Source organism: Polyodon spathula, chromosome 1, assembly GCF_017654505.1.
Source record: "Polyodon spathula isolate WHYD16114869_AA chromosome 1, ASM1765450v1, whole genome shotgun sequence".
In the NCBI taxonomy this organism is placed as follows: domain Eukaryota; kingdom Metazoa; phylum Chordata; class Actinopteri; order Acipenseriformes; family Polyodontidae; genus Polyodon; species Polyodon spathula.
Genome location: NC_054534.1, coordinates 66,866,597 through 66,938,685, shown reverse-complemented (window position 1 = coordinate 66,938,685; position 72,089 = coordinate 66,866,597). Strand labels below are relative to the sequence as shown.

At 37.9% G+C, this 72,089-nt stretch overlaps 3 protein-coding genes across 3 annotated transcripts in view; 1 reads left to right on the top strand and 2 right to left on the bottom strand.

Moving 5' to 3' along the window:
• The window catches only part of prmt9 (protein arginine methyltransferase 9), a 25,921-nt gene extending 14,290 nt beyond the window's left edge, over positions 1-11,631 (top strand). The window contains 7 exon segments of the mRNA XM_041263818.1: positions 2,192-2,213; positions 2,215-2,461; positions 2,464-2,583; positions 2,586-2,616; positions 10,212-10,243; positions 10,246-10,364; positions 11,575-11,631. Of these exon segments, the coding sequence (XP_041119752.1) occupies positions 2,192-2,213; positions 2,215-2,461; positions 2,464-2,583; positions 2,586-2,616; positions 10,212-10,243; positions 10,246-10,364; positions 11,575-11,631 (628 nt within the window).
• Positions 11,632-16,595: 4,964 nt separating this feature from the next.
• On the bottom strand, positions 16,596-27,847 carry tmem184c (transmembrane protein 184C). Its single transcript, XM_041260200.1, has 10 exons — positions 27,357-27,847; positions 26,291-26,421; positions 25,885-25,921; positions 24,250-24,455; positions 23,805-23,879; positions 21,183-21,276; positions 19,022-19,134; positions 18,688-18,787; positions 17,887-18,058; positions 16,596-17,478 (listed from the first exon to the last, which is right to left on the bottom strand). The coding sequence occupies exons 1-10, from the start codon at positions 27,471-27,473 to the stop codon at positions 17,180-17,182; spliced, it is 1,344 nt and encodes a 447-aa protein (XP_041116134.1). The 5' UTR covers positions 27,474-27,847; the 3' UTR covers positions 16,596-17,179.
• Positions 27,848-47,377: 19,530 nt separating this feature from the next.
• Positions 47,378-62,876, bottom strand: ednraa (endothelin receptor type Aa). The gene is made up of 8 exons (XM_041260191.1): positions 62,595-62,876; positions 60,750-61,262; positions 56,952-57,079; positions 56,265-56,463; positions 52,367-52,519; positions 51,963-52,096; positions 50,445-50,553; positions 47,378-48,230 (listed from the first exon to the last, which is right to left on the bottom strand). The coding sequence occupies exons 2-8, from the start codon at positions 61,224-61,226 to the stop codon at positions 48,099-48,101; spliced, it is 1,332 nt and encodes a 443-aa protein (XP_041116125.1). The 5' UTR covers positions 61,227-61,262; positions 62,595-62,876; the 3' UTR covers positions 47,378-48,098.
• Between the last annotated feature and the right edge of the window lie 9,213 nt (positions 62,877-72,089).

The window sequence follows — 72,089 nt, the reverse complement described above, 5'->3', positions numbered from 1 at the left end:
AAGTCCTCAATTTCGATTTTTTTATTTTTATTTTTTAACTAGTTGCCAATTTTTAAATTTTTTTTTTTATCATTTTCTCCCAATTTAGAATATCCAATTATTTTTAGGCTCAGCTAACCGCTACCATGCACATGCTGACTCTGTAGCGGTGAACACGAACACAGGCTGTCCTCCGAAGCATCTGCCCGGAAGCCAAACGCATCTTTTCACAGTGCAGACCCGCCATGCAGCCACTTCAGAGCTACAGTGTCGGAGGACAACACAGCTCTGGGCAGCTTACAGGCAAACCCGCAGGCGCCCGGCCGAACTACAGGGGTTGCTGGTGCGCCGTGAGCTGAGGACACCCAGGCCGAACCTAAGATCCCTCAGGACGAATAGATCTCAAGGGCCCTAGCTGAGTGCCACTGCTCTAAGATGTTCCAGGTGTACTTAAAGAGTTCTGAGAGCTCTAGTGAGTAACAGCAATCGATACAAAGTGAATATAAACAAGAAGAATGCATTAGTTAAGATAATTGTTTATGTATGAAATGTTTACATTTCATTTCATTCCAATTCAATTTTATTTTCAAACTTTATCATCAAAATCTGACTTGTACGGCAGTTTGCATTAAAGGACAAGGTTACTGTTGGAAATAGAAGCTAATAAAGTCTCAACAGAAAACACAACTGTACAGAACAGCAGCAAGGGAACAGAGAGGCAGCTTTGATATTGAATATAGCTGTGTGTTTACAGTGATTGCCTGTGAAAGTGTGTGTGTTTATGAAATTCTTTCAGGTGATGGATATTGATCTCATAAATATTCCGGGATTTGGGGGCACAGGGCCACATGGTACAATTGTATTTTTCGTAAAGACATAACCCAGAACAGTCCCCTTTTGTGGTAAAGCACCCTGATCACATAAGCTTTCAGGTCTTGAGTAGCCCACACAAGCTGCACAGGCGTGGGCTACAGAAACCTACTGTGACATTTAGAGAAGGTACATCATTTTTAGTACTGTATAACATCCTTGACAGGTGGCTACATGGATGACTGCCACCATAAATAATGAAAAGTCTGTATACAACAGATATGTAGAGAGATTAATTAAAGTGCATGGTGCTTGCATAATAATTACAGTAAATATTACCTAATATGTATTGGCAACATTTCCCAGACCTTACATTTCCCTCTATGGTGAATTGTGAAGAAAATGTATGGAGCAGTCCTTACAGGTACTTCAATGTTGCAATTCCAGTGAACTTCGAGAGCTTGCATGAAAAAAACATTGACCTTGAAAAGCAGCAGGGATTGGTACTCAAACACGAGCCAATCTGTAAAGATTTGGGGAGTTATTTTAAAGAAAAGAAATGCCAAGCATTTAATATATATATATTGTGAGATTATATATATATTTTCTGGAACATTTATATTTAAAAATAAACTGCTTGGAAACAGTCCTTGCCTAAAAAGAACTCAAAGTCCCAAATGCAATTCAGTTTGTCGACTGCCTTCTTTCAAAGGTGGTGCAGCATGGAAAAGCTATGGGGAAAAAAATACTGTTACAAATAAAATGCACATAATGGGTACATCATTGATATAGGAATATGTGAGATCTGCCAAGTGATGATATATATATATATATATATATATATATATATATATATATATATATATATATATATATATATATATATATATATATATTTGTTGGAATTATAATGTTAGCAATAGCATCACATACTTTAACAATCAGGTATGTATAATCTCAATGTAATCATTGTAAAACTACTTGTTAAACAACTTTACTTCCATATAACTTATTACATGAGCGGAATTGTGTTTGTAATGTTTGACCTGCACCGCCGGATTCTAGAATAGTTATATTATTTTTGCTGGTGACGTTTAACAGTAGCGACTTATTTTATTTATTTAGTTGTTAATTTCAGATTGTGCAGTAAAGCCTGGTGATAGTCTGATAATGGAGGTTTCATGCCAGGATGCCTATTTAAAGATCTGTATTGTTTCTCTTGTGAGGGCAGGAGATGGAGTGGAAACTGAACTAGATGGAGATCCCAGTTTGAGTTTGAGTAGTGGAGTTGAACTGTGCTGCGCTTTAGACTGCCTTCAGACCACCCAAGGCAGGGACCAGTGACGTGTGTACTGGAATCTTCCGAAATAGCCCGCTTGACAATGTGAAGTACCTTAAACAGTTTTAAGAGTGCATTAAGCAAATCGCATGTCCTCCATAAAAGAGGGTGGTAAATCAAAGAACACGGTGATGGATGGGACTGGCTGCAGCATAGACTGTGGGAACAGTCAGAGACAGGACTGTCCAAATACAGCCTCTGACCCCTTGTATGTACTGGATGTCTCAGAAGGCTTCTCCATCCTGTCACTGATAGCTGCCAAGTTGGGGTCAGTAAAGGCCTACAGCTACATAGAAAAAGAGCAGCACCAAAACAGTACTTAAAATCTTGGCAGACTAACAGAATTTGTGAAGAAATGCTGGAGTTTTGGCTCATTCACATGGAAGACGACTCTACTCTTTTGCAGAGGTCTACAACGGACAAGATGTGGAGCGCATTCATCCTGGATTGTGTTGATGGAAGCTGATGGAGAAGGCAGCCCTAGCCAGGTGGTATACCCAGTGTTCTTCTGTAGTTCCTAAACATGCTTTTGGTTGCCATCTGTCCATCACACTGAGTGGAACGTTACCAGTGCCACAGGTTCTCATTATATATATTGTAACAAATGCCTTCAGTCAAGGCTCTTTTTGCGCCCTTTTAAAGCGGACCGAGAACAGTGCTTTTGTGAACGACAGCCACAAAACTGGAACATCTCTGCAAAAGCACAAGTGTAGCTTCCTTTCAGCTGGTGGCATGAAAGGCATAGACAGGTATTGCATAGTAAAACATATGTAATATGTTACAATGTTAAATGCTATATAGCCTATTGTATACACTGTGGAGAATGACTCATTTTGTGCCCTTTTAAAGCAGACCCAGAACAATACTTTTTTATAACACTTTTTATTATATACAGAAATAAAATAAACAAAACAAAAACAAAAGCCTGTCTCCACTTGGAGACCTAGAATAAACATAGCTTTTCTTAAAGTCTATATCTCACATAGAAAATAATTTTTGGCTTTGGGGTCATAGAGCACTGAGAGACGTAAAACGATCAATAATTCCGGAAAATACAGAAAACGAATAAAGTTGGTGTGACGTCATTAGGGGAACACATACCAGAAACAGAAGAGAGATATACTATATGACTTCAGACTGTGAAATGTTAGGTGATTACCATAACCCTGGTTTCCTGAAAATAGAATGACAACCATTACCGAATGGGAAGAGCCTCTCTGACCATCAATCTCTGAGCAAATATACAAAAGATGCCCTATCAGGGCCCTGCTGTGAGGGGGGAAGTCCCGCCCATCTCCTGTTGAAGAGGGACATCCTCACAGTTGCACTTCACCATTTTCTTTCGAAAACAGAGGTCAGCTGGGGACACAACCTCAAAGGGTAATGGTTGTCATTCTCTTTTCAGGGAACCAGGGTTATGGTAATGACCTAACGTTCCCTTTCAATTCGAATGACAACCATTACCGAATGGGAAAGCTGTACCAAAGCTGTCGTGGCACCAGATTACTGACAGTACAGCCCCACGGCAATAGCAACAGAGCCTACATGACGCCTAGGGCATGCTGCCTACAAAACTTTAGAGCCCAGAGAGGGTCTCGTTCGGTTTGTCACATCAAGGTGATAAAAACGCACAAATGTCTGAATACCTGTCCATGTAGCAGCATTGCATAACTCATCTAAGGAGGCGCCATGAAGGAAAGCCCACGAAGTTGCCTGGCCCCTGGCAGAATGGGCTGTAATGTTTCCCGGTAATGGGGAGTCTGTCTGTTCATATGCCAAGCGTATCGCATCTGTTACCCAGTGCGCTAGACGTTGCTTCGGTAGGGCCTGACCTCTAGAGCGGGACCCGTAGCAGACAAACAGCTGGTTGGACTGTCTCCAGGATACCGTTCTATCCAAATAACAGTGCAGAGCCCGAACTGGGCATACCATGTGTTGTCTATGGTCCTGCTCTGACTTGTGCGGGGGAGGTCTGGAAGTTGCCAAAACCACTGATCAGTTAATATGGAATGAGGATACCACCTTTGGCAAAAAGGATGGATTTGTTTTAATGTTACCCGTGAGTCACTTCCAGTAAAAGCCATACATGTGTCATCGATGAACAGCGCATGAAGCTCACTTACTCGTCTGGCAGACGTAATGGCTATTAAAAATGCCACTTTTCATGAAACAGGACGCAGTTCTGCTGATGCCGTGGGCTCAAATGGGGGACTCATAAGGGCCCGCAGTACCGGTTCTAGATCCGACTTGGGGACTATACTTTTCATGTGAGGATGAAGCCTCCAAGCCCCTTTAAGAAATTACACTGCCAGGAAATGTGCCTCAGGGGACACAGAGTCAGTTTTGTCATGGCACACTGATATTGCTGCCAGGTATACCTTCAAAGTGGACGCTGATTTTCCTGCATCAAACGGGTGTTGTAAGAAGGTTAATATCTCAATCGGGCAAGTCACCGGATCGTGACCTTCGGCAAGGCACCAGTCTTGGAAAACTTTCCATTTATATGAGTACTGGGATCTAGTGCTCGGCGCCCTAGCAGACTGTAGTGTTTCTACTACTGCATCTGGCAAACCTAGATGGCTCCCCTCAATGGCCAGACCCAGAGTTTGAGCTGGGCTGGGTTCGGGTGCAATAATAGCCCCTCCGCTTGGCTCAGGAGGTCCTTGCGCAGCAGGAGCTGCCACGGCTGATCCGACAACATGTCGGAAAGGAGAGCAAACCAGGGGCATCTCGGCCATCTGGGTGCAACCAGCAGAACTTCTGCTCTCTCTACCCTGATCCTCTCTAGTGTCAGGGGTATTAATGGTAGCAGAGGGAATGCATACAAGAGCCCCTGTGGCCAGGGATGAGCTAGTGCATCTACTCCCAGGGGGCCCCCGTCTCTTTCCGTGGAGAACCATAGGGGGCAATGAATGGACTCGGCTGTGGCAAAGAGGTTGACTCGTGCCGGTCGAAACTTCTCCCAAATCTGTTTCACCACTTGAGGATGCAGCCTCCACTCTGAGCTCTCTGGAGCTCCTCTGGACAGGAGGGAGGTGGGGAGGTGAATTGCCCTGATGGAATGCAAGTTTCTGTGCGTCCAGGACAGGGGTCTGTGTGCTGCATGCCGAAGGCCCGGTGAGTGCAAGCCACCTTGGTGATTTATGTAGGTTACCACTGTGGTGTTGTCCGTCCAGACCAGCACATGTTTGTGTGCAAATTGCTGGCAAAAATGTGATAACGCCAGGCTCATTTCTTGCAGCTCTTGCGCATTTATGTGCGCTTGTTGCCAATGTCCCTTCCATTGACCTCTTATTCCTCTGCCATTCCAGACCACTCCCCAGCCCAGACTGGAATGCTCTGTAGTGATCACTTCCCTTCTGTAAGGGGATCCGAGGGGAGATCCGAGGCGGAGATTGCCAGGACGAGCCACCACTCGTGTCTTCCGGAACTGTCTGGACACTCGCAGCAGTCGGTACCGATCTTGGACTGGGTGCATGTAACAAAGTGCCCGCCCCTGTGTGTATTTTCTGTATATGTTGCGTATGGTGTGTTAAATGTTGGTGTATAGGCATTGGTACATGGGATATAAACAGGTCTGTGTTTCACGTGTGTTTAAAAATTGTATTTAGGCACAAGATTGTACATTACTTCACGTGCATTTAAAGTAGTAAATATGTGAGCACGAGGTTGCACATAATTAATTCACGTGCTGGGATTCAAGTGAATAATTAATTGGTAATTGAATCCCAGCACAACAGTATATATAGATGCACGTTTTACTCACTCGGGGTTGGGTGTTCGGTGAGTAGGAAACGGGAAAGAGAGGAGGAGGAATAGAGTTTTGATATCAATTGCTATTGCGTGCTGGTGGGACCAGCACGATACTTGTTTATTTAAAACTCACTGTGTTTGTTTGTGTGTCGATCTGCTCACCGTTTGTAAAGTGTTAGTCCGTTTTTGTTTGTCTTTTTATTTTGACGAATGTGCCATGTCCTGCCTTTTTTCTGTGTAAACCTTTTATTTACAATAAACCGGCGCAAGCAAGCTTCTTCACCATTTCACTTCATCTGTCCTGTCTATGTGTATTCATTTCCTGGTTCTGACGTCTCCACTCAGCCGTTTTTGTGACACGTGGTGTCAGTAGTGGGATATGGATCCAGCCACTTTGGCGGCAGTCCTGGAGGCTTTGGACAGCCGGAGGGAGGCTGAGGAACGGATGTGGGAGGAGAAGTCAGAACCAGGAAATGAACACACAAAGACAGGACAGATGAAACGAAATGGTGAGGACGCTTGCTTGCGCCGGTTTATTGTAAATAAAAGGTTTACACAGACAAAAGGCAGGACATGGCACATTTGCCAAAATAAAAAGACAAACAAAAACAGACTAACACTTTACAAATGATGAGCAGATTGACACACAAACAAACACAGTGAGTTTTAAATAAACAAGTATCGTGCTGGTCCCACCAGCACGCAATAGCAATTGATATCAAAACTCTATTCCTCCTCCTCTCTCTCCCATTCCCTACTCACCAAACACCCAACCCCGAGTGAGTAAAACATGCATCAATATATACTGTTGTGCTGGGATTCAATTACCAATTAATTATTCACTTGAATCCCAGCATGTGAATTAATTATGTGCAACCTCGTGCTCACATATTTACTACTTTAAATGCACATGAAGTGATGTACAATCCCGCACCTAAATACAATTTTTAAACACACGTGAAACACAGACTTGTTTATATTCCGTGTACCAATGCCTATACACCAACATTTAACACACCATACGGAACATATACAGAAAATACACACAGGGGCAGGCACTTTGTTACAGTGCACCTTGAATGTATTCACCCAGGCTTGAAGTGGGCACATTCTCAGCAGCCCTAGTGGAAGGATTCTCAAGGTGGCTGCCATCAGCCCCAACAACCTTTGATATAGTTTGACCTGTAGGAGAGCGTCATCTCTGAATCGGAAGAGTGTGGTCTCCAATGACCGAATCCTGTCTTCTGACAGTGAGGCAAGCATGTTCACAGAGTTCAGTTTGATTTTCCCCAGGAACACTGTGGACTGAGACGGTATGAAGTTGCTCTTCTGTCGATGTATTGAGAGCCCTAACTTCGCCACATGATCTATGGCCTGTTTTGTGTGTGCCTCTGCGCGTGCTTTTGACTGTGCGCAAACCAACCAATCGTCCAGGTAGTTTAGGATCTGAATACCCCGCAGCCTGAATGGAGCCAGTGCTGCATCCATGCACTTTGAAAATGTGCAGGGCGGCAGCAAGAGGCCAAATTGCAGCACACAGAATTCGTACGCTATGCGCCGGGCGGATCGGGACGTGAAAACAGGCATCTTGCAGGTCAATCGATGTGAACAAATCGCCCGGTTGGATGGACTGGAGGATCCGCTGTGCTGTCAATATGTTGAACTTCCTCTGTTTGAGGAACAAGTTAAGGACCCTGAGGTCCATAATTGGTCTGAAACCGCCGTCCCTTTTGGGTACCAGGAAGTACCTGGAGTAAAAGCCGCTGAGTGCATCACTTGGACTTACCAAGCATACAGCATTCTTCCTTAGAAGATTGGCGATCTCCTGTTGAAGGAGTATCGCCCTCGCTGGTTCGACGGTGGTGAGGAACACACCCTTGATGGGTGGCGGACCTATGTGGAATTGTAGAGCATATCCGTGTCTCATAGTCGATAGCACCCAGGAGTTCTGGGTGCAGCCTTGCCATGGGTCATTGCCGTTGGTCAGTCCAGTTGTGAGGGGGTTTGGTGGCAGTCAGGGCCGCTCAGGGGCAGTCTCCCTTGGGCTTGGGAGGGGGCGGATCTCTTAGGCCCTGGCCTCGGTCTCCAGGCAGAGAACCGGTTACCCCTGGTCTGCGGTGATCCCATGCCACTGGCTCTGCTCTGCCTCTGCCTCTGCCTGCTTGTCTACTCTTGGGTGGAGGGTGGTGTTCAGACCCTTTTACCCCAGCAGGCTGTGCATGCCACCTTGGGTGCTGACTGTAAGCTGGAAGGCATGAGAACTTTGAGGCGACCTCCGTGGCCTTGTGGGATCTCTCTTATGGTCGCCCGGAAAGTCTGCCTCGGTGTAATTGGGGCATCCAGCAGCGCCACCTTCTCGGTCTGTACGACCTTGGCTTGCGTCAGCCACAAATGCCGAGGCTGCGGAGGCTCTTGGACCACCGATCTCATTCTCCCATGGCTTGAGGAGAGAGACTCTGCTGGGGATAGGGCTGCTCCCCGTCGCTTTGTTCTCCTCGAGAACTTCTGACAGGGAGCGCAGTCCAGCTCACCTGGACTGCGCTCACGCTTTGGCTGCGTATTCTGGTCCTAGGCACCTGGCGCAGTTCGTTACTTAGCAACCACAGAAAATAGAAATAAAATCCGTGGAAACAGAAAACGGAAAACACTTTTTTTCTGACTTTTACATTACTTTTTCCAGGCCTGGAAATCGCTGTTTTAAAATTCCATTTCTTTTCCATGATTTCCATGACCGTACGACCCGACATTATTATTACCCCTCACCCCCTACAGTTCTGTCCTTTCGCCTGCACGTACAGTAACATTAATGAAACATAAACAACCAATCACAGAACATGCAATCTGGTAACCTCGCCCACTGCTCGCGCCGCAGTTTTGACCAAGAGAGCTCTCAGCTGTCAGTCTGGTGCACAGCAAAACAACACAGACGCTATAACCTGCTGAAGGAAACGTTATAGCAAGGCCTTTTTGGTTCATTGGGTCAGCCTATAGTCTACTCAGCCCCCCCCCTCCTCGGTGCGCCACTGATGGGGTTTGTGTTTCTATATGTAGGAGTGAGACTCGGACCGCAGTGTTTGGAGCTTGGAACGACGAGTTAAGTTAAACCGACCAGTACATGGAGCATCCCGACTAAGTATTGGGCTGATATGCCAGTGTTGAATAATGAACCTGAATGTTTTTAGCCTGGCGGAAGCCGACAGGAATTTAGAAGTGAAACAAAGTAGGCTATACTGTGATGCTGGTTTCTCTCTGTCTCTAGATCTTTGTTCCCTCCCCTGATTGTCTGTGTGTATAGACTGTGGTATTTTGTTTTTTATTAGTACTATTTTGTTTCACTATTTCATGAAAATGTGTACTCCCTGTTCCAAACGTTGTTGCACTGGCGCCTTGTTTAATACATGACCTCCACTGATGTGAACCTTGTTTTCCCGTTTGAAGTCTGATTACTTGTTTGTGAATAGAATGATTGTCTCATTATATAAGTACTTTTTAAACAATGTGTGGATACTTTAGGATTTTTAAAATAAACAAATGTCTTCTAAAGTGAATTAGTGTGATTTTTCTTGGCGACCTTGGCCCTGCTGTTTTCTGAATTAAAGAACTTAAGGGTATCCTGTAATTTGTTCTGTGCCTTATCACACTGAACTGGAATAGTCGCTCTACATTCTGTGATATTTTGGAATTAAAGGCAGGTGTTTGTTTTTCCTGTATGCTCCTGTGATTGGGGAGGTGTTATAACATCATGTAGTGGATAATAATTCAAGAGGTAAATCAGAAGTGTGTAATTATTTTGGTAACCAGCCACAAAACTGGTACATCTCTGCAAAAGCACAGCTGTGGCTCCCTTTCAGCTGGTGGCAGGAAAGGAATAGACAGGTATTTTATAGTAAAGTAAGTAGAGATAGTTAATATGTTACAATGTTAAAATATATCCAGACCATTAGAGAAAGCTATCACGCTGTATAGCCTATTGTAAAAACTGTGGTGAATGGTAGAGATATCTACGTGAGAGCCCGTCGACGCAGGCAGTAGGTAAAGGACAAACATTTGAGGGTTTGGGTCAGGTTGCAGATTTTATTAAAGCAGGTCGGGTCAGGTCACGGGTAAGAAGACGGTACTGTTGTGGTTTCGGGTTGGATCCTGTAGTTTTAGGTCTGGATTGGAAGCAGGTAGTAAAAATTGGACCGGTGCAGGACTGTCCCAAAGCACTGCACAGTTATCTTCTAAAGACGAGATCAAACAAATGTTTTAAGATGTGCTTTAATCTGTGTATTGATCTGATATTCTTGGCTTTAATATATTTGCTTGTGGACATGTCCAATTGCTGTAGGTGCCTGCTTGAACCCGGAGGCAGGATTTTCCCTGGGCAATAGTGAAGTACAGGATGCTGATGGAGTCAGAGGCCTTGCTCCAGCAGAGTGCTGTCCAGGGCACAGAACCTACTCTAGGATTAAATAATGCCCCTTTCATTAACCAGTTCACAGTAAGTAATGGCACCTTCCTACACTATTGTGACCAGGTAGCTCTAGCAATGTTCATCCTCGGCAGAAAGCAGACTCAGGCACATAACTGTAGTTTAATCTCTATATTGCACTTTTATTTTACAAATTGACAAAGAAAGACAAAAGGGCCAAATAAAAAGGTTTACACAAAATAAATGACTTTCATTCAAGCTGGGCAATGGCCTTCACTGAATTGGTTTTCCTACAAACGCAGTACATCTACTCCTCAAAACCACCACCAAACAAAGGATTTCTCTCCTCTTTTATAGCATGTGGCTGGGCTTAACTGATTTTCAATTAAGTTACAGCCATATTCTGCACAAGGATTTGGCAGAGATGAGATTTTAGCCCCCATCCTTGACAAACTTAAATAAAACTCCCACCCCCACACTGTTTACACCGGTCACAACAATTTATTATTGTATTTATCTATTTATTTATGTTCTGTATCATTTTGTGTTACAAGTATAACACAAATCATGATAGGGTCTATGAATAATGCTAGTCTGGATTTACAGCCTTGTAAGATATTGACAAGCCAACTTCTTTTGTGCATACTGAACATAACACTATGTAACACAGTTTTTGTTCCTGGGTAGTAAGTGTTATTTCCTAATTGCTTATGCCTCAAAAGTATAGAAAATGGCTATTATTCCCCACAAACTTTGCTTTTGTGACCAGGACAGTGATATTTCAAAATATCACTATTTCCAATGTGTGTCTTTTCGTTCATATAAAGTCAGAAAAAAACAACATATGAATCCAAATTAACATGTGTTTATACTAAAGTAATACAAAAATGACTACAAAAGATTTAGAAGTGAGTAGTTTTTCGAGATTTACGATTATACTGTAAATTTACAGTATAATCGTAAATCTGGAAAAACTACTCCTAAATCTTTTGTACTGTAAATTTGGTTGCTGCAGATTGAGGGCATGGATGTTTTTTGAGCTCGACAAAAACATTGAACGTAAGTAACAAAGCCTTTAAAAAGAGGTTCCTCTAGTGGCCAGCTATTTACTATATTCATAGGATCTCCCCGAATCTAGTAGCCTGACTTGCAAAACAAGCCCTGCATTATATATGCTACATAATGTGACAAGAGATTATACTAAATAACATGACTAGCATTTGTACATAAATGTGTAAATATTATCAATAGATTTTTTCAAAATTAACTTTAATTGCAGGTCCCAGTCCATGTCTTACTGGTCATGGACTGGGACCCATCTAAGCCAGATGGTTGACCTGTTCACACTAGACCTCATGTACCCAAATGCAAACTGTAACAGCAGAGGTTAAGGTGAATTGCTGCATTCAAACTGAGTTTTGGGAAGAAAAAAAAAAAAACTACAAATCTTCAAATTTCTAATCAAAATGATGTGCTGTGCAAGAACAATTTAATTTGCTAAAATGCAAGGTTAAGTTTGTTATTGAAAATCTGGAAAGAACTAAATAAATTGATATGATATTTTTTACAGTTATTATTAAGAACTATTTTTTTCCCAAACCAACTAGTTGGTATGTGTGGAAGGGGTGTGGGTAATTCACTGAACAGGAGACAGACAGGTGTAATTGAAAACACCACACAGGTGCCCAGTTTTATTTCAGGGGCGCATTGGGTTTCTTTAGCCCGCAGAGGGCGCTGTTGGTCCGTGGTCTGCTTACCAACTATGGTAAACAGAACCACGGGAATACCAAGCAAGGGTAAACAGTTCAGGCGCACTCACAGGTGCTTCAAAACAATACTACAAAAATCGAAGGCACAAAGAAACAGGAAAAATAAAACAGTAACAAAACTACAAAGAAAAGGTGCTGCACTCTGCAGCAATATCCCGGTCGCCGCTGCCCGTGCGACCCGGATCACCGTCCTACGCTGCCGGCTACCTAGACTGCTCAGCTATCCTTATTCAGGGTCTGCCCAAGGGTTCCCCTCCCTCACTGTCTCACTCTGAACCTCCGTTCCGTTCCGTTCGGTCGTGGACCAGCGTTTCCGCGCACTCTACGTGTTTAAAAGGGCAGATCTGAGGAAACAACAGAGCGTTAATTTATAGGGCTAACAATCTCCCAAGACGCGCCTCTCAGCCATTCAGAGAGGGGGAAAGTCCACACACCCACTTTCCCACCTCCCTGTGTCACTGCCATGACTCACAGGTGGTTGTTGGACGACTGCGTCCCTCTTCCTGTAGCCCGTGAACACGCCAGCAGAGTCAGCACAGATCTCTCCCTGTTACAGTATGTTTAAAAAATGAAGATGAATGCAAGCAAATTAACTAATCTTTAAAATAATTTATATGGAACAAGGTTAAAGGTTAAAGAAAAGGGCTTGTAACCAGGAGGTCCCTGGTTCACATCCTGGCTCGCTCACTGTGTGACCTTGAACAAGTCACTTAACCTCCTTGTGCTCTGTCTTTTGGGTGAAACGCTGTTGTAAGTGCTTCTGCAGCTGATACACAGTTCTCACACCCTAATCTCTGTAAGTTGTCTTGGATAAAGACTTCTGCTAAATAAACAAATAATAGCAAAATGTGACATTTTCAAAGGATTTCCTTCATTCTTTAACTTTTGAAAGGAGAATAGATCTGGTTAGTGTCACAAAATGAAAAACAAAACACATTGATGGAGCTTAAGAAGACTAGAAATATACGACTTAGTAGTTTGGTTCTAGTTTTGCAAAAGTAGCAGGTGCTTTACCTCTTTAAAAAAAAAAATAGGAGACAGGAGTAAACTCTTTGAAAATATGGCCCTATATGTCCTAGACCTACTAGGTATTTTTCAAACAGTTCAGTTATTTAGACAGATTCATTTGTTTCTGTTGATTATTCGTTTACACTGAAAATAGTGTTCTTTATACTGTGTTTCAAGTCTCCTAAAGGGAAGTTAAAGGAAATGGACGAAACTTTCCTCTTATACGCTTTGTATCTGAGCCTTTCATCACATGTGTTTTTACTTTTGTTGTTTGATTCTTCGGGGGTAACGCACGTCTAATTCTGGCTGAGATCTATACATAGGTGGCTCGGGTATAGAATCATACACAACCAAAGTATCATAACAGGGTTTCATCACACTCACGTTTCGGGTCCACAAAATACCATAAATGTATAACCTGGTGCAATAGTCATGACCCCTATTTTGGTATCAAGTCCACCTCGATGATGAAATCAACCGGAGTACCTTCAGTGAAGATTCCCACTGGAATCAAGCTGATATGATCCTTTATGAAGCCACAGAGGTTAAGTCAGGTGACCAGCTCCTACTGAACATTCAGCAACACAAAACAGCATGAAAATCACAGCCAAGAAAGTATTTGAACACACTGCCACAGGCTCTGCAGACAGACCCTTTTCTTCTCCATAAATTGGAAAAAATGTGGGAATGACAATTACAGCAATCAAGCCCTCCATTCAACTTAAATTGGTTAATGTAAGAAATTGTGCTGTAATGTTTGTAGCCCAGTGTCGTACCTTATTCTCTAATGGGAAGTTTTCTAAATACCTCTACTAATGACCACAGCTGAATTGGGATGGGTCTTCAGAATAAATGTATTGAAAAAAAAAAAAACATCCATGGGGGCTCCCAATGCGCCCTATAGCCTGGCCCCTGTCCGGGGGAGGGGGTAGTGAGCCACTCAGGTCAGCGAGGGTGTCCTCGGCTCACTGCGCACCAGGGACCTCTGTACACTGTCCGGTTGCCTTTGGGACAGCCTGAAAGTTGCCCAGAGCTCCTGGGTGCTGTAGCTCTGCGGTGAGTGCAGGACGGGCCTGCACTGTGAAAAACGGACAACTGACGGCACACGTTTCGGAGGACACATGTCCGTCTTCGCCCCACCTGAATCAGCGCAAGGGGTGGCAGCGGTGGGCCAGGTTGAAATAAACAACAACTGGGCTTACCACAATAGGGAGAAAATAAGAAATAATTGTTGATTGCAAATTTAAAAAAAAAAAAAAAAACAAAAAAAAAAAAAAAAAAACACATCTACACTGCCTCAATGAAAACTGTTGTGTAAGAGCATAAATTGAAATAAACAACTACGAAATGACAACTTTCACTTAAACAATCATGCAATCTGTAAGAAATAAAAAAAAACATGTTTTAGTTTAAAAAAAATAAAAATGATATATATTTTCCCCCCCTTTATGGCATCACTTCTGACATCAGTGCTGATCTGTAAACGAGTGTTGTGATTACTAAACTGAGTTTCAGAGTTGAGTGATGAGAAAAAATCTTTTGAGAAGTTCAAGTTTATAGAAAGTGTTGAAAAACAACATCAGTAGCTGGCAAAATAATGAACGTCAGCTCTGTACGTTTAATTTGTGATAGAAGAAACAGCGTGCTTACAGGTTCTTGTTTAATTTTCAGTAACACTGGTAATTCATCATTTTTTTAGTTACTGGAATTCAAAAACCTGATCACAGGGCACTAAAACAAGAAGAGCATTTGTAGGACAATAAACACAATGCTACAAACTTAGTGGTATAATTAATTTATTAAATACAATATTTTAAAGAATATGTACACCCAAGGCCTTTAGATTATCCAGATTTACAACATACATTAGTTTTGTTTTCCAACCACATTACTGTACATTGAAAGACAAAATATGCCACATCATGGATTTTTTTCTTACCGCAGTACAATACATTGTGGTGTTATGCCAGGCGCAACAACAGCTCCACTAATACTGCCAAAGCACCTCAATTAAAAACAGTTACCAATCATTCAACCAGAATTAGCTTGATTCCTGATTTACCGTTTACACTTTGGGAATATATTTTGTAAACAAAAAGAAACAAATACTTTGTATTCTCATTGACAACTTACTTTATATTTAAGCCCGAGTGCCTGACATCACAATATTTACAAATGTAATTTGCCAAAAAATTGACAAATTGTTACATGGTTGTCTTTGTATATTTCTTGATAATTTTATATTTAGATTTTTATGTAAAGTATGTTTTTTTTTTTAATGTGTCTTTTTACTAGTACTGAATTCAGGTTTTTAAAAAATAACCCATACCCATGCTGGAATAAGGAAATATTTGCTTGATAAAAGGTTAAAGAAGGCTTATATCTACAATATAAATTAGGAGAGGTCAGTCATGATAATTATGTATTGTATTTGTGTACAGAGGGTCAAATTATTAGTACATTTATTTTATAATGCCAGTAGTCTGAACAGTTCACTCATACATCTGTAAAACAAACATGATGGAGGAACAAACAGTTAAACCCTCACCTCATCAAAATTAGTTTGTCTATGCAAGACCATAATTCTATTTCAGTCTCACTTGGCTATACCCTGAATTCCATATCTAGCACTATGGGACCCACTATGTATTTTTTGGCATGGCTGCTTTCCATTCAGAAACAGAACTTCCTTTTAACCATGTATTAATAACAGCTAGTGTTACACTGTAATGATTCTGGACGGCTGTAATGCACCATATAGTAGGTTATCCGTTGGCAAACATCCATTCATTAGTAGGTCATGTATTTTTTTTTTTTTTTTTTTTTTACCAGTACCACCTCTCTGGTGGTGATAAAACTTGGTATTTACATTCCACACTTTCCTGAGGGTACTGGAATCTAGCTTATGTTTACCTCCTTTGTCTCTGATTGGTGGAGCAAATGATGGAAATTTTGTTTCAAGCAATTCCACGTACTGAAACTGTAAGGCACAGTGACATATCTTTCCACAGCACCAACACAGACTGGAACTCAATTGGAACATCTGCTTTGACTGTCTATGGTGCGCAACTCCTGAACCCCCCCCCCCCGCCTCCCTTTAACATCCCCTTGCTCTCTCAAACATATTAGGCTTGTAACAATAACGATAATAATCAAATTATTTATCGACTGGGACCCCACGATAACAAATCAATAATATGTAAATGAAATAGAATATTCCATGAAATTAAAAATGTGTCTTGTATATATTAACTTATTGTCAAGAACGTAATCTGTTGTTGCTTCTAAATGATACTGAGAATATGCATCTGTGAACAAATACAGGATGATGCAGAGATCAAGAGTAACCTGTTTTGTTAATGTATTTTATACATATTATTTTGTTTTAAATCCGTCCTGTGTGTGTCCCCAAGACCACCACCACACACGGGGTCTATATGCAATATATATATATATATATAAGATATATATGAATATATATATATATATATAGAATTTACTGATATTCCACTAGTTAACTGATCTGTCTATTAGAACTGCACTGAGAAAAATTGTTGTCACCCAAGGCCCTTATAATTTGAAAGGCCTATTTATCAAAGAGTTTTAGGTGTTTCTATAAAGTACACTTCAACATTTCAATATTTAACAAAACAAAAAAAAAAGACTTGCTTACAAGCTGGCAACTGGCTTCTGCTTGAAGGTTCAATATTTTTTGCTAAGCACGCTAAGAACTGAACATAAAGAAAGGCCCAGATTGGTAGGCTGTTAAAGCAATGTATTTAATAAAGCATACAATGATTAGGAATTTCAGACCACGGCCATGTATGGCATGATACATGGCGCAGGTTGTCAGTCAGCATTCCAGAGCAAAACAAACATGAAGGTCCTTCAAGAACAAAAATACCACCGTTTTGACAAACCCTATGCTGCAACATTGTGTTACGAAAACCCTTTCAGCTTTTGGTCAAATGGGAATGCTGGAAAAAAAAACAAATAAATAAAAATCCTGTATTTACTAAATATAGACATAGCAATAGAGCATACCTTATTAGTTTTAAAAGTTTTTTAGGCATCACAATACAGCGAGGGCACTTGTTGCGTAAGTTATCAGGACTCTGTGTGATTGTCCTGATCCGGAAGTTCCTTAGTATCCTGAGGCAGTGAATTTGGGAAATCTTCATATTGTGCGTCATTAGCAGAGTTGAAGAGCCCTGCAGGCGCTGATAAAGAGTGAGGAGTCATAGTGGTCTGCCCAAGTCCCTGATAGTGGCCCGTGGGGGAAGGTGGCATAGAAGAGACATCTGTAGCAGGCTCCTGGGATCCACCGGACAGAAGGCTGGTGTGCTCATTGTGCTCCTGTTCTTCTGCAAAATACATTTTCCGAGGGCGGCCTAAAACTGTTCTCCCTAAAAAATTTAAAAAGGGACTAATTTACTTTCCATTTAGATTGTATCCTTTATTTAAAATATATAGTTTATTTGGTGGATTTATTCATGGATCTTGGGTTGTTCTATATGTGTAAGCTGGCCGCTTGTAGTAGTTTTTGGTCCAGCAATGCAGGACGTGAGCCAGAAATTGTCTATGCACTGCTTGTTAGTCTGGTGATTTCCAGTTGTGCTGCTTTTCTACATATACAGTACATACAACATTAAACAGCTTGTCCAATCACTGATGTCAAAGATGAAAATCAAAACATATCTAAAACATTTTAATATGCATTTTAGATTTCAAATTTGTAAAAACGTAGTACAACTACTAATTTAATAGTAGTAAGGTGCCATTACTGTGCTTGTGCTTAGAAGTCTTCCACTTACCAACATTGCGCACTTGCTCCGATATGTCAGCTCTAATGTCAGAAACATCCCACATGGCAAGAAAGGAGTCGAAACATGAGCCCTCCTCAGCTTCTTGTACATAAGGTTTATATGTGAAGCTGTATTGGTGAGCTATCGCAGCAAGAAACATCTCCACACAGATGACAAAGTCCTACAGAAAAAAAAAAAAAAAAAATATATATATATATATATATATGAGATATATATATAATATATATTGTAACATCGCATATTTTGGCAACATCAATCTGATTGGTGACTATGGAGTGATCCCAAAGCCTACCTTCATGGATGTTTATTTAGAATTACTACAGCATGACATTAAAATGTCTGGTTATATAAACTAGAATGGTGTTTTTCTAAAAAGGCCAATCATGTGTGCTCTAAAATAATTATGCTCATAGCTCTATTTAGTGGTGAATTATTGAGGTGTTTTGGGGGGAACGGTTTGTTATAAAAGGCTGTATTTGTGTCTGTTTCATTACCCTATGATTTTGCAGAAGTTGTAAATTTACAGTTCAATCCACCAAGGCTTTCAGAAGTAATAAACCTCAGAAACTTTCATAGAAAGACAAACACACTTTCAAACACGAACAATAATACATTTTCAAACCCCTCATCTGAGGAGTTTGGAATACAATATACACTAAAGAAAGTCCATAAGAAAATAATTTTAAAAGGTACATATACACCAAAAAAAATAGTATAAACCTTAAAATAAAGGTTTTATGTCATTCTATGAATTCTTGCGAAAGCAATTAATGTGGCACTCAACCGTACCTGCAAGCCTGTTGCAACAGCTTCCACACTGTCCCAGTCCCAGGTGTGAGATTCAGAAATAATCCCAACTTTAACCAGAAACGCAATAAAAACAGCTTGCCTGAAACAGAAATATCATCTCTTCATTTTCCATTTTGTTTGCATAACAGCAAGCTATGCAATCTTAGTAAGTATCCACTTTAACACAAGTAATAAATACACACACCGGTATATACCTGGTTGTACAGCTATACATTCTACTTTAGATAAAGCCAGGGAAATAAAAAGCACATTTTTTATGTTTTGTTTTGCAGGCAACAGGGTTGAGCAAAAAATTTCATATTTAGGTAATTACCAGAAGGACACAAAGACAACCATTTTCACACACAGGAATTTCCCAACTGGATGGATAGGGTTCAACTCTTCCCTCAGCGCCTTATAAAACAACACAAGGCAGTACATGGCAAACTGGAAAGGAAGGAAACAGCATTACAGTTACACAGTTACATTGATTTAACATGCTCATTAAATGTTCTCTTTGAGTGGGTTACAAAGAATAAATCAATACGAGTTATAATCTGATTAGGCCTGGCTGCAATACCAGAATGCTAAATTGTTGTTACTGTATGCTTATTTAATTATATTGAAATCCAGTAAGAAGATGATCTATAATCCAGTAATAAAACTGCACAGGTTAATAAAGAGCCTTTTAAACAGAAACACAATGAGTTTATTTATTTATTTATTTATTTATTTTTCTAAATAGGAATGGGAACCCAAATACTATTAGGAAAAACTTAATGGTACTTAGAAGCTTCTAAATCAAATCTCAGAGAGTTGTTTGGTTAATTTTCGGGAGCTTTTTTGAAAATAATTAATTTGGATTTGGGTTTGAGGGCCCGTGTCTCTTATGGGTTGTTATAATCAACATTGCCAAACAATACTAAAATGTGTGGTTGGCTACAATAAAAAGGTGAATTCCCGTCAGCAAACAGGTTAATTCTGAATGCAGTTACACATTCCTAAATCAGTTTTGAAGCCCTGTTTAAATTATGAGAGCCTAACTGAAGGACTGAAAGTTACATAACTGAACTTTTAATCCAACATATGCTAAACTAATTATAAAATACACAAGTAAACCTTAAGATACAGTCACTTAGTAATGTTTAATTTTGTAGCAGATTCTATAAACAAAATACTGTATTATGAGAAAATACAATTGTTCACTTAAGATCACTTAAAACCAGTACTGGTGGTTTTCCATTTATATTCTGGAATCAGTATCAACAGGCATTAGAAACATATTTAAAAAAAAAAAAAAAAAAAAAAACTGAGATGGAACAGATTTTTGGACCATACTTGGTGACATGATTTGACCAGTGCATTATACTATAAAGTATGTGTGTGACTTGACTGGTGCAATTCATGGCCAGCATTTTAATCTACCGGTATTCTGTAAACACTTTAAAAGAATGAAGCACCATTGTGTGTGGGAGTATAAAGTCTACAGTTGAGCAACAGCAGTTAATCTGGTAGAGTTAAAGTGTTATGTAGAAAGAAATGAAAGCATTGATAATCCAAGCTAAATAAGGCTTCTTGGTATCCACAAACTATTTCACACATCTGTTATTAAGAGATATATTGGTATTCGATTATAAGTAGGGCTTCTGTTTTTTCGGCTTTTATTAATTTCATTTTTCTGTGCTTAGTTTTATGTATTTTTTTTTTCCAGGCTTTTATATACTGTAGGAAATTATTGTTTTTTCGGTTACTTTCCAAAATGCTTGGCCGTTTTTTTTCGGTCACAATATGTACAGTAACTCGACAGTACTTGCACACTTCAGTTGTACTTTCTTTCCTTTGCTGTCTTCCACAATGAAATCTTCATGATCACGGGCACGTTCTTCTGGGGGTTTTGGGTGTAGGCATATTTTTTTACATTTTGCAACAATTTACAATTCTGTTTAGTTCTATCTAACCGTATTTTATAGCTTTAAATCTGCGAACAAGCCTTCAAATTGTAACCTTGTTTTAAATCTCGCAAGCACAGTCTCCAAAAGAAAGGTAGGCATTTGCTGCCACTCAGTAGTTGGGATGGGTTTAAATTATTCAGAACGAATCATTGATAGAGACAAGTCAGGAAGGAGGGACATTGCCCAACTGCACAAGGAAAGGTAGTTTGTTTTAGTTTTTTTGTAGTAGGTTTTTTTTTGTTTTAAATGGGAAAGGGGTGAAGTCAATGTGAATTGAGTCTCCATTTCCACAGTTTTTCCGGTGTTTATCGGCTATCCAACGATTAATAGTTTTTTTGTATCGGGGGTGTTTTATCATTTTTTTATCAGTTAAAACAGAAAATCAGAAGCCCTCATTATAAAATAGTACAATTCATGGATACAAATTTCCACACTGCAGTTCAGTTACAGGCTATTTATGAATTAATGGGAACAGCAAGAAAAGTTTGAGCTTTTGTGATAAGAGAAAAAAATGGTGCACTATCTATTAGAAAATAAACATACCAGTTGTGATAAATTGTTGAAAATCACCAGGTAGGTCCAAGCATTTTTGGAGCTGAAGTTTCCTTCATCATACACTCCACATAGCTCACAAATTCTTTAATAAAACAAACATGAATACATATGGGTCACTTTCTTGCTGTGTGAACAATATTGATATGTGGCAGGCGGCCACCAGCAGGATTTTGTGTGGCTCCAGTAGCCCCTAGCAACTCCTCTGTTAATCAACGTCAGAATTAATTAAGGCATTCGTCACAAATCTCACTGTTCATTGGTTGACCAACGAGAGAAAACTTTAGCAGTGTGATGTGAAAACAGTGGTACGGAGTAATGTTTTCTTTAAGTGTAGAGAAATTACCTGAATATTCGAACGAACATTGCAGCACATGAATTTTATGGCAAAAATCCATGTCTGTGTCCACCTTAAATAACATAGTTGATAGACTGTATCAAAGCGTTTAGCCTTGTACCAATTTACCACCTTGTCAGAATTTTGTGTAAACTTTCTAAAATGGCAACTGATGTGTAGGATTAATATAAAAGCTCTCCACTCTTTCCAAACACCGGCCCAACTTGCAAGATAAATGTTACGTATAGTGATCAGTGTTTTGCTTTGTTGTGACCCTATTTTCCGTTATGAATAGAGTAAGGCTGCACTCACGTTGGGTATGTTTCAAACTGACTCAGTCTGGTTTGTTTAGTTGAAACCATGTTTGCTTGCTATTCACACCTATCTGCAAGCAAAGGGACCGATTTAATTTTTCGTTCATTTGTTTTCACAGTTTTTTGTTTCTTTAATTCACCGGCGCTGCACAAATAATACTTTATAATAACAAATTGCAGATCATAACAACTCATTATTTTCTTTATATTGTCATCTAATCAAAACATAAACTGTACAAAAAGCCGGATTAGAAAAAACAGATCGGCTATTGCCGTTTAAATGTGTTATTCATAAGATTGTTCATTTTATTTTTAAATGGCGCTAACACAGGCTAATAAATGACTTTGCTATTAACTTGCTGAGCACGCTGATACAGTTTTGTACTTAAAAAATGTTATTAATAATAATAATAATAATAATAATAATAATAATAATAATAATAATAATAGCAAAACCAGGACAATTTAACTGTTTCCGACCAGGACAAAAAATTTAGGCTAAACAGTGGGATAATCCCAGTTTTCCAGCAATGTCTGGTAACCCTAATGTAGTTCCCCCAAACATTTAGCTTTTTGTTGCACTTGTTTCCTTAGAATATGAACTAAACAACGCACAAAATGTTTACTTCCAGGACAGGTTACCTTGTATAGTTTGTTTCCTATGTGCAAAAGGACTGAGTCCAGCAGTTGTTCACATTGAGGTTTAGCAAGTGAACCAGACTCCGTGTGTTTGCCAAAAGGATGAGATGACTTCTAAGTGGACTCGTACGGTTCGTTTCCCAAGCAGACTTTGTTGTTCACACTTCATACCGAACCGCACTGAAGGCAGACCAAACCCTCTAAACGGACCCAGTGTGAACACAGACAAGCTGCTGTGTGAATGTGCAAGACTGTTTCTTGTTTTTGGTGTGGTGCAGGCTGACACGGACCAGGAATAATCATCCCTATAAACCGTGGATTTGAGTACCTGCAAATTGTGTGTGTCTCCTTCCTTCATTTTCCAAGGTATGCTGCAATATTAATCTGGCCATTGTAAATCATATCAGGAACAATAACAGCACTATTCATTATAAGGCGAAACACAAATGACAGTGTTCAATTATGGTCCCTGACAACTGCATTATAATGGGGTAGCACGTTATGATGTCTACTTTTGTACTGTTTCTGCTTGAAATACACACAAGAATAAATGTATAACTTTAACTACTATGTGACATCCTTTGGATTACAGTTATTTCAGTGGGGCAAAGTAAGGCCTTCACAACAGAATATTACAGTTCTACATTTTATGATATCATATTGCAAATCGTTATACTTTAGTTAAATTTAGCTGTGAATTGTGCAGCATGTGATTGGAACAGGAAAGTGAATGTTCTTGTGTTTATTTCACTTCATTATGTTAATGTACTTTAGCTTAGGTGTTGTATTAATTTATATCAATGTATATGATTGATTAACCACTAAGTTTGACATGTTGTCAGAGCAATAATATTAGAAGGCCATGCAAATTAAAATCCACTACAGAGCTGACATGGGCTGCTGTATTTTTTAAATGAGAGAGAAACACACTGGCTTTATTACAGAAATAAATGAAAGAAAAATTAAGTGCATGCGTCTAGATTTTCTTTTTTTTTGTATGATATTCTTTTATTTTTAAGAAAAATTAACAGTGCGGCCACCAGTAAATTTGTTTGAGAACCACTATTCTATAGTTAATTACTTAAAGCTGAAATGAAAACTAATAACTTCATGTTTAACTCAGTCTCCTATAAATATTAACTTGTTGTAAAAACTAAACTATTATTATTACTACTACAACTTCTTCTTGTCGTTCTTCTTCTACTACTACGTCTAGTACTAATAATAATAAAGAGTTGTAAAACTCAACAACAGTCCTCACTTACTCAACTGGAGTTATTGGTACTGTATATCCCAAATATACTTTGAGGTGGTCATACTTACAGTGCTATAATAGTGGTGAAAGGTCTGACAACTGTGTACTGCAGCACCCCAAGCTTGCATCTGAACAGCAGCACCCTTTAGGGAAGAAAGTGGAGCTACTATTAGGATTAAGAACTACAGCTTATAGCTTAGTGGTGCTACAGCAGATCCAGCTGTAGTGCTTTGATCCTGCGAGTGGACTAACATTAAACACTAATCTCTTTGTAGAGAAGTAACCGTGCATGACATGTGTAACAAACATGGCAGCCTTCTTAAATAATTTAGCTAATACTGCATATATGTTTTCGCAGGCATCAATCAAACTATTTTAGAACTCAACTTTTAATTAAAAATAAATAAAAATAAATGTTGTATCTGACTAATTTGAGTTTACTGCATGATTTTCAAGTTGCATATACTGTACTGTATGAAATTCTGCCTTTTTAAACAAATATGCTATACTCACTCTCCCATGGGCCATGACGGACAGCAGCACAGAGGGGGGAGATGTCTCTGCTGTTCTTTGGCTTCCAGCATTAACACCAGACTGGGATACTGGTTGCTCAAGTAGTTTTGAAGAAAGATCATAAAGTTGTAAATTACATAGGCTTCATAGCACTCTCTGCAGGTGTCCACATATATTGCAATGTTTGGATATTTCAATGCAATCCACTGCAGAGACCAAAAAAAAAAAAAAATCATATTAAGCATGCCATAGCATTTATTAATCATTCATAAGAAAATTAGTAAAGACTAAGACAGACATTCATGAAAACACAAAAATCTGATTGGTCACCAAATCTGTATGGTCACTGTCAAAACTGCCTGGAAAAATGGAAAGCTTGAAAAAGACATACATGCTAAATTATTGATAAACTCACAAAACAGCACTGAGAGATCAACCCTGGTTAAGTCCAACAAACATCAGGCAACATAAATGACATAAAAGGAAGCCGAGCTCTTTTGTAGATAGGTGTAAAACAACTTAAAAGATTCCCTTCTTCAATTCAATTTTTGTATGTAGTTACACAGTTGTCTCATGACTTGAAACCCTTTTGATGGCCTTTGATTTAAATCCTGTGCAGATAAAGTTGATTAAATGGGTCTTTAATAGGAACTCACTTCAAGGACTACGATAAGATTAAGAGTCTGTTATTTAGCAACTGATGCAAGAATTATGTAAAACAAACGAGATACTTGTTGTTCAATACAATCAATAGTGTCTTTACTACCTTTCTAAAGTATATTCCACCACTTGAATGAAAGTCAGATTATGCATTCCAGTTTTCAGTTCAAAATTAAACTTTAGTTAAAGATGCATTGACTATTAACCACTTCCCTTTGTAGGATTACACTTCTGCTGTGCAACGTGTGTGGAAATAACTGCTGCAAAGGAAGCGGCTACAAGCTCACCAATTTGTGGCATTCTGGATGTTTTTGGTATACAATACCTCCAATGTTGGAGCCTTCTCGGTCAAATGGGATTCCCACATAATCAAGATAAAAAACAGGTCTGACAAACACTAAATCATACAGTATAATGCCATGTTTCCATTTGCCTGAAGCGGTTAGTGCTGTTAGCTCCTATCAGCCGTAGACAAAGATCAACCTTGTTTTGAATTGGGATTGGGACTCTGTCAGACCCAATTAGGATTACAGGCTGGCAGGACATGGTCTATCCAACTAACCCTGATGGAAGAAATTACCTAATGAGCATCCAACCAAAATGATGGATAGAGATGAGTGGTAAACCTTGTATTACAGAAAAAAAGTAAATGTATTATGTGATATATTGAACCATGACTAATACATGTCTAAATCACTACCTGAATGTTCTACACAACTATTTGAAGTCCAGCAAACATAGCTTGAAATACCATGACGACTATACTCTGTTAAGTAATGTATTATGATCCCAGTGTATCCTTACACTCCCAGCCACAGGAGTTAACGCAATCACAGAAAATTTGAATTTGTAAGGTGGATACTGCAGAGGCTTGAGGAGGCAAGAGACCTGTGCGTTGTGACTCAACCTCACCTGAAAAAGGTTTCATTACCAGGCCTAATATACAGGAGTAAATTAAAAACAATATCCACTTACACTGTCCAAACTGTATATCGGCACCATCCATAATATCCTGTTGATACAAATCAAATCGATCACTCAATAGTGTGTGCATAAATAATACAATAAAACAACCCTTTTGTCTGCCACCCACTGAGAATGACTGTTGTGGGAGACAGTACTTGTTATACAACAGACCTTTGGTGATGCACAGAGATTAAATGGATCTATTTGAGATCCAGTTACAGTGAAGTAAAAATAATGTTGTTGCCATTGACTTTAAAGCCAAAAACACTGAGCTCGCAATAATATTTAACAACTTCTAGATACAAGAAATGGTTACATACAGACTATTTATCAACTCTGCTGCATTACTTTGTCAGTGATTTATGGGTTCCTGTCCTGTGCATCTATGGAAATCAAAAGCATTTCACTCTCTTACCTGATTATGGGTTTCTGCAGTTCAGGCTGAGTATAGTTTACGAGATGCTGCAGGATCCCCCAAAGTGATATTGGTATTGTCATAAACACAAAGATCCCAGCAATAAACCATGCTTTGGTGTGCGTTCCAACCTTAGAAACAAACAAGAAAACACAAAACCTCCAGTCAGAAATCTCCTTATAAACAAAACATTTACCTGTAAAAAGATACAACAACTTTTTTTTTTTTTTTTTTTTTTTTTTTTTTATTGTTACTTGAGAAAGAAATTGAGGCGCCAAAAGCCTAAGCAAAACTCTAGTATCTTTATAAAAGGCTCAACAGTATGCATTGGCTGACCTACTGCAGAACAATTAAGCCTTTAATGAATTGGATTAAAGAAGTGCTAATCAAGGTTTCATTTCCTTAACTCTTATTAACTCTAGCAATATTATGGCTGTCTTCATTTTCTTTTGTTGAAGATATCTGGGTTCTTAGCTTGTGTTTTAGACTAGAAGTAAAAGTATTGGTAATGCTGTTGTAGCTCAGTTTCACTCAGTGATCTAGCTACAATCAGACCATGTGACGTCCTACCACACTGGAAGTGTCTGTTACGAGGTACCGTTTTAAGTTTTTTGATCTAGGGTTGTACAGAAAAAGCTATCATGGGGAACCCGTGACAATGCTCTTAATAATAAGAATTAATAAAATTGATTACATCAAAATCTACTAAAATGTACTGTACCATTGACGTTATTCAATCTCTCAGACCTAGGATAAATGTGCAGCCCAAAACATGACTTCCTATTGTTGGTAAAATAATCTGCTTTCCCCTCTTCCACCTGACGTTATTATGGGATTAGAGAAAATATCTGGACCCAAAATGGGAACTAAAGTGTAGTGCTTCAGCGATTACCCAGATTTTATACAAACACGCCTAAGTAATGTCCAAATAGCTGGCGTCTGTACTGTATTGTTAGATAAACGTATGTAGTAAATACTTACAATTCACAGAAAAGAAACACGAATGAAAACAATGTCCATTTGATGATTCACCGTATACTAGCACTGTACAATATATTTTACTTACCTCAGATTTCTGCAACTCCCAGACACATAATGGAAGAACCACCAACAGCCCCAAAATATACAAAACCACGAACAAGGGACGAATCCACCTCCTCCAGTTGCCACAAGTACAAGGCATTACTGACAGTATACATTCAAGGTCTATCAGAAAGTGCAAATAACAATATTATACTACGATTATTTTTACAGAAAGTTAAAAAATAAACTAAAAAAAACTAAACAGTCAGAGCGGTGACATCCACAAAATGCGTTACACTGGTACAGGTCACAAGACTATTTCATACTGGACACTAGATAACGTGACGACTACTGTCAACATAAGCTAATGCAACGGCTGTTATGGGTTGGTTACATTCATCATAACGTTTTACTGTAAAACTTGAGCTTAAATTGTTTTAGTTCAGTAAGAAAACAAATTGTATTCACAATTTAACTTAAAGGGAACAAAAGCATATGTTCTAGCTATGTTTTCATGTTGTTATTCTCAGTCAAACCCGCTGTCCCCTGACACTAAAAGTCCTGCCTACTTTTCTAATTCTGATTGGATCTAAGGGAAAGTCAAATTTAACATCTTTATTATTGGGCACTTCTCTTGTCAGTCAGGTGGCGTAGCAGACTGAAGTTTGGCTAATGATTGCAGTTTGGTTGGTCTCCCAAACAATGTAAACAAAAAAGGTGGTTCCCTAGTTTCATTGGCAGGAAGGAGTCAAGTAATAAACATAAGCCGGGAGGCTGTTTGCTATTGTATGTACTGTATAAAATACTGTCAGTAATAAATGTAATCTGAGGTTGTTGCTTTATGCATTACAAATATACAATATGAACTTATACATGCCGTTGCAACTCCCACTTTGAGCCAGTAGGTGTGCGCCTGCTGTTGTAGACTGTTGGCTCGGAAGCAACGCAAAAGGATTTTCAAACAAGTCTGTCTGACTGGATGTGATATTACACCGGACTGCCTTTTTATATACTGTTGCGATCCCGGTTCCCGCAGGCAGGCGCATCACACAGGGCGAGACAATCCTGGCAGAGGCGGAGGGCGGGCGCGACGTGTTTGCAGACGTGTTTGTAAATATTGTCTATAATTTAATTCATAATTTGTTCCATGATTTTTAATAATGGAATGATTTTTTTTTTTAAATAAATACATCAAAACCCAAAGCCAGGTGAACGTTATTATTTTTTAACAATAATAATTGTAGGTGATTTATTACATGGGCAGCGCCTAGTGGTAAACTAATTAAATTGCAGGTCTTTCCATTTTGTTTCGCTGTAACATGTGATGTGGCGCCTTCAAAACAGTGCTGGAGTCTGCAGATTAATGTTTAATTGTTGCTGAAGAGTAGGTCACCACATTTAGGATGTTCCATTCAATCCTGTCCCACATTAGTTAGTAAGCCTGTTGTATCACATTAATCGCAAATCATATCTTGCCTTTCACTCTCATAGATTATATCCACGAGTTATGGTTATTTTATTAGTGGATCTATCCCTTTGTTTTGCTTACTGTGGTTAACTTGTTTATCTGCTGTACTGTGATCTGCTTATTTAAAGAACTGGTTTGCATTTCACAGCTAAGCTTGTGTGTACAGGGTTAAAGAATTAAACCTGACTAGCGTTAATCTTTTTGGAGGACACTTGTTCAGTTCATATTGATATATTCTATGGCAATACATATGAAATGCTATGAAACTAATATTTAATTATTAATTATTTTATGATGTTTTTAAAGGCGTGGTTCAGTTAAAAAATAAATGTTATACTGGTTAAATTAAGAGAAAAATAGCGAGGTTATAGCGTTATACATCCCCACGTGTTGCTACAACTGTTTAAATAACGTACCTGTCATTTTTATTTTCATTGAACATCCTGACAACTTTTAAGACTTATAACTTTAAAGTCTGTTTAAAATATATTTTCAAAATGTCCGCTCCAGTGCCCTGATAGTGTAAGGATTATTGCCCACATTGTCAAACAGGTAACACAGCAATAAACGATCCATGATGTGGTACGGGACAGAAAAGCCAGAGCACTTGTTATTTGTATTTGTTTATTTAGCAGACTCCTTTATCCAAGGAGATTTACAGAGGTTAGGGTGTGTGAACTCTGCATCATCTGCAGAGTCACTTACAACAACCTCTCACCTGAAAGACAGAGCACAAGCAGGTTAAATGACTTGTCAGTCACACAATGAGACAGTGTGTAAGCTGGGGTTTGAATCAGGGACCACCTGGGATGCGTTCAACAGGCAGAACGCTCTCGAGCGTTAGGTGACGAAATGTAACCATTAACTCATGGGTATTAATCCTCTGGTACAGTCTAACCTGAATAGATATTCTAAAATTTCAAGTTAACGGTGATGTTGGAAAAGTCTACAGCTCCTGGCCCCAGATACATGACATGGAAGTCAAATTCCTGCTCTATGCAGATGACCTGATCCTGCTGTTGCCCACTGAACAGGAGCTGCAGCGGAACCTGGCTCTGCTGGAGCAGTTCTGTCAGACCTGGGCCTTGGCAGTGAATTTGAAAAAAAACAAATCATGATTTTCCAAAAAAAAGGCCAGATTGTGGGAAAACAGATACCACTTTGCTCTAGGCAACACCGCCCTAGAATACACACTAAATTACAGTTACCTTAAACTAACAATCAATGCATCAGGAAGTTTTGGCCTGACATTAAAAGAAAAAGCTTGCAGAGCTTTCTATGCCATCAAAAGAAGGCAATATAAAATAAATAGACCCATTAGAATCTGGTCCAAAATTTGTGACAGCGTATCCAGCCCATTACGCTCTATGGAAGTGAGGTATGGGGTCGTCTCAGTAAGCAGGATTATACAAAATAGGACAAGCGTCCTGCAGAAACCCTTCATGCAGAATTCTGCAACAATATATTACAAGTACAGAGGAAAATACCTAATTATGCATGCAGGGCTGAATTAGGTTGTTACCCACTGCTCATTCACATCCAAAAAAGTGCACTCAAATTGTGGATGCATCGCTGCACAAGCCCCTTATCTGGGGACAATGAAACTAAATCCCAAAATAAACTTCACTGTTATCGGACCCTAAACAGAAAGTAAACAGTCGCAGAGTATCTCTTCATTGTCAGAGATACAAACTAGAGACAGATCCTGACCAAGTACAGGTTCAGTGACCACAGCCTGGCCATAGAAAAAGGCAGACACAGACAGACCTGGCTGCCCAGAGATCAGCTGTGTGGTCATTGTGAGACAGGAGAGGTCAAGACAAAGATGCACTTTCTCCTACACTGTGAGAAATACTCCCAAACAAGGAAAAATTATTTTGAAAAATTTACAATATCCCTCCCCCATTTCCCAAAAATGACCAACCCAGAGAAACTATCGGTCCTCCTGGGGGAGGGACACACAGCCCCATGGCTGCCCAGTATGTGGCCGCCTGTAACAGCCTGAGGGACATTGGGTGAGCGTTCCGCACTAAGGCACCACAGTCATATTATGTTAACTACTATTCATTTTAAATCTCAATGAACTGTTATTATTGATATTATTTACTGTTACAGTAAATATTATTTCCGTTACCATTTAAATTACCATGAACGTATTATTGCTTTATTTATTTATTTTAATCTGTATTTTTCCATACTTTTGTTTTATTTTTATTGTATCTCATTGTGCAAAACATTTTTTGTACTTTATGTTGTTAGACTTGCTATATAATGTAATTGCTTTGGCAATACTGCTGATGTTCGTCATGCCAATAAAGCACATTTGAATTTGAATTTGAATTTGAGAGCGCGAGAGAGAGAAATAAGTGACACATAGTATTATATCTGATTGTTTGCTTATGTTTATCACCTATTGCAATAGTTTTTACGTGTTTTAGTAAAAATGACTTCACGTATTGTGCACTCAGCTGTGGTTGTTCGGTAGTCCCTCAGTGGCCTTCTGCTCCACGCAAAGCCGGACGATCCTTCCCAGGGATCGAACGCCTTAAGCCAGCTACTGGAGCGTAAAATACAAATTTTATTTTTTATTATAAAAAATATATTAAAATAACGGTAACTGTTTGATTACTATTTTGTGTGAGAAGTTGTTGTCTTTTTCTACAGAAATACTATGCGGCTGCTGGGCTCAGCTGTCCTGCATTGACAGAGACTCGCGTGCTGGCTCAATCAGCTTGCAGCTCTTCCCACAGTGTCTCTACCACATTAAGATCTGCTTGCAGAGTTAGTGTGAAGACAGTTAACGCTCTAGCAAAAGGCTTGCATCCCTCTTTCTTCAACCCAGAAAGAGAGAGATGTATCCTCTCAGGAGAGCTCTGTGCCTAGGGAACGTAGGAGAACATCACGTAGGAGATTGGCGTCACGGTCCTTCTCATCTTCCCCCTTCACTTCTCCGGTTTCCCTTCCTAAGAAAAGGAGGCGAAAGAGCTACTGATCTCATAGATGGGAGAGCTTTGAGCAGCTGGATAAGCTCTGGGAGGTGGTCACCCAACAGGGAAACATGTTAGCGGAGCTACTGTGTGACCGCACTGTTACACCTGCTCCCTCTGAGTAGTACATGCAGAGTGGCAGCAAGAGGATCTGCTGCCTATCGCTGCTTCTGAGGAGGCAGTTGATCCAGAGTTCTCCTCTGAGGAAGGTGACTCAAATGGCACATCACCAGTAGCGCATGTGTCATTATCAGCAGAGCTTTTGCCGCTGATTAAGAGGGTCACGGATGTTTTGATTGTTCCATGGCCTGTAGAAGATAAGCAGTTACACTCAATTTTTGAGGATGATCCTGCTCCCTCTCAGGTGTCTCCTACTGTGCACCTGGATTTCCTCTTTTGAAGTGCGTTCATCCTGGGGTCATCTGGCTACAGCATCTGCTGCTTCACGTTCTTTGGGAACGCTGTGCAGCTTGCATGAGGCAGAAAAACCTGGCTTGGCTGATTTTCCACTAGTAGATGCTGCATTGGTGCAAGCCCTTAAGCTAGCGCTTTTAAACAAAGACGCTACTTGCCCAAATAAACAGTGCAGGTAGCTGGTGCTTTTGCTGCACGGCTAGGTAATTATACCAGCATCTTGGTGGCTTACCAGAGCTGTTTGTTGAAGTTGCTTTCATAGAGTCACAGACCCACACCACAAGAGCTTGAGGAACTGCGGCTGGTGAATAAGAACCTAGTCGGGAAATCAAAATTCAACGAGCAGGCAGTGGGTACGAACCTGGCTGCTTTAATAGCTGCAAGACTACTGGCTGTCTCAGGTGCACATAGCGGATGGTGACAAGGCACCATTACTGGATACTCCCACATCCCGAGAACACACTTTTGGTCCTGCGGTAGATGGCATGCTGCAGCGCTCTCATTGGGCGTCGGAGTCTATGAATGAACTGGTGCCCCTGCTTCCAAAGAGGCTGCCTCCAGGACACAGTTCGGCACCAAACTGGAGACCAAGGTTCCAGCAGCCTCAGAGACCAGCTCAGCCGGCTTCCGCTAAACCAAAGTGTGGCTGCACAACGGGGAAACTTCAATAAGTTCCACAGCCGAACACAAAGGCAAAAGCCTCAGGCTAAGCCTTTGACAAAGCAGCAGCCCTAGCAATTTGCTGCCACAGGCCCAGGGCCCCTTTTCAGGGAGTCATCTGGAGTATTGGCATCAATGCACCTTGAACACCTGGGTGCTCAATACTGTACAGACCGGCTATTCTCTGCAATTCAAACACGGTCCTCCTCCATTTCCGGGCATGACTACAATGTTAGTCACGGATCCATTGGTGTTGTCTCAGGAGGTGACAGCCTTGCTGCAGAAGTGGGCTATTTGCACAGTTCATCCTCTTCACTTGGAAGAAGGGTTTTACTCCATGTACTTCCTGGTGCCCAAATGGGATGTTGGCCTCAAACCAATCCTCGATCTCAGATAGGTCAGCCCTTATCTGAGTCGACGGAGGTTCAAAATGTTAACTATGCAGCAGTTGTTGCAGTCAATAAAGCCAGGTGACTGGTTCACTACGGTGGACTTAAAAGATGCTTACTTTCACATCCTGATTAAAATCAGGGCACAGGTGGTACCTCAGGTTTGGGTTTGACTGTTTGGCTTCTTTTTAGCCCCCCCCCCCTCTTTTTAAAGTGCATGGAAACTGTTCTGGCCCCACTGAGACTCAGGTGCATCAGCGTGCTCAATTACCTGGACGATTGGCTCATTTGTGCTCAATCTCCAGTGCAGGCAGGGGCTCACTTGAAACTCACCACAAACCATCTGCTTTAGCTAGGTCTGTCAGTGAACTATGCAAAGAGCCAGCTCACACCTTCACAGCCTCCTATTTAGGAGTGCGTCTGGATTCCAAGACAATGTTTTCCACTCTGTTGTAAGACAGAGTGCTGAGAATAGCCGCTTGTCTAAAGCTTTTTCAGATCAACAGAAAGCTCACAGTACAGTGGATCCTGGGCTTGATGGCAGCAGCTTCCCAAACCCTCCCTTTGTGTCTTCTGCACATGCACCCTTTCCAAGTCTGGTTCAACAGCAGGGTTTTTCAGCCCGCATTGAACTGTGGATGCCTGCTAACAGTGTCTCGGCACCGTCTGTAGGCTCTACTCTGGTGGACACAGCCTGCTCACCTACGCTTAGGCATAGCACTGGGCAGCATTACCAGAAGAGAGGTTGTCACCACAGATGCACCAGGCTTGGCTGGGGCGCAAGGAGTATGGAGACCTCTCTGGCAGAATCTCCATATAAATATGCTGGAACTGCAGGCAGTGTTTCTGGCCTTGAAATTTTTTTTACATAAACCATCAGGGCGGCCTCAGGGCCCCCAGTCTCCACTGGTTTGCCCATATGCTGTTGCTTTGGCCACACCACCACCTCCTTTCACTGAGGGCAGTACATCTTCCCGGGGTGATGAATTGGGCAGCAGACCTCCTTTCAAGGACAGTCCCCAGTGCCTCCAAATGGAGGCTTCATCCAGAAGTGATGAGCCACATTTGGCATCAGTTCGGGAGAGCACAGGTGGACCTGTTTGTCTCCCAAGAATCGACCCATTGTCCCAGTTAGTTTTCAATAACGGGAGCCGGGGACCCGCTGGCAATAGATACCTTGGCACACCAGTGGCAGCAGCAGCATCTGTATGCTTTTCCACCACTCGCCATTCTCCCACAATGCCTGGAAAAGATCAGAGAGCCAGGGTGCTATTAGTAGCCCCTTATAGGTCCAGGAGACTGTGGTTTTCAACCCTGATACAGCTCCTGAAAGGCCAGCCGTGGAGCATACCGAAACGCCGCGACCTGCTCAGTCAGACTCGAGGGATGTTGTGGCATCCTGACCCATCGAGCTTGCAGCTCTGGGTCTGACCCTAAACGGCACCATTTGAGCCATCTGGGGCTTTCTAATAGAGTCACTGACACTGTACAGAATGCCAGAACACTGTCCATGCATTCCCAATATGTGTACAAGTGGGGTGTTTTTCAAACGCAGTGCCTGCCTAAGAGATTAGACCCTACAACCTGGCTCATAGCAGTTATACAGCTGGAGTCAGTCTGAGCAGTTTTTTTTTTTCTTTATCTGTTATGGGACTAAGTCCCATGGGAAAGCTCTGTCTAAACAGAGGCTACCAAGACGGATCACAGATGCTGTTCAAACTACATATGAACGAGCCAACTTGCCCCCTCCGGAAAAGATTTCCGGGATGCAACTGTCAGACATTTGCGATGCAGCAGTGTGGGCTATGCCCTACCCTTTTATGCATTTTTTTCGGCTGAATGTCGTGGATCCACAAAACCCTGGGTTTGGAACAAGAGTGTTAATGGCGGCCTCGAGCTCGACCCTTACAGAATAAAATTGGAGGTGAGTTCCCCCTCAATGTTTTTAGCCCTGTTACCTGTACTGGGTTCCTCATGGCCTTGTCTGAGCCTTGTAGCTTTTCACTTGGTCTGCAATTTTCCTTCCTTTCTAACCATTAGGTAGGTAATGGTTAAATTTCGTACTTGAAAGGGAAGGTTAGGTTATTATCATAACCCTGGTTCTGTGAAATAGAATTGTAACCATTAACCTTCAAGATCGCTGCGTCTTATTGCAGCAGTCTTGAGGGAAAAATTATGACATTTTTAGTGTCAGCAATGTCTTTTATGCCCTCTGGGGCAGCTATGACTGCGTCACTGGTACTACGTGCAGCTTTGGAATATATATATTCATATTAGACAGTATCAAAGGATTAATCCCCATGAGGTAATGGTTACATTTCCATTTCAGGGAACCTAACGCTTTCTATTGAATTGAATGCACGCCGAAAGCACTTCGTAACGTTAGTGAACATTCTGAGGAGCTACTTTGTGGGTGTTTCAAAATGGTGGAGGGACAATATCAGTGTGGTGACTGTGGTGTAATTTCCCCACATATAGGACTTTTTGACCAGCGTATCTGTGTGCATTATTTTTTGTAAAAAAATATGATTGTTGAAATTAACAGCATAATTATTCGACTATTTTTCCTTTTAAACTAAGTGAATCTGCAGCATTGCATGCAGCATTCGAAACACTCAGCTTGTTGTTTTTTGTTTGGTGGGCTTTGCATTAAGGAATATTTTGTAAATTGCATTTAAAAAGAAAAATAAAGGACAAATAGCGCTGTTTTAAAGATTAATTATATGTAATACTGTTTAATTTATTTTATAGTTTTGCTGTTATAGCGAGATTAGGCTTCACAGTGTATCTCGGCTGAACAAAAAACAGTTGGCTGCATCAAAAACTTTAAACCTTTTCTTCGATGGCAGAAAAGGGGACGTTAGAATAACAGAACTTTACTAAAATTCGGTACTTTTGCAGTGTTACATTACTATCAAACCAAGAGCACATTAAAAACAAAATGATATACATACTATAAAACCTGAATCCCTGGACTGGATGGTCGGACAATTCATTCCAAGGGTTAGGTAAAAGTCAGCCATCTAGAAAGGGGGCGGAGCAATGGTACACCAAGTCATCGCCCCAAAGGGGAGGAGAAACGGTTGCACTTGCTAACCAAGGGGACGTGACTGATGGTACTAAAGGGGACGTGGCATGGTGATCTGTTCCTTTTGTTATGGTTGAGCTGAAACCAAGAAAGGAGAACTGTGATTTAACCTCGAGTGTTTTGTTTGTCTGTAGTGTCTAAAAATCTACTTGTTTGTTTATATTAGATAGTTAACACAATTTGGAACTGTCGCTTAAAGACAGCACAAAACCATCACTGTGCATGAATAAATTGTATTTCACCACAATCACTTTAACACTCCCTCTGGACTTGTGATCGTGTGTGTATCTTTGTGCATGTTCCACTGTGTTTATTATTCAAACAGCATATTTTCTGCACAGTCTATCCTAAATTCTTTCAAAAACGGTGTAACACACTGTCCAATAAGAGCTAACCCTATGTTACATAGCGCCACAGCAGAGCGCTCTGGTTACAAGCCCTTGTCTTTAACCACTCGACCACACAGCCTACTATGTTGTTATGTTTGTTGTTGTTTTTTTTATCTCTTCCTGCAGTGATTTAGAGGACAGACCACAAAACCCCAGTGTACTAGAGCGGACATTTTGAAAAGAGCTTTGAAACAGACTTAAAAGTTATAAGTGTAAAAGGTTGTCAGGATGTTAACAAGGAAAATAAAAATGACAGGCACGTTATTTTAACAGTTGAAGCAACATGTGAAATGCTATATTTTTTGGATTTAATATGTAGTACGTTCTGGCTGGGAAAAGCATTTGACAATTTCACAATTATACTGTTTATGTTTCACCCACCCGTACTGATACAGTGTAATACTTAACGATGGTAAAACAACAACAACAACAAAAACAAAAATAATAATAATAATAATAATAATAATAATAATAATAATAATAATAATAATAATAATAATAATCTTATCCATTTAGGCTGACGTTCATAGAGTATGACTTATCACCACTAGAGGTCGCCACAAATCAATAATTAAAATTAGCCTGCTGAGTTGGTGTGAGGATGCAAACCAATGAACCAAACTCAGTCAGGGATGAGCATAGCTTTCCAAAGTTACTTAGTTTTATAGTGACGACAAAACCGTTGCATAAAAAGGAAACTATTGTATAAAAGATCAGTACTGTATGTAATTTTTTTTTTTTTTTTTTTGCTGTTGCGGTAGGAAATAATGTGCCATTTATGGAATGGTGGTGAAAAGGGTAAGACATAGTCTAGGAAGGCCAGAGCCTTTACCAGTGTACTTGAGTCTGGAAAAAAAAACACATCCTGAGCATTAGACCCATTACATGACATTATTACAGTATCCAAATTGACTCTTTTTTATTTTAATGTTTAATGTATAGAAGGAGGTAGGTTTTTTATTTTTATTTTTTTTAATAAAATGACTAATATTTGTTACATTTGTGGTTTCTGTATGAACTGACTCTGCTACCTTCTTATCTGATTGGATAGGGGCCTGGCATCACTCATCATGCACGCTATTGTAATTAATAAGAAATCATGACCGTGTTTGAATGAACTTGAAACCCTACTGCTTGCTGGTTTGATGGTTTTGAGTGCTTATGTTAATACAACTAAACAAATGTAATTTCCTTCTCTGTTGTTTTTATTCATTTTACATATTTTACTGACAGTGAGCCCCTTTCGTTTAACTGATAAGTTATAGAAATAATGTTTGTTTTAAGTCTGTTTCAATGGATTAAATTAAATTTGACAAAACTGTTCTTCACTGACAACACCAATTATCTCATGAATGTGAAGCTTTATTTAAAGGATCCACTGGGCTTAGGTTGTTGAAGAAGCCAACAACAGTGATGATATGATATTTATGATATTTCTTCTTGCCACTTATTATGAGAAGGAAGCCCCCTGGCCAATGATTGATTTGCAGAGAGTGGCACCCTGCTAGACAACTGGAGTATTGTACAGAAAAATGAAACTTGTGATTTGAATTGGGATTTGTTCGGAGAACAGTGCATTTTTTAACTGATATTAAACAAGTCATTTCTTTGATTGCTTGATGATATACTCCGTCTTGCACTGGATTGCATCATTGCAGACCTTCAGTGATATTGATTTCTTAATTTCATAACCCAAAAAGAGAAATTATATTAAAATGTGAACTGCAGGTTTTCATGCTTTCCCACGCTTATTCTGTGCATCATGTACTGTGGTTTTAATCATCATGCAGCATGTAAAGGGTTTTATTGGCTCCTGTGAGTCATTCTGGTATTTGAGAGCTTTGCTACATTACAGTAGATGCAGTGCTGTCAAGAAATAATTTTCCTCACCAAACTAAAACTTAAACCATCCCCCATCCCTATAGGCATGAACTTGTCCTAGAAAATGCTGTATTACAAAAGAATATGCTTTATTACGAAATCGAAGCATATGTGGCTAAACCTGCTAAACCCAATTGCAAATCTGTTTTTGTCCTAAATTTAAAAGCCTTTCTTATTTTTTTGTATAACTAGCATTGTTTTTACAAATGTTAGGAAGATGTCTTTTTGAATTCTGTGAAATATTTTTTAAATAATTTGGGCAAATCTTTTTTTTTTTTTTTTTTAAGTTGGCCCACAGTTTCCAAAAATCAAAATTCATTTTACATATAAAAGATAGATTGGTGTTCCACATGCACATCGTGTGCAGGTCTGCTGAAGTAGGTGACAGGAGGCAGTAGCTCCACCAAATGACACCCAGTTATTTTTTAGGTTCCTTATTCAAAATATGGGGATCCTGGCTTCACAGTACTCTAATCGTGTCTGTCTGTGACACTAACTGCCTTGATCTTCACCAGACTTTTACATACACTCCTTACCTGCAATAGACGTTTCAGATTTTATTTGGCTATAACCCGACACATTTTAGATGTTAGCTAAATGTTTTTTTTAACCAAGACAGGCTGCACTCATTGAGTTTCTTACCTTAGTATTCCAAAAGCATTACATCATCCATTTCCTCCTAATGCACGTGCACAAAACAAACAGTAGAGAGAGGTCTGAAGTTAAGTTGGGGTCTACAGTAAATCTTGTTTTTTTGTACAGGTAACACATATACCAGATTACTTCCCATGGTAAAAAAAAAAAAAGCCAGGGTAAGCTAGTTAAGGGCAGTTTGATTGTTGTTTCCAGCTTGTAATGCCAAAACAACATGCATTATCACTGTCGTCAACGTTTAGCATTTTGTTGAGATTTCCCAACACGATTGCAGCGATATAACAGGTTATGATCATATTTGCAACAAAAAATAACTAAAACACATCATTAACTGGTATTTTTAATGGATTTTCTACTTTGTTTCAAATTTGATTGTAATCTTCATGGTAGGTGATATATAGCTTTTTTGCTTGATCTTCATCTGTTGTCACTGAATTGATTGTATTCAATGTTTATGTATCCAAGAATTACCTAATTATGCTAGTCACATTTTGAAACCTGTAGTCTTTATTATCATTATCATTATTATACACAGTGTATGATGTACTAAGCCCCTTTAACACTGGCGCTCCTACCCGGGTCCCGACTCTGGTTCTGGCTACCTATGTCACAATCCTGCATAGTGCAAAACCTCATACCCAGCTCGTATCCTGGTCAATCCAGGTAGGTAGCAACCCACCTCAGGATGTTGGTCGACACACTTTGACCACGGTCAAGGGAGACAAAATGCATGATTGTCGTTCGTAAGCAGACAAAGTAACAAACAGCCACGTCTGTGTAAAGGTTTTACTTCCGCAAGGAACATTTCTGTTTATTTTGGAGCCAAATTTCTAGTGACTGATACACACCACGAGCCAGATTGCAGCAGGGATGAAGAAACATTTGCTCAATCAACATTTGGGCTGACAATTCATTCTGAAAGCCTGAACAGGTGAAAGGTTGGCCACGTGAACGTTTCTGCTTTTGGTTCCATTGTGTATTTGCTTTTGTCATCCAGCGACCCTGCTTCTTCAAAATGTAGCTTGTTATCGCATAGCCGACCCGCATGATGCTGTGTCACAACCCGGGTAGAGCACACCAGTGTGAAGGGGGCTCTTGTAAATGGCCATTTTGTCCCGAGATACCAGGCTTGTGTAATACATTTACTCAGTTGTGCTGGTGCACTAACAAATAGGCAGCTGTCAAGAGCTAATCCCTATAGAAACTGGGGGTTTCTATTGTAGGACAGCGATAACTGCATTATTTGTCACAAGGTTTTCCTGGGACAAGCTGTCCTGCTACAATGGGAATTCCAGGATAAAAAGGGGAGTGACTGCTCTGTGGGCCGGTAATGGCAGAGGTGTTGTGCTGGTAATAAGAGTTACATTTGGCACAAAAAAGCATACTTTTCTAAGTGGATTTTATTGTGCAATAGTTTGTTTTTCAGACAAGCGGCAAAGGCGTCCAGATTTAGCCACAGCACTGTCTGTGGCGCACTCAGTTTCGTTTGCAGGTTACTTTAAAAAAACAAAACAAAACACCGACTTCATTATATTACACACACAAACGGCATTAAAATAAACTTAAGAGATTTTAATCTTTCTGAATGTCAGTTTTCACAAATCAGAACATTAAAAAAAAAAAATTGTTTAAATATTATGGGCCAGTATTTCGAAAACAAAACTCTCAAAAACTATATCATTGGTTAGTGCAACATGTCCAGAAGACACACCTCTTTGAATTATTACCATATCAGGTGTGGTTTTGTATGATATTTGGGTTGGATTAAGTGGCTTCAGGTTTTTACAGGCGTCCAGTCGAAGTTCCCTCCCTCCAAGACAATGACAACAACAAGTGCTGCTGCTGTGAGTGTTCGAAGGCTCCAAACAGTGATAAGGGAAGCAGCATTCCTTTATGAGCAAAATTAGACATGTCATTATTAACAAATGGGGTGATGCAGAAGTATTAACGAGACAGAACGATATGTAACTCCTGCAGTTTATAACATCTGTTTACTGTATTCTTTATTTTGCTCTTACTTGAATGTGACCTTATTGTACTGTTATAACTGCTCTTATCTGTATTATGATATTCTGTGATATTTTATAATCTGCCAACTTGTAATGTGATATTTTATAATGTGATAACTTGTAATGTGGGAGTCTGCTAATAAATAAATAAATAATAAATAAATAAATAAATAAATAATAATCTTAAATTGTAACCACTCTCAATATTAGAAATGTGCAGCATGAACAGTATTTCAAATACGCTGTATGCACATATAGAAATAACATGATTAGTGCATGTAGAGGGATACATTTAAAAGGCACTTTCCTACTTGCAGGCAGACGCATGGTTGACAGCAGTGACATAGATAGTATGACTGGTCAAACATCACAGGGCAACTCAGATAGTGCAGGCACTCACAGGGGTAGTAGTAGTAGTACCAACGATACAATTTAAAGTGGATCCGATTCTGCAAATATGCTAAGCAAAGATAGCTAGACCATTTAAATACATGAATTTGTAATATAGAAAGTAAATTAAAATGTGTGGAAGACATGACTTTGCAATGCACATGTTTAATTTAAATGGGATTACATTTATAACATTTAAAAAGTGCTTCATATTAATTATCTATATTCACATTACCTGCTTGTTCAGTGGCAAATGCATTAATCCAAAGTTGTATAATAAAATTCTCTATAAATTATTAATGGAGAAACTGATAATTGTTTTACTCCTATTCTACTGAAACAACAGTGTCTTAAACTCACAGAAAAAAAAATAAATAAATGAATTCAGTGTCATCTCAACTCCGCCTCCTGATGGATCTTTGCAATTCAGCACATCAAAAATAAATATTCACTTGCTTTTGCATGTTTCAATTAAATCAATGTTCTCATCTTAAATTAGTGTGTAGTTCAGAGTTATAAATGGTACTACTTTTGTGGTCCCTTTATTGCTTTTTTAAATGATGGCCGTGGCAGTTCTAGTGTTAATGCCTTCTGTCTAGAAGTAAGTTTGACTAACACAGAGGAGAGCTTGTAGATGATTATAGTTAAGTACTCTGTGTGTGTGTGTGTGTGTGTGTGTGTGTGTGTGTGTGTGTGTTTATATATATATATATATATATATATATATATATATATATATATATATATATACACACACACACATACACACACAGTGTCTATAGAAAGTCTATAGTGGCAATATTTGACTATTCTTCTGTACAAAACTGTTCAAGCTCTGTCAAGTTCCTTGTCAAGTCATGCCACAAATTTTCGATTGGATTTAGTCAGAGCTCTGACTTGGGCCACTCAAGGACATTTACCTTTTTGTTCCTTAGCCACTCCAGTGTAACTCTGGCTGTGTGTTTTGGGTCTGAAAGGTGAACTTCCGTCTCAGTTTCAGCTTTCTTGCAGAGGGAAGCAGGTTTTCCTCAAAGACTTCTCTGTACTTTGCTCTATTCATTTTCCCTTCTATCCTGACAAGTGCCCAAATCCCTGCCGATGAGAAACATCTCCATAACATGATAATGCATCCACCATGCTTCACAATAGGGATGGTGTTCTTTGGGTGATGCACTGTGTTGAGTTTGCGACAAATATTTAGGCCAAAAAGTTCCATTTTAATTTCATCAGACCACAAAACTTTTTTCCACATGGCTACAGAATCTCCTGAGTGTTTTTTGCATACTTCAAATGGGATTCAAGGTGGGCTTTCTTGAGTAATGTCTTCCTTCCTTCTTTTCATACAGGTCAGATTTGTGGAGTGCTTCGGTTATTGTTGTCACATGCACACTTTGATCAGTCTTGGCCATAAAAGCCTGTAGCTCTTGCAAAGTTGCCATTAGCCTCTTGGTAGCCTCTCTGATCAGTCTCTTTCTTGCTCGGTCATCCAGTTTGGAGGGACGGACTGATCTAGGCAGGGTCTTGGTGGTGCCATGCACCTTCCACTTCTTAATAATCGTCTTGACCATGCTCCAAGGGATATTCAAGGCCTTTGATATTTTTTTAAACCCATCCCCTGATCTGTGCCTTTCAACAATTTTGTCCCAGAGTTCTTTTGAAAGCTCCTTGGTGCTCATGGTTGAGTCTTTGCTTTGAAATGCACTACCCAGCAGAGGGAACCTACAGGTACTGCTGAATTTATCCTGAAATCATGTGACTCACTACAAATTCACACAAGTGCAGGCCACTTAACTTGGTGTGTGATTTGGAAGGCGATTGGTTACAACTGAGCTAATTTAGGATTGCTAGTACAATGGAGGTGGACACTTATCCAACCAAGCTATTTCAGTTTTTATTTTTAATTAATTTTCTACAAATTTCTAGAATATTTTTTTCACTTGGAAGTTGTGGGGTAGGATGTGTAGATAAATGAAAAAAAAAAAAAAAAAAAAAATACGTAAAATTAAGGTTAATTGCAACAAAATTCCGTTGTTTCCCACTTTTGAAAATTTGAAAGGGGATACTTCTGATAGTATATATATAGATATATATATATATATATATATGATATATATATATATATATATATATATCAGTTATAGTCAAAAAAGTATCCCAACATGTATTTTTTCAGGGTTTTACAATGTACATCTGTGCATGTTTTGTTCCCCCACCCAGAACAATCCAACAAATCTCAAAAGCTTGCTTAGGAACAAACATAAAAACAAAATGTGTTGCAGCTCACACACATAAAAAGTGTTCATGAAATCATGAAATGTTGTGAAGTTGGTATTTTCCACTAGTACACCAGGCTCTTGAAATATTTTAGAGATTAAACTTTTATTATATAAAATGTTAGTAATGTATTGTAGTATGTTGCTGAAAGATGTTTTAAAAGATAAAAGGACACATCTGGATTCTCACTGCTTAAAGGCAGGTGAACAGTGGGACCACATCAGAGAGCAAACTGATTGCAGACGGCCAATAAACGACGCTGAGGAACTTTCTTCAATTATCTCTGGGTGGCAGGCTATAAATAATTACCCCAAAACAACAATTACATCCAATTATAAACATATTTGCTTTTATAGCTGCCCTAGCAAGCAAACAGATGACACCGGAGTCAGGTTGTTAAAATTAAGAAGACTAATTTTCTGCACGTTCTCGCAAAATAACTTTACGATAACTTTGTGGTGTATTTACTGTCTAGTTTATGGATGTGTGTTGCAGCTTTGCTCTCAGTATGTTCCTCTGTTGACTTTCACGATAGCTAAACTTTGCTGCTGCGTGTTCACCACTTACATTTGCTTGACCGCATGTACAGAGCTCCTCAGAAAGCGTTTAACTCTGCTGTCGTCCTCCTAGTGCAATTTGTTACACTTTTTCCTTTCCCTGTTCTAGCGTGCACACATTTCAGATTACTTCAATAGGAAGCTGTGTGAGGAATAATAACGCATTTTGTCTCCAACATAAAGCCACCCTTTAATCCTTTTGTCTTTACATTATCATTGTTTTTCAGCCTTTACTGAAACTAACACAATACAATAGTAGGTTGGAATTCTTTTAACGATTGTACGGTTTAGATCAGTTTAATAAACCCCAATAATGTTATTTGTAAAGTAGAATTTTTATATATATATACAGCTGACCCCATATGTTGCTGCATTATGGGAATATAGTGGGTTTAGTGTTTCTTTAAAAAAAGTAGATTAAACTATGATTAAATCCAATAGTTGTTTCTTGAGTTGCTTGATTCTATATATTGTAGTTCCATTAAGAAAGTAGGAGCTATTTATCATGTTGGCAATTAAAAAGATACAGATTTGAATGGTAATATATAGGAGTCCATTTCGAAGGCACTGGATAAGCCTGGTATGCATGACTTATTGCCATATATGTTGAAACACCGTCAGAGAAGACACTCAGAATTACTACAATTACGAGTTTTGATCATAGTTTCGCCAACAGCAATTTTTTATAGTTGTATTGATTTGGCAGTTTTCTAATCTGTCGCTTCACCTCTGTGTTGCTTCTGTTGTGTATGGCTGGGTTCCTCAATTGGTGGCTCACTAGAGCCTTCCTATTGGCTCGTCGCACGTCAGCTGTCTTCATGCACAATGCCCCTTTTTTGATGTTTGTTTGAGTTCAATTTGACAATTTCCACTTGCGTGCACAGCTAAAAAAAAAAAAAAAAAAAAAACTAAACCCCAGTGATGCTATTACTTTATGACAATGTGTCATTTGCCACTTTATTCATTTAAATTTTGACATCCTCTGCTTCTATGGTTAATTCAGTGGAGCAAAGTAAAGCCTTTGCAACCTATTCTGGAATATTAGTTTTACACATAGTTTTATGATATAATAGTATTGGAAATTGCTTTCATTTTGCTAGTTATCTGGAATTGTGCAGTATGTGATTGGAACAGAAAAGTGAAAGTAGTTTTTGTATTAATTTAAAATCGCTAGCAATGTACTTCAGCTTAGTTGTTGTATTAAGTTATGTGATTGCTTAACCTATTATGTTTGACCTGTTAGAGCAATACATTTTTTGTTGTTGTTGTTTTTGTTTTTTTAAATCTTGCACAACACCAGGTTTTTGTCTCCAGTTTATTATAGAAAGGCTTGGGAAGTTGAGATGGGCTCCTGTATGTTTTTAAATGAGTAAGTGATGGTTTTATTATAGAAATACATTAAAAACTTAAGTGCATATGTCTATACTTTATTTTTCATATGATAAACTATATGATAATTTCATATGATAAAGTATTTTTAGGAAAAATTGGCAATGCAGCCACCATTAAGTGTTCAGACACAGGGAATAGGCCAAAGAAACTGAGCCTGTCAAAGATCTTTTATTTGTTCTTAAAAAAAACCTGTCTGGCAACAGTAAGAAATGCACCTACGGCATGCCTCTCAAAGATGGCATGTTTATCATGCCATATATTTAATTTAAAAACTTTTCATTTGTATTTAAACACACTGCAGTTAGAACACGCATATTAAGACACAGCGCTACACTTTTAATCAGGAGCTTAATAAGATGCTTATACAACACAAATAAAGCCAAGTGCAAGTGTAGTGTTGAAAAGTTCTGTTACTGCATGTAAAGTGTGATTGGACAGTCAGATTTTCATGACCATTTAAACAACCCCCCACCAGTACACACATCATGAGCACCCTGTGGCCCCCCAAGGTTTGGACATTGCCTTATCTGACCCGCCAGAGAATGTTATTGAGTACCCATGGTGAATGCTCACTGGTAAATCCATCTGAGTTACGTATGTGAGCAGGAGGGAAATGTAGTTCTGAGTGGTCCATGCGGGTACATGTGAAGCCATCTTGAGGCAGGGAATGCAATTTAAAAGTTTAAAAAAGTGGTCAAAATGTAAAAAAAACAACAACAACAAAAAAAAACAGTTGTAGCAACACATAGGAACATGTAACACAATAAAATAAAAAGGTCCTTATGCACCGTTTAACTCCTTATACAAGTTTAGCATAGTAATTTTACAATTTTTCCATGATTTTTCCATGGTTACTCATTTAACATGGTTTCCTGTGTTTAATATGCTTTACCAAAGCTTTACACTGCTTACCTATTCTTTTCACTATATTTTATTACACTGTGCTATGCTTTTATTATGGTAAAGGGACTATGAAGAAGGAGCACAAGCCAAAAAAGCTAGGTCAGGTTTAAAACCATCCTTTTTGCCTTCAACTGCCTAATGCCAACAGTGCCAAATTAACGGGTGCTTCCTTTTATAGATGGACTACTTATCCTAAATTTGTTAGACAGTGACAGATTCAAATTAAGTCTCTCAAAGGTGAAATGTTACTTAACAGAATTCACCTCTTTGAGCCCTTGTGTGTGTGATACTTGCAATGTGGTGTAAAACACGCTAAAGAAATTAACACAGTGTAACATCTTGATAATACTGATTTATAACTGAGGAGTTATGACAGTCCTCACACAGGAGTGTAAAGGTGAATAATGGCACCTTGTTAAATAAGGGTTTAACACAGGCTGGTCTTGGGTTAATATAACACTGCATCACTTTGACATTAATATACATAACTAACACCTAAACACACATACATAATATTAATACATTTCTGGTATTATACATATCAGTTTAAAGCTATGGCATCCAGGGAGTATCTGCAACATACATATTAATATCTTTCTAACACACACACACACACACACACACACACACACACACACACACAATCTCGTTCCCTCTCTCGCCCCAGTGCACATGCTATGTTTAAGAAATGTCTTGATTCCATTTACTGTATAAGAATTAGAAAAAGACAAGCAATGCACTTCAGGGCTAGTTATTATGTATTGCTGAGGTTCCCCTTTGTTGCACTGAAGAGCAGCAATGGGTCAAACACAATTGCCCACAAAGCCTTTTGTTTAATCCAGAACCACCCACTCCCACACGGTTCCTGCTGAAATGAAAACAAAGCTGGTGACATCAGATATGACGCAATTGAACCATAAATCTCTTGTAACCTCTGAGAATTCTCCAACTCAAACCTTCTTCTGCCTGTAGTCTAATTACTAATTAACATAACTGATATAAAATGCATATGTTTCTATAAACGCTAAGTGAAGCACTGACAGGAATTCAAGGGCTAATACTAAAAACACCAGCATGTTTCCTTTGCCTTAAAATCTATGAATGTTCACATCAAGGAAAGACAAACACGTGGAGCAGTTTCTTAATAGCTTAGGATGTTTTGGATTTTTACAAACCCATTTGCAGCTGATACTTGAACCTGAGCTCCCTGGCTTTATTATGCAGTGCATATTTCCAGTCAATGGCAACGTTTGGTTAAAGCTGACTTCATAACAACTGGGTAAATGCTATCTTTGTGTGCTGTGCTGATGTGTAGCGTGACCAGTTCCTTTCAGTTTTCACTGTCCTTGCGTGTGCTGCGGTCTGTGTTATGGTTGTTAGGCTCCTGGATTTTATACTGTAGGCTTGTCCCATTCATTGGCACCATGCTCTTCGTTCTCTGACACCAACAGCACAGACATGACTGCAGGGCAAATAAAATAAGACATACCAGTCAATCCTTTCAGCTGCGTAACTTTCTTTATCTGCAATTGTTTTCCTTAATATTTAATTAAACAATTTCTAGCATATTGTAAATTTGTTGCCCAACCTATGTATTACAGGAAGCCGACAAATAACTGAATACCACTTGAGAATTAGAACTACCATAAGCTTTGAACTTCAGATAAACTTATCTGGAGATCTCCTTGTTTGGATGTGTCGACTCAGAACGTCGATCTAGAATCAATGATGTTTAAGGAAATGTTCAAAGATATGCTGAAACACACATTTTAAACATCCTCACTGCTGCATTATAAAAGCACTCTACAGCTTAATGCTATTTTATCGACTATAGATTACCTGTAAACAATAACGTTACACCAAATGCATCCCGAGATAATCGTTACAACTTAGCAAAGAAAGGGACAAGGACATTCTGTGCAATGTGGCGTTTTCTTTAGGTTGAGTATAGCCAGTACAGTACTCAGTGTTTGTTTAAAACAAGATTCGAGGCATTTTGAAAAGGCCATGCATTAAGAGTTCCTTTAGTTCTGCTACAAGAAATGCACAATATTCCCGAGGGAAATGAAAAATGGATACAGGTTGCATGTTTTCAGTCACACACTGGTACGGCAACAATGTACAATTTAAAGCGTGACCTTACCTTGCAAAATGACATCATAAGTCAATTAATTGGCTTACGCCTTCTGATTAGGGGTGGGCATTTCCATATATTTTAATAATCTAATACATGTAATTTACTAAACGATTACACTATTATATGTCACTGTCTAAACAATAATGCGTGCCGTACATAAAAAAACTAAATTGAAGCAATATGTAAAAGAAATAATAATCGCGGTACTATGACGATGTTTCAATAAGTAACGCTTTTTATTAACAGGAAGTGTAATACAAGCAGTTAGCATAATGACCAATTTTATATTTTTATATTAAATGTGGTACATACCTTCTGGTCCTGGTATACGTTCTGCTTCATGAAGCCACAGAAATAATGTAGCACAGAGTATGACATCATTTAATGTCATTAACTAAAAGTCAAACATGTTTTTCTTTTTTTTTTTTTTTTTTTTTTTTTTTTTTAATTTACCCTGTCCTTCAACAGTGCTGATAGTCAATGTATCTTTAGCGATCATTGCATTTGGTGGAACGAACTGTAATAGCTTGTTGTGATTTAACGGTACTTCTGCAGCTTGTGCAAGGCATACTGCCAGTCTCGCAGTCAACAGAGGCCGAGGCTTGCTGTTAGGCCTCTTTCTGCAGATAGGTGGTTATCATACCCCCTCACTTTTTCATTATTTCACATAGAATAATCTTTATGCATGCATCAGCTACAGAAACTGCCCGCCCTAGAAACCGAATTTACGCCACCGAGCTAGTCTTTAATTGCAAAATGTGAATTTTACTGTTTTTAGTGTACACTTTGGTAACATTTTCGCAAACAAAACTTTATTTTATTTTATTCTTTGAAATCACACCGGAATTTTTCAAATATTGATTGGCTGCAATCTTATTCATGTTCTGTTTGGTACCGGTTTGCTCATAATATTAACCAAAGCGGTTTAAGTTAACTATAAATAATTATACCATGACTGTTCACAATACGGCATTGTATGATATCTCTCTTTTTTTGTAAAATGCCTCTATTTTGTAGTCTCTTGTATAAATTCAATTGAATAATTTAATATAGTTTTAATATGCGCAATGGTGCATTCCAACCACCTTATGCGCAATGGTGCACCACCACCTCCTGTCAGGACAGTCCTCGAGCTCGAATCTCGAAATATATTATATATTTATAGCGGGGGGGGGGGGGGGGGGCCTATAATCTATATATATATATATATATGAGATATAATATATTAGTATATATATATATATATATATTAAATATGCTTGGGCGGCATCGACAGGCTTAGCGTGGTTATGTGTCTGTTCTGACCATTTATATTTGTTACAACACACGATACATTATACGTTTATTAATTTTTAATGATTAACGATATACTAGTCGATTATTCGAACAAACAATTACACGTGCACATCCCTAATTCTGACAGAATTTTCATTAATATACGATTATCACTCTAGAACTGGCCATTTAATTAGTGAATGGAAAATAACTATTCATCTTAAGAGAAGTGGGTGAATGGTAGAGAAAAAAAAAATTACATACCTTGAAACAATTTTTAAATTTCTTGCTCACAAAATACAGAGCTATTGGGTTTATAAAGGAGTTTACTGATGCCATGTTAATGCTAACATAGTCCAGTACCAACAGGAAGCTAAAAGAGAGTGGAAATAAAGCACAATTAGTCCCACTAAATTAGTTTGTTTCAGTGGCAAAAAAGAACATCGCCTCCTGGAGGTGTGCAAGCCTGCTAAGTCATGGTGCAACGATAATGCAACCATTTGCGGTTTCCTCTGTAGCTCTGGTGGCACATAACATGGCTTCTCACTAAATACTAGCACTAGTACAGCACATACAGTAACGCCACCAGCTGTAACAACATTCAAGAGCTGTCGTGGACCATTATGACTGGAATAAAACAAGTTCACTAATGATGACTGAGGTTTGGACTCAAAAACTGCTGTGGTTTCTTAACATTTTCTTTTGTGATTTTATTTATTTATTTATTTATATTTTTTTTTGCTGAGGTAGGAAGTTTGGTTTGATTTGGTTGTTGCATATCTCTTTGCCATTTTAGCTTGTTTTCCAGATAATTTTTTTTTAAAAAGTCCATTGCTATGAAATCTAAATACCATACTGAACACCCAAGACCGACCCTTCTTGACTGTTTCGCTTTGTTGTAATAAAGAATGCTTAGTTGAGAATTTTTTTTTTAACACAGCATTTTTCAAAACAAAGAAAGCAGCATTTAATAATGAGATGGAAACAAGAAAGTTTAATTTGATTCTTTCTTATGGCTCTATTGATCATTTTAATTGCAGTAGCGTTTGGTTGTAGCTGTACTCCCCAAACTAATTTAACTTCTTAAATGTGGAGAGCATGAGACAGTTTGATCTGCCAATTTAATATTACTCTGTAACGTTCACATGAGGTTCAATGATTGCGTAACAATAACTGTGACCACCATGTCCACTGCCATGGTCCGGGTTTAAACAAGGAAGTAACTTTTATAATTGACCACAAAGAAACATGAAAAACATAAATACAAGATACAAGACATACTATGACATAAGACAGGCAGAGAACTATGTCCAGGCTACATCTAAGAGATTATGATGAGGAGAGAGGCGGTTTATTGCAGAATGGTTGCATTTTTACCTCTGATTTGGCAAGTAAAACACTGCACCCCAAGCTAAAATACTTATTCAACATTTGAAGTACGCTTTTCCTGCTCACCATTCCAGTGTAAACACCACAAGAGGCACATCTGGTAATGTAAACACCTGGAGTTAAGGGGATGATGTTTTGCAAATATGTGGTCTACTAGAACAGCTTGGAATGCATTTTTATTATTCAGATTTTTATTAACAACAGAAGTGAAGCCAAAAGAAATCTTACAGATTAAACTGGGGGTGGGGTTGTAATTGCCTGTGAGTGGCTGAAAAATAGGGGCACTGTCTGTCTTTGATTTACCAGTATATCATTGTATTGTACCAGTGAACAACTCTTTGGTTGTACATATTGTTCATTTAATTCCAAATTCACAGTAACATTTGGACTTACTTGAGAAGCTCACATCTCCCTGTGTCACCATCTCTGTACACCATTTTCTTCAATATTCTGCTTAGATGCAGTGGGAACCAGCACAGTGCAAATATAAGAACTAAGCAGAACACGGTCTTTGCTACTTCCCGTCTCTGAAAAAAAGAACACAAGGGATACAAAGCAGAGAGCCTGTGGTTTGAAATGTTTATATTAATATGTTTAGCTCCTATTGTTTTAAAACCAATTTTACTATAATTTATTTGCTTCTTTACCATTTCCTATTAGTTTAAAACATGTTAAAGGTTAACAAAGAAACTTTTCAATAAAATGACTCCAATTAAGCTAGTTTAAAAAAGGTGTTTCTTAAAATAGTGTGACCGTACAGTTTTTAAATCCTAGGTATTGTACAGTAGGTCTTTTACCTGTTTCAGATGCTCAGTTAGGGCAATTCTCAAGCTTCCTTTCCTGTTGTGTAACATTTCACATGTCATTAATGTGTAGAAGACTGCTGTGCAAGCCAGAGGCATGCAGAAATAAAATCCGAAGAGCCACCAGTCCTTCACATTTTTATAAAACTAGAAAAAAATATAAAGAATTCAAATAAAACATTTTGTGGAGTCAGTGTTGAATATTTATATATACAATGTTTCAATAAAAAAATATATATACATTTACCCTGCTAATGGCAATTTTAATGTAATATTAATTATGTTTATTTTATTTCAGCATTTTTCTATGTCAGACAGAATTTTCAGTTAAAAGTAAAAACTGCTTTTAAGCTTCAATGTAATGAAACACTAATTTAAACCAAATGTTTTTTTTTTTTGTTATTTTGGCTCTGTAAATAGGCAACCGATATGAAAGCTAATTATATCCTACTGCTTAAGTGAAAGTGCCGGGGGAGGTTTACCATTTTTCAAAGGAGTTGAAAAGCAGGGCAACTTTGGATCACAGTCCTTTGTAGATAAGCAACAAAACATTCCATCTACAGATATGCATGTGTTTCAAGAGGTACATGCAATCTAAAAACCTGCCTCTAATTAACTGCTAGGAACCTGCGCACACCAAAATTAGTAATCTGCTTTTTAAGAAATTTACTTGCATTTTATATTTGTCTTTATTTATTTATTTGGCAAAACTGGTAGCACTGTTTGGAGCACAAAAGCTGAATCCACTCCAGTTTTATTGTTTCACATTGAAGAATGCAGTTTCATTTTTGGAATCCACATTTATGTAAAGGTAAGAAATTCAGAACCGATTCCAACTGTAGCACATCACTAAGCTCATCTGTTATACTGACTCACTCATTGTGAGTTGAGAATTGTTATTCTATGGAGAGATGATACTGAAATGTTTATTTTCTTTTATATATATATATATATATATATATATATATATATATATATATATATATATATATATATATATATATATATATATATTTCTGTAGGATATGTGGACAGCTGTCCTGACAGCTTGCAATATACAGTATATTCAAAATGGAAAATTAAAAACAGAACATGTTCAGCAACAAGGTTGGTAAAACGTTTATCACAATGTCCTCAAACGTCTGTATCCTGACCACCTGCATTCACAGATCAGCATGTCCTTCCTGTATAGTGCTGACCGTTTCCTTCCAACAGCTGGCATTTGATAGAAAGTATTATTTATGGAAATGATTTTAAAGATACTACAGAGGTAGAGTGAATAGGGGATTATAGTTTACATTGCACAGAATAACTAATACATTACATTCACCAGATTTTTGAGACACTTCAGCATAATCCAGTGGTCAGTAGTATCAAAGGCAGCAGACCTATACTGAAAGTGCACCATCACCAGCGTTCAGAAGATCATTTACAATCCTAACCATAGCAGTTTCAGTGCTGTGTACGATTCTAAAACCAGACTGAATTTTTTCCAATATACTATTTTGAGAAAGATGGAAGAGTAACTGATCAACAACAACTCGTTCAAGCAGTTTAGCCAAAAAAGGAAGCTTTGATATTGGTCTAACGTTACCCCCCACTATCAGGTCAAGCAATATTTTTTTAGAATTGGCTTAACAATAGCTTGCTTTAATACAATAGGGACAAAACCCGTCAGAAAGTGACATGTTAATTATATTAAGATACAGGGTATCTACACACAATTTAACAATACTAGTAGGCCATGGATCAATAGCACAGGAGGAATTTCTGGCCTTATTAATTAACCTATGTGTATCTTAAAGAGAAATAGGCGAAAAAAAATCTGACTAAACAGAGGCAAGGGAGTCAGACAGTATGTGCGTGTCAGGAACGGAATTTGTTGATTGAAACGACCCCTTATAGTATTTATTTTGCTGCTGAAATACAAAGCAAACTCCTCACAACGATCAAGATTAATGTCAGGAGCCAAAGAAAAATTTTGTCAAAGGTATTAAAAAGAACTGGGTTTACCCTGTCCCTTTTCAATGTTAGAATAAAAATTCATTCTTGTTTTAAATAAACAGAAATGGTCTGCATAAGAGAATTGTTCTGGATTGACAATATCTGTTGACATTAACATTTATAGTGGTATTCTAACAGACAATGATCAATTCTGATTATTTTCAAAGTAACCAATGAATTGGGTGTTATGAGGCTATTGGTTCTCAGGTGTAGATATGCAGTTGTAGAACTGCCTGTTTTTCGGAGGTTAGTGTAAAGTAAATGGCCAAGTGGCTATTGCAGGTTGCAGGAAAGCCAAGATTTAAAAATGCCAAGAGTAAGCTTTTATTTAAGCCTCAGGTGGAAATTTTTAGTACAAAACAAATCCTGAAGTCTGTCTTCTACAGATATTATTCACTGAGCACACAGCTACTCTGTCACTCCAGCCTCACTGGAGTCTCAAATCAATCTCCTCTACACAGGTACTTATACTCTCCCTTATCACTAGCCCCTCCCCAGGACTAATCCATCCAATAAACATTTGAAACTCGCTAGTAACAAATTGTGTCCTTGTAAATCGTATCTGCACTTACTCATTACTAAACACAAACATATAGTTACAGCGGTAATCTCACAACTAACTTATTGTATATTTTCATAGCAATTTGTTATTTTATATTTACAATATTATTTACAAACAACCAGTACTAAAACACAGTCTTTAGGGTCATGTCCTTTTGTTATACCATGATATTCGACTGAGTGTATTTCCCTTTCATTTCCACTCCATCACAGTTAGAAAAAGGACTGTTTTTTTTGTCACAGACATGTGCGCTCTTCCTTTCTCAATTCTCTCAATAAGCTGTCTCTTAACATCGGCTCTGAACACATACAAGCAATAAGGATGAGAGACCTTTGAAAGCTTCCAGCCTGCCATCTGTTGAGAACAACTGCTTGTGTCCAACTTTCAACACAGAAAGCTTATTTCTTGTATCCAGCTGTACTTTTCTACCACCAATCTAACAAGGCCATCACCAGGAATTCATTAATCTGAGGACATCATAAGGAAAAAAGGAAACCATAATTGAAAACACTAGGAACAAAATAATTCTTTGGACTTTGCAAAATCGTTGAAATAGCTTTATTACAAGACTTTTTCTAAACCTATTTCTAAAATGAAAGTTTGGAAACTATATGACAATTTTTTTAATTTCTTGGTGCATAGAACTTTTGTAACATTGACATAAACAAAAGTAATTTTACTTTAAAACTGAGTTATCTGATTTAATTTTTGGATGTTAAAAGAACTGTTAAGATATGATACTTATTAACTTAATGGAGAATATTGTTTAAAATATTAAATTACCTATATACTACGAAAAACATAAAAGGATAGATTGAATTTATTTTAATCTTGGTATTTTAATAAGAGTTAGATAACATTTTCAGATGCTATAGTTAATTTATATACTAACCTATGCAGTAAATATCCACTACACCACAGAAAGTAAACAGGCTGAATTTCAAATATCTAATCAAGCAGGCAGCTGTGCTAGAAAAAGACCTGACAATAGTTTGAAATTGAGACAGACTTGCTGGTTACCTGGCTGCTTTACAGCACCTACTGCAGGTAAAAATAAAAGTGTTGGTAATGCAGACTGAAGACTTTTATAGCTAAAGAGTTTATATGGACTATATTTTTTGAACCAGAATTAGTCGATTGTCTGCATATGTGAAATGCCCTACAATTTTCCTTTGAATCCCTGTGCATTAGGCAAGAATGTGGGTAAATTGCACATTCTCTTTAAGAGTGGGGGCAAATAGAACACTATTTTTAGAAATCGGGGTAAATAACACATTCTTTTTAAGAATCGGGGTAAATAGCATATTCTTTTTAAGAACTAAATACCATCATAAATGATGATTTAGGATAGAGCATGCAGGTCCTGTGCGTCACATTATTGTACTCGAAGGTGACCATGTCAAAGCCGATAGCCTCGGGCACAGCAAGGACGATGGACAAAACCCATATGGAGAAGATCTCAATGGCCGTCAGCATTGGAACCCCAACCCCCTGGACACGACTCCAGGAAGCCACAGCTCTGTACCTGCAAAAGAGATCAAAGAAACGTTAAAGGCAATACTGGTGTCAAATTAAGTAGGGTCTCGTTTATAATGCATTTAAATGCTGTTAACACTAGACAAAATGACTGCTAACTGATCAAAACAGTTTCCCTCATCAGTATTAGATGTTTTGATACAGTACTTTTTTCATGTTGCAATACAGTTGCTGAAGTATTATTTTACTGAAGATCTTAATTATGATGCAGGTTGTCAATTTGCCAATACAAATCTCTTATATATAGAATAATACAATTGTCCTGTTGGGAGACTGAATAGCCATCCTGCAATCCGATAGTGACTTTAAGGTTAGGATTAAGTTAAAGGTGTTGGCTAAAATTGTGATTTAAGGTTAGTAATGGATTCTTTGATCCTAGAAGCATGGATGTTTCTGGAGTATTTGACTCAAGACTAAGCAAAACTGACCAATAAAAACAAGAGTGGATGACTACTATTAAACAGTAGACAATGGTACCTGTCCACGCTGAGAGCACAGAGGTTGAGAACAGTGATTCCCACTGATGCTTTCTGGAGAAATGGCACCAGTTTACAAAGGAAGAGTCCAAGACCTGAGTCTTCAAAGGGCCACTGCTGAGCCATTAGCTGGGGGAAATAAGGAAAAAGCCATCATCAACAGAAACACCAACAATGTCCTACGTTCTTGCTACAGAAAGTCTTAGAAGACATGTTATTGCTCTAAAACAAAAGAAAATAGTTCATAAAATCATGCACAAATACATGACTGGATGCCTGGAGTGTAACAAAACATCCTAAGGTAATTCACACCCTATACATCACTGTGCTAAGGTGCTAAAAAAAGAGGTTCTTCATCTCATAGCATTATTTACTTACAGTATTAGAAAATGGATCAGAGATTTTCTTTAACCTGATTGGTCAATGCAATGGCTTGAACCTCTGATAAAGGAGCTTGAATGTTATCTTTCAAACTATGTTTAAACACTTGTCCAAATCAAGCCGCCCAAAAATATGTAAGTACAGTATTCTTGTATTTTACCTTTTTCTGCTCGATGCAAGAAAATCTCAGTTGTTTTACCCCTGAATGTTTTCTGTCAATGTAGACTAATTCTGCTTAATTCTATCTACTTAAATTCTCCAGAATTTCAGTGCGTCAACTGAACCTAGATGGTCAGGGAGGCAGTCAAGCAGAATGTCACTACTGTCAACCTAGGGCCCATTTCCCAAAAACAACTTTAAACTAACCAGCCTTGTAAGACTGTCATAAGTGCAATTGTAGAGTTTCCCGAACACCATCGTAACTCCAGTCGCTCTTGAACAAATCTTGAGTTCACGAGTGATCTGGCGTGACCTTGTGCGAAATCAAAGACAGAACTTAGCAAAGGCTGCTATTCAGAGGATAGTTGCTTTGAATCATCAACAACACCACAGACACCCTTGTAGTCAGCTCGTTGCAATAAATGTTCACATAAACAAAATCCTGCCACTTGTTGAGAACGTTTGCCTCGTGGAGGACCAGTGTTTGAAGCATTTACTGTGATTGCAATACTTCTTTTTTGTTGATTTGTTACATTATTTTTTAGTTTACGGAATAATATATCCTTGTTTATTTGTACTTCATTAATTAATATTTCTACCTTATTCTGGGTAAATATTTTCAACATTTTCAACTAGTGGTTCATTTTTCATATGATTTACAAAAAAAAACTAAATGTTTTTGATAATATATATTATATATATATATATAATATTATATATATATATATATATATATATATATATTTTATAATATAAACAACTCATTTTTATATATAGGCTACTCCATAAATTAGTTTCAAATGTGTTTCCCAACAAAGTCGTGAAGGAGCTTTTCAAACCCTAACGATGCACGTGAACATCACAAACAAGCTGCATTTTCACGTTTTATTTTGGAAAACTCAAATCAAGAGAGACTGGAAGCAGCCTCAAGTTCATCATAACAATGATCGTGAGTTCCAAGTACTTCTGTTCTCGGGAAACGAGCCCCTGAACAAAACTGCTCACTGCATTAGGATGTAGTTGTTGTCTTTCATACCATATTTTTGAAAATCTGAACGTAGATTCTTTTTTTTTCAGTACACAGATCCTGCATTGTTAAAATCTATTTAAACTGCTTTCCTCCTCAATTTCAGAACCTGGAGTTTGTCCGAATTTGATACAGCCTGGGGCTTCACACTGGCACTATCGCCATAATCGAATATATCAAGATTAGGAACATTTAAAGAAAAGAAATCCAAGAAAATTGATTATCAGTTTAATGTTGTATGATTCTATTTAGTTTTTGTTGGTGTCTAATTAATAAAATAATAATAATAATAATAATAATAATAATAATAATAATAATAATAATAATAATAATAATAATAATTAAAAAAAAGCAAAATCTCTAAGGGGCCTAAATTCCTTGGCCAGTTTGGCAGTGAGTTTTTAAAGCTGTTGCTTAAGACATTTTCTAACTGACACATTGATGAATAGAGCCCACTGTTTCCTTAGTACAATAATCACACTATGCATCAATTGCAAACCCTCATTAAGCAGATGAGAAAAGTTTAATGAGGACCAGACCTTAACAAAACAGGCTTTCAATAAAGTGTGACTTAATGTTTTGTGAATTGAGATTCACTGTTACCGGTAATTAGAAAGGAGTCATACTTTTATTTTTACTCATAAGCAGGTTAGTGTCTAACTGTCTATGACCAAGTTGAGTTATGTCCTTTAGCCTCTGATTTATAGTACATCTGGCTAAAAGGTTTGATGATTTTGTGAATCAGTCTGAATTGCGAGTGTCTTAGAGGTTGCTGCTGGAGGCCAATTGTTTTAAAGGTGCAGTCCAGTTGTGCTATGCAGAACTGCCATTAATCTGTTCAGTGTTGTCAGATCTATAGCTATGTAGAGGTTTGTAGAGGTTTTATTTAACATCCTGTAATCAACGAAACTACAAAATGATATCGCAAAAGTCTAGAGGAAGCCATAATAGCAGTACAGATTAGATTTCAAAATGTCACATTTTTCAATTTTGGTCAGACTTTTGTTAAGTATTTGGAAAACTACAAAGCTGTATTTAACTCAGTATGTCATCGTAACATTATTTGGCTGTTTCATTCGACTTTATGAAACAAAATGAATTAATTCTATAGTGATACAAAACTTTTGGCCATAGCTGTAGATGTGAGAGCTACCAAAAAAAAACATCTAGAAAGTAAACTTACTTCACAGATTCAGGACTGTAAGTAAAAGCCTGTATTCAGTTGGTGAAGGTTTTGTTGTTTTATTGACCAAGTTTTACTGAGTTCCTGCTAAGGGTTTTACAAAGGGTGAAACTGGTGTAGATCTTGTGAACAATCTGGAGTAGTACTGCAGTTTATGGTCATATTCTTGCAAATGAAACCTAGGGTGACTACCAAACCTAAATCATAAATTCAAAAATCTTTTTAAAAAATCAAATGAAACTAATGAATGAAGAAATCATGTTGTAAAAATATGGAAAAATTAAACAGACTATCTAGATTTTAAATATATGTGCATTTATTTATAACAATCTTTCAATACTATTTCTTGTATCAATCTTTAAAAACAATCCAACAATAATTGAACACTAGTTATATACTACAGTGCCACATTTGATAAAAGCTGTCCTAAAGTGGCAGCATGTGACAGTTTAATAAAGAGTATCTTGTCTTAACTTAGGGATCAATGATTACACATTGGCTTTTAAATATAGTCTAAAACAAGAGAGGAAAAGGGTTGGTTGGGCAACTATAAACAAACCATACTTTCGATTATACTTTCATTTTGTCAATACTGTTCTCATAACAGTGTCTAGTGTAGTGTTTTGGTGTCATTTTTAAATTTCAAGGATGACATTAAATCATAAATAACTGCACACTTTGGAACAATCTCTTAGACCAGGATTCTTAATATGGGTTCATTAGTGCTCAGCAGCAATAGGGTTACCACGGCTGCTTTTAACAGATTCTACAACTGCATTTTTGCCCTTCTAACTAGAACTAGAAAAATCCACTTAAATAAACCAATTAATGTAATATTTGGACACAATATATCATGTACTGTACTGGTAACATATTTGCATCAGGGGCTGGGGATAGATCACAAAAAAGTATTTGTGATAGGCCAGGCACCTAAAAACGGTAATTATAAAGCTAGAAAATACAAACAGATAATATAATACTAAGTAAAAGATACATTTCTAAATATTTAGACCAATTTTATGTAAGATTAAAATAATTTTACTTCCTACCTTATAGACCGTGATAGGGATAGCGATAGAAATGTAGATCAGATCCCCAAGAGCTAGACTGGCGATCAGTGCATTGGGTCCATTCCTCATACCTTTATTCTGGTAGATAATCCTCAACAGGGTGGCATTCCCAACCATACCAATGATGAAAAACAGGCAGGAAAAGGTTGTGTTAACATACCGAAAAAAGACTTTGATCTTAGTTTTTTGGTGGCACATTGGCAGATAGTTTTGTCTTGGCGCTGTTGTGTTATTTTGGATTTGCAGACTTGGAGAAATTGTCGAAAAAGTGCTCAAAGGGGTAGAGTACGTGCTGTAGAAGCTCAGCTGTTCAGCGATGTAGGAGGCTCCCTCTGTCCCATTGAAGTCTCTCAAAAAAACACTGGTGTGCTGGCACAATACACTGCTTGTAGAAAGGAACAGCACCAACAACATGCTTACGCCTATAGATACCATATTGATATTAACAGAATGCATAATGACACAAAATCCCAGATCCTCTGAGCTTTTCGTCTGAAACAGAAACACAAAAAAAATTTTGAATGTGATAGGGTCTGCACGGAACATTCAAATAGGAACATTAACATATTAACATATCATTTATATTTAGTATGTATTGTATATACAGGACATGTTTGTGATAAATATTACCTATTAACTATTGGGTTTGTACTGTAGTAATGTATACATATATTTAAAGGTATTTTTTATAGACAATTATTTTTCCCTGCATGTAATATACTTAAGGGTACAAAGACTTTGTAGCAGTCATAGCTGTTGATCAATGTTAAAATATAGCACAAGATGTTATTATGCCTTTTTTCAGCTGTTAAGTGTAAAATTTGTTTTGTAGCCCATATGCTATGTATGAAACACATGTAGCTCTTTAACACTGCATTCTGTGGGAACTTTTCTTGTTATTCTGTACAAAGAACTTATCCACAAATCATATGCTGCGCACATTGTTGGATCAGTGTAGTGATAGACACTTGCAAACTTCCTAAGCTACTAACATAAATCGGTTAAAAATTATTCCCCAGTCTCAACGACAGCCTCCACTTTAAGAAAAATCTAATTACTTTTGTTAGAATGTATTATCATTTATTGTGTATACAGCAAGCATGGTGTTGCCAAGTTTTATGAAACTAGCTGTTTCATCTGTGTCCCAGTGTGCCATTTCCTGTTTAAATAATAATAAAAAGATGTATCACCTATGACTGCGTGCTTTGTGCAGTACTGAATTGTTCAAAAAGGGAGATTCTAATATTTTGTTGCTTTACAGGCTCAACCACTGCTTACGTCTTTGTGGTTTTCTCAATTTGCCTCTCCCTTCTGTTTGTGACTTTTGGGATTTCACAATACCCAAAACAAAAGCAATATAGATCGATACTTAAAAAAAATAAAATAAATAATAGAGTAGTCCAAATACATTTTCCCTTCAAAACCAATGCATAATACTCGCTATTCTTAAAGACTGTCAAATGTGTGCTATAGGGAAATCACTACTCATTACTACAAAATAAGTGTGTGCTTGTGTAGAGTATACATTTTTTAACTATTTGAACATTCAACATATCCCTGATGTGTTAAATAAGGACAATTAAATAATTCTCATTCAAGGTTGTGCCATTGTTAATAGATCAATAGATGGACCCAATTCGTTTTTTTCCCACAGAAAACTGTATATCTCATGCAGAAATCTTCTTACCTGACAATTCTTAACGATTCAACAGATATCCATTAATCTTACATTACTGATTAGGATTAGTGCAAGATTGATATGCTCTGTGACAGAACTAAACTGACATGTATTTGTAAATAATAAATGCACTGGTTTTCACCTACCTTTAATACAATGTTCTTCTCTTCTGGGGAAAACAAAAAGATGAAGTTTCAACTAAAGCCCCCCACACATCTGTATCATAATACATATGTAATTAACAGACTATCAAAGTATATGAGTATCCCACTTGGTTTCTGAGTCTGCTCTGAGGTGCTGAGCATTGTGTCTCCTGGTTTTCCTGTGGAGTTTTTTTTTTCTCTCCTCAGAGTCTGTCTCTGAGTTGGAGTGGAGCAGTGTGACTGGGTGGAATTGTGAATCTCCACCTCCGCTATACAGCCTGGGCCCCCAAAGGAAGCTCCGGCCCTAACTTCACTGCCTGCTGACAATCCTCACAAAGTACTAGCTCACAGGCATATGGGAACAAAGGGAACATTTCCCTCTCAGATCATGTTTGATACCACCATTTCCTCTGCTAAAAGCAAAAAAAAAAAAAAGTTGTATGACCACATTTTTTGTTGTTGTTTTTTTTACGTCCTTTCAGCAAAATGCATCCCAGGACATTATCAGACACAAGACCGTATTCTCCCCGAGGTTTAACAATCGAGTTTTAAACAGCTTGGTTCTAATTACTCTTTATTATATTGCACTTGTAACTTAGTCAGAGCTGTCAATGAGGTATTGTTAATGAACTATAGGTCTGATTTGTAAGGTATGCTGAAATTCTCCCCCTTATTTTTTGCAGGTCCTAATGCAGCAGTGCTACAGAAATGAGTACTTGTACTTGTAGCAAAGTGTAGAAGGTATTGTGCTTTAGATGCTGTCCTTCCAATGAAGCACTCAATCAAGGTCCTCTCCTAAGGCTGGAGATGCATGAGCAATGTTTTAAGCAATTTTTTCTTGGCATCACAAATTGACAATAAAATTGACCGTGTGCAACTAATTGACATTTCGAGTTGTCAATACATTTCCGATTGGCAATCAAGTTCCTAGAATAGACCACTGCTCTATTTTCAGCAATTCAGTTACCAATTTTCTATGTGCCTGTGTGTGTTCAACCCATGATATTGCATTTTCTAATCACTTGATTTCACTCTCAATTTTGCTAAATAGGAAGTGGACAAGCAGACACATCAGAAAACTTAGCAATTTATCTTTTTTTTTTCAAGATAGAAAATGTTTATGGGATATTAGATGCAAGGAATATAAAGACTACAATAAAAAAAGAAGACAAATATAAGGAATTAGCAAATATTTTCAGGAAATCGTCAGCAGAGGTAAACAACAAATGCTAATAAATGCAGTTATTGTATTTTGTCTTGCAATGATCGGACTCACTCGAGTCAACAAATCTTCAAATGTTGATGGGGATGTGTGTAAAAAATTATTGAATCCTGCAGGATCCTCCAAATGTAGTCCCTGCATCAAAGTATGATATGCTTCATATCTGTTTCTGCGGCACAGCCACTCGACATAAATGTCTTTTCAAAATGATTCCAATTACGATAGCAGCTGCTGAAATATGTTTACTATAAACAGGAGTTATCTTAAAATTGCTTAATATAATTGTCAATTTTCCAATATGCGTATGGCACATTTTATTTTGTTGTTATCTAGAATTGACAATGAAAATTGCTTGTGTGTCTCTAGCCTAACACCTGCATTCCTGTAAATACATGGATCCCTCGGCCTCGGAATGTTGCTTTGTCAGGTGGAGGTAATTTCTATGCAGAGGAAATAGGAAATGCTCTATATGTGCTTCATCTCCCCTAAAACCCTCTTGCAGGTGTAACAGTTACACAGGCCCCTAGTTTGAGGAATGCTGCATTGGTTCTGCTGTGCATAATCCCATATGAGGGATCCAGATGAAAGAGAGAGGTTAGCAGAATCCTGGACAAGTTCACGATTGACTGAAGTTCCCAGTTCCTGTCATCTGTTGCTGGCTGTTGTTCCTGTGAAAGCCAACCTGTTCCTGGCTATTACATTTTATATTTCAGAGGCGCAGAGATGAGTTTTATTAGGCACCATCAAATACAGACCAATTGAAATGAAGAATGCAAAAGAGAAAACGGATTCCAGATTAAGACTTGAAATGCACTTAGCGCAGACACTTTGGCCTCGATTCCCTCTCGTCTGTCCCCTCAATGCTGAGGCGCCGGCTGATGTAAAAGCTTGACTGGCTGGAGGTCAGGAAAGTGGAGTCATTCCAACCCCCCCCCAGGGAGAGAGAATTAAAACTGCAGATGAGAAGACAGGGTTGTCCCTATGCCTCCCAGAACAACAACCAAAGTTTTATTAAAAAATGAACACAATTTCTTTTTTTTTTTACTAATATTATTCATCAGGGTATATATCACTCATGTATCCAAAAAAAGGAAGAAATTGGAAACAATTCTTCCTGTGGTTGAACTGAAATAAGAAGAAACAGCAGACCTGTTGCTGACAGAGCTTCCTTTGTCAAACCATCACATTGAATGAAACCGCTGTTTACGTGCAAAATAACTAAAATAACACTACAGGACTTTTCAGCACTGAGAAACCAAATGTAGCACTGAGAAACCTACAGTAGTTGATAATACAAATAAAAGTTGGCCTACTATATATATATATATATATATATATATATATATATATATATAGATAGAGAGAGAGAGAGAGAGAGAGAGAGAGAGAGAGAGAGAGAGAGAGAGAGAGAGAGAGAGAGCGAGCAAAGGGCTATAGTTATTTGACTATTTACTGCTACAGTGTCTATTTGCCCTTTTTTGTGGACAATAGCACAGACTATTTTTGCCCATGTGAGTTAATAAAGTTGGGAGTTGCAAAACACAAATAAATATTGGATGCCTGCTGTCATTCCAGGGGAAAGGCTTATCTCATCATTGTTTTCCAATTAAATACAGGGCCTTAAGTTTCCATAATGTCTTATAGTACTTCCTCTTCAACCACGTTGCCACCTTTTCTGCAGCTGTACCCCTCTTTTAGGGGTCAATGGTTCCCTTCTATCACCTGGCCTTGGTTGACCTCTGATGGTAGGGCTCATCAGGACCAGAAGGCAAAATAATGGGTCACAGAAGCTGTATTACTTGAATTATTTCTAAAACACTGTAGTGGTTACCTATATGTAGTACACATATACTGTTTTTTTTTTTTTTTTTTTTTTTTTTTTTTTTTTTAAACAAGATGTAGGACTTATAATTCTAAAGTTTTCAAATAAATTGTAAAAGCATAAAAAATATCAGATATGCATAAGCATGAACAGCCAAACACAATTTATAACTTCAAAGGGACTGAGGAAAAAAAAAAAAGACAAAAGCAAAAGAAGAATGAAAACACTAACAAAGTTCTGACACAGATGACAGTTAATTCATTTTATTTATTTGCATTGACTACATCTACTATATTGTACATGTACAACATATTGTATGTATTAAACATTAGAAAGCTGTAAACAGGTATGCTATATTTATACGTCAAAACAGCTTATGCTTTAGTTTAGCTATTTACTTAGGCTTTCAGCGAGGTGAAAATCAGATGTATGATTGCTATCAACTGTTATCAATTTGATAATAACAAAAAATATACTATCAGGAACCTGCCTCATTGACTCTAATTTTATTCTGAGCATTTATCAATGTCATGATGAGTGATACTAAGTATTGAGGACAGGACTTGTATTAAACATGTTTAATTGTGCTTGGGTATACAGTATCTATGTACGTTACTCTATGTGTCTCAATATATAGTACGAGACTCTTAGGGGACTGCTCTTCTTGGAGTTTTGTACTGCTAATTTGTTCTTTCTGATCCAATATATATTTAAACAGAACGGTAACATCATTCCGTGTTAAATAGGGAAATGTCACTGAGTTTCAATTTATTATAATAACTCAATACAGAAGGATTTAAAAGGATAGACTTAACCATAAGTGTCAGGCATTCAAATGACCTATTAACTATATAAACAGAATATTTCCTATTTATAAGTATTAATTAAACAAGTGTTGTAAGTATACACCTTTACATTTTGTATTACATTTGAATTGCAATTTATATGATTAAGGGTTGAAATAAGTGATTGTCAATCATACATTCAATATGAACAAGTACTTTACAAATACTTAAAAGATCTATATTTTGTATGTTTTGGTTCATGAGTTATATGCCTCAAAGAACCTCTTTGCTACAGCTATCACATAGTTTTGTCTCATTTCTAGTTTATGTCCTACTCTAGAAAAAAAAAAAAGGTTTTGTCTCATCTCTAGCTTATTTGTCCTACTTTAGAACTAAAAGATGACATCAAGCCTGCCAAGTCACATGCTTGTTCTCTTATGCCATCTGTTGACATGAGCTCCCTGTATATTAGTACATACCTTATGGGAATTTCAAACAGCCCTACGATCAGGATGTAAGCAACTTCTGAACTTGCTCATAAAAAAGAAAAGTGTAATTAAAAGACATATAGATTTTAGCCCAATTGTGTCTTGTAAAACTTGTCTCTCTATGTATCACGTACAGCAGGCCCCACTTTTTTTATCTTGGTAAACTTATAAAAGTTTGCCATAGTAAATTACCTAAGTTACCTTGCTTTTCCCATGCTTATATGATGTATTTACCACAGTTATCCATAGTTTTTACAATGCTGTACCATACTTAACTTATTTGTAACTTATCATGCAGGTCTGTGCTTTACTATGCTTTACTATACTTTTACTATAGTATACCACAGTAAGGTTTGAACTCCCAGCCTTTGGATGTAAAGATATCATTACACGTCGTTTTTCTTGAAATCATTTGATGGAAACACACTGTCACAAAGTGTGCACCTAAGTTCAGACTAATCCCCACATGCATGCAAAAACTAAATTAAAACCATACATTTACCCTTTTGTTTCTTGCTGTCGATTTCTCTGAAACAAGCATTTTGCATGTGATGTTAGCTTGATTAGGTTTGACAGAAACATAATAATTAAAAGTAATGAGAATTGTCATGGGAAAACTTTTGATTCCTGTACACTTAGAAGCATGGTTGGCTCTGTACCTGTACTGTACTATCTCTATGTCAATCCCAAACTGACATACGAAATATCTGAGGAAAAAAGGTTAAACCGGTTGCAGATCATTTCTGTTTCAATAGCATCAGGGTGCACAGGGAAAATAAGTTCCAGCAGTGAATTTGTGCCTGCTTATGTTCTGTAAGATTATACAGTATAAACAAATATATTTTGCATGAAGGAAGGATTGTTTAAACAAAATTTAAAAATCAAAAATAATTATCACAATATAAGGAACAAAAATACATTAAATAAAAAGGAATATTGAAGTACTAGATTTCGTTATTACGAAAGGCCAGGTAACTTACCAAAAGCTTGGAGGGATTTAAATTGGATGGCAGTGTCGCCAATCCTAGGCAGGGATTGACCCAGCCTTCAAATAAGTCTTGAGTGAATATTTTGGGATACGCTGGCTGCTATTTATGGAAGGCTGGTAATTACACTACATCTTTGGCAGAGCGGGTCTCAGAGTTAATCTGGAGGTCCAAGCGCTACAACTAAAGAACATGATTTGTGGAATTCTCAACTAATCACCATTAAGCATTTCTGATAAATTCTTAATGGTGATTTGTCAGCTTACCACGATTAAGAATTTGTCAAAATCCCAGTACAGTACTGTATTGTGCACAGAAGTCATCCAGTTCTAATATATATATATTACATTAATTTATTTGCAAATATAACAAAAAAATACAATGCATAATAAAATGTATATTATTATAAGGTGTATTCTAAAACCCTTGTTAACAACACTTATTATTATATCAAAAGCTATAACAGAGCTTGAATGTAATTTTCTATCCTCCTGTATAGTTGCAAGGGTTGTTTATTACCCAGATCTCAGGTCCAGAAAATGAAATAGGTAAAACATTCTTATTGAAACAAATGTCTGGTAAATCAATCATTCTGAAAATAAAATGCCAAGAATAAGATTAAAGTACTATCCCAAGTCAGAACTTAATGTAAATGCTTTAGAAATACCGTCTTGCAGAGACACATTTGAAAAAGGTTAAGACAACAAGTCACTGGCAAGTGAATGGCCTTATTGTGCATGCCTAAACATAGAGTCCTCCAGCTCTCTGCAAAGACACTTCCATAATCTGTGGCTTTGCTAGCAGTATGCATTCATGGCATGCTTCACCATTACCCAGCCTCTTGTCAAAGAAAGCTTGAGTGCTTTGTGATAATGGATGCACACTATTACTGTGTTTGGTGTTGTATAACCCTTGTATTTGCAAACAGAATTATCACTAATCTCAGTCTGTAGACGGTGCTTGAGTGTCATGCTACTGGAGATTAACTAGCACTCTGTGGCATTTGACCACTTGTTACTGAACCTGCTCCTTGTGTTTTGGTAATGAAGCCAGTGGCTGACACATGGTTATGGTATGTCACACCCCCTCTCTGATGATGGTGACCTCTTTCAAACAGTGCTGGGGAAGCGTAAAGCAAATCAAGAAAGGGGGCATTCGTTTCCATGGTAACCTACAGTGTGACCTCTTACTTGCCAAGGTTGTCAGCCCATTAGTTTGCAGCTCTGTTTTTGTAAAACGAGTATTGTGAAAGTGAGCATTTAGATTACTGAAAAGAGCTCCTAAACAGTAAGATAACTTTGAGGGAAATATAGTACATCCAACTAACAATGATGAATTGACAGAATCCCAATGCATACTATCCCATATTTTAAATTATTATTATTATTATTATTATTATTATTATTATTATTATTATTATTATTATTATTATTATTATTATTTCCCTCCAGCTTTTACACTGAGAAGAGTTTCAAGCTCAGCTAATTGAGCTTCACACTATTTCTTGGCAAAATATCAGCACACCGTTCTTAGAGGTGACTTGCATAAGAAACAAAACCAAAAACCTTTTTAGGAGCATCAATGACTTGTTGAAATGTCTTGGGGAATATACGCCTTGTCTGATTAGGCATGCCTGACTCCATTTTTGTTTCAAATGAACTATAATGTTGTTGCTTATTAGAAATTACAATCATTGCAGCTAGCTCAGTAACAACTATTTCAGGAAAGTATTCTAGTCTAGATGTCTAGTAATTATGTTTTCTATTTTCTTCACTAATAATGACCAACTTGCAGTCAACTTGCATTAACATTTGAAATCCGAACATACAATATACCATTTTTAACTGGTAACTTGAACACTTGAATCTATAATTTAGAGCTACACATGGTCTAAAGATAACCTTGCAAATGTCCTGTTAACCGTTGCTGTTCACTAATGTGCATGACATACTGTACCTGACCACGATCAAGCTTACAGACGCTTTTAAACAAAACAAGGATCAACTGTAAATAAAACTACACACAGTTAATATAGTTTTTGTTATTTGGTACTTTTGTTGGGTTAAGCTGATGTAAGGATAGTAGCACACTATTTCAAATATAATCTTAGTGTAAAACACACAATCAGTTTTGCTGAATTTTGACACTCCCTTAAATGGGAGTCTTCATCTCTGATGCAAAACAATCACATTTTAGTGCATAATGAGGCTTGATATAAATAATGCATGTAAAAGGAACAGCACAGTGTGTAGCTTCTACATTCACAGAAAAAGTAGATGACAACAGATGGCATACAGTAGTTTTGATATTTTTGTATGCCTGTTTCATGCTGGTAAAGAGCATATTTAATAGATTCTGCGGGATAAAAGTGTTACCTCATTTTAACTTTCATTACCCATGGCCCTACTATAAAATATAAAACAGTAACCGAAAGATCTGATCTCTCTTAAAGGTCACAGTTGAATTGTGTTCCTGTAGCCTTAACCCACTTTGTGCTGCATGGAGCAAGCAGACCCAAAAGGACCTTAAAGAGCAGAGGAAATGGTAGGTAGAAGAGGCTGCCTACACCATGTATTCACACTATGAGCTCTATTCCCCCTAGGAACTCTTGTCCACAGTTGGCAGTGAAATGGCCTGGACTTGAACTGGTGACCTCTAGGCTATAGGGTGTGACTTGCACTCCATGCAGAGTGTCTTTATCTGATGCGCCACTCGGGAGCCCACATGGAGAATACTATTCATATTTATAAAAAATATGGGGCCTAAATGGCAGATTACAAGTATATCTGCGTACAGATCATCATTATTATTTTTACTATCTAGTGTTTAATTTGTACACCTGCTTTTCTATCCAATTTGAAATGCCCACTTATGATGAAGATTTAACAGACACCCTCCATTATTTGTGTAGCGCTGTATTGCCTTTGCTGGATGACTCTGTGGACTATATGTGTAAAGATTTTCTGACAACACCACCTCTAATTATGAATGTTAGCCTCTTTTGCGTGTTTGTTTTGGCTTTACACATGTGTAAAATACTGGCATTTGAATTATATAGTGGTATCTGTTGAGCTACAACCCAGGTTAGCTTTCCTTGCTCCTTTTCTCATCAACATTGTGCATACCTTCTGCTCTTCTTTCTTTCTTTCTTTCTTTCTTTCTTTCCTTTTTTTATTTTTTACTTACAGTACTTTATCTTCAAGTACACTATAAGAATAATTTCCACAGTGAATCAAAGGGGATTCATTGATGTCTTAACCCAGTGCCTCCTATTCCAGATTTCAAAATACCACGTACAAGCCATTTGTGAACAGCTTTGATGAGATCCTCCTATCTCAGTGTCCTTTTTATAACAACTATGCTGCAGGGGTAGATTAAATAAAAAATACAAAGCCTGGGTTATTTCCCTGGTCCATGCTAACATTCAACCAGTGTACAGGGTTTATTCTTTGATCTAATGCTGCTATCAATTTAATCATAAGGTGACTGAGAAAACTAACAACTAAAAGTGCGTTTTTGTCTTCTAAAGTAAAATTACGGGTCTGGTCCTAATTTTATATTTAAACACAGGTGGTATTTGGATCAACTGCACAACCCCCCTGGATGCGTTTCAAATTGAAAGCTTAGTGAATGTTAACATAAGTTTTCGACATGTTTACTTTCTCAGTAGTCACAGGGTGAGGTCATAAAGTGAGGCTGTGTGTTATGATTGTCCACCCCTTGGTTAGAGGTTTTTCTCATTCTACAGTATAGATCTCTTTGAGGAGAGTGATTTCAGCAGATGAAAAGTTTTTGAACCTCGATATATCCATTACTGTCTGTAGAAGATCAAAGGCTTTCTCCAATATGATGGAAGCCAGAGGTTTGCTCTTTCCCGAGTCAGAAGATTTATTAAAGGTATAGTTTACAGCAGAGAATCCACTTCTTCTTCCCTTCATTGTTTGTCAGGACTCAAACAGAAGGGACATATTTGGAAGTCAGCTGAATGGTCAATTCCTCTTCTCTTAAGCATGAGGATGAGGATATCATTTTCCAGCTGGGCAATTATATATATTGTAACTGGCAGTGAAGCTATTTATCAAGTTTTTCAATATGGAGTTACTACCAGATTAATCATTTGCTTCCATTAGTCATTTTTCTTTGCCTCTGTCAACCCAGGATGCCTTTCATCCCCATTGCTGCGTGGATTTATTTT

What these genes read in the sequence shown, in the direction of transcription:
- ednraa (XM_041260191.1), bottom strand. Translation starts at nt 61,226, where the DNA reads ATGCATTCTGTTAATATCAATATGGTATCTATAGGCGTAAGCATGTTG. An exon ending in TCCCTATCACGGTCTATAAG is followed by an intron (nt 57,080 to 60,749) that starts GTAGGAAGTAAA and finishes TATTTCCCCCAG; the next exon opens with CTAATGGCTCAGCAGTGGCC. An exon ending in AATTTAAAAATTGTTTCAAG is followed by an intron (nt 48,231 to 50,444) that starts GTATGTAATTTT and finishes TTTGCCCTGCAG; the next exon opens with TCATGTCTGTGCTGTTGGTG.
- tmem184c (XM_041260200.1), bottom strand. Translation starts at nt 27,473, where the DNA reads ATGCCTTGTACTTGTGGCAACTGGAGGAGGTGGATTCGTCCCTTGTTC. An exon ending in CCGTCATGGCCCATGGGAGA is followed by an intron (nt 23,880 to 24,249) that starts GTGAGTATAGCA and finishes TCTTCCCTAAAG; the next exon opens with GGTGCTGCTGTTCAGATGCA. An exon ending in GGAGCAAGTGCGCAATGTTG is followed by an intron (nt 17,479 to 17,886) that starts GTAAGTGGAAGA and finishes TAAATTTTTTAG; the next exon opens with GGAGAACAGTTTTAGGCCGC.